This window comes from Papio anubis, chromosome 1, assembly GCF_008728515.1.
Source record: "Papio anubis isolate 15944 chromosome 1, Panubis1.0, whole genome shotgun sequence".
NCBI classification, from domain to species: domain Eukaryota; kingdom Metazoa; phylum Chordata; class Mammalia; order Primates; family Cercopithecidae; genus Papio; species Papio anubis.
In genome coordinates, this window is record NC_044976.1 from 168442987 (window position 1) to 168515075 (window position 72089).

At 37.5% G+C, this 72089-nt stretch overlaps 2 long non-coding RNA genes across 3 annotated transcripts in view; both read right to left on the minus strand.

The window, feature by feature from the left end:
• Positions 1–15189: 15189 nt before the first annotated feature.
• Positions 15190–46358, minus strand: LOC110741621. Of its 2 annotated transcripts, XR_002518135.2 has the most exons (4): positions 45506–46358; positions 21101–21226; positions 17995–18218; positions 15190–17847 (listed from the first exon to the last, which is right to left on the minus strand). It is a non-coding gene; the product is annotated as an uncharacterized LOC110741621 (long non-coding RNA). The 2 variants fall into 2 exon arrangements; XR_002518134.2 differs by having other exon boundaries at positions 17995–21226.
• Positions 46359–65316: 18958 nt separating this feature from the next.
• The window catches only part of LOC110741622, a 49613-nt gene continuing 42840 nt past the window's right edge, over positions 65317–72089 (minus strand). Inside the window, exon 4 of the long non-coding RNA XR_002518138.2 lies at positions 65317–66643. This is a non-coding gene — a long non-coding RNA (uncharacterized LOC110741622). The remainder of the gene's footprint in view (positions 66644–72089) is intronic.

Here is a 72089-nt window from a genome sequence, read left to right on the forward strand (position 1 = left end):
AGTGGGGATAAATAAGAAGCCAGGGCTTTCTGAGCAGGGTGTCCTTGAATCAATGTACTAACAGTAACAGTAGGAGTAGCAACTTCAAATGTGTATAGTGCTTGTTAGGTAGTAGGCACTAAATATTCTACCCACTTTACTTCATTTAATTTGCACAAAACATAGAAACCCTTGAGGAAAGTATTATATTCCAGTTGTAGTAATGAGGAAACTCAATGTTGGGGTTAAGACTTTTGGTCACAATTCCACTGTTAGAAAGATGCAGAGTCAAAATTCAAACGCAAATCTGGGGTTTGACCTGAAGGCTATCTTCTCTACTCAACTTGATAATGACTTAACTTCTTTTAGAGGATTCGCTTCTTATCTCCCCACTCACTAACTCAATCTCCTGCCCTCTCCATGTACCCAGTGCCTGATTTCTGAACTGTTTCTGTTAATATTAAAAGCTCATCAAGACTCCTTGAACATAGTGTGTGCTTAAAAAATGGTTGTTCTTTTCTTTTCCTCCCCATTATCAATAATTACTCTTCAGTGGTGGCTCAGCTCTCTGCTGTCTGACATGGAAGTACATAGCTGAAAACATATTCCCACTGAAAAATTAATAATGAAAACTAGTATTAAAGTATTGTTTTGGTGCATTTTAACATAGGATTCATGAACACATAATGCTAGCCTATGGATTCATTACAGATTCTGTGGCAGGCCAATGGTAAAGATATCTAGGGGTAGGAAGAAGTTAGGGTGACCAATCACTCCAGTTTGGCCCCAGCTAAAAGGTTTCCTAGAACATGGGACTTTCGGTGCTAAAAGCAGACCGTTCAGGCAAAGGGGGACTGCTGCTATGGTTTGAATGCTTGTTCCTTCCAAAATTCATGTTAACATTTAATTGCCAATGTGATAGTATTGGGAAGTAGGACCTTTAAAAGGTGATTAGGTCATGAGGGCTCCACCTTCATGGGCAAGCTTCATGCTTTTTTAAAGAGGACTTTCAGGAGTCAGTTCTCTCTCTTGCTCTTCCACTCTTCTGCCATGTGAGGAATGCTGCTACCTGCCTCTGGAGGATGCAGCATTCAAGGCACCATCTTGGAAGTGGAGAGACCCAGTCCTCACTAGATACCAACTCTTTCAGTTCCTCGATCTTGGGCTTCCCAGCTTCCAGAACTGTGAGAAATATGTTTCTATTTTTTATAATAGAAATGTATTTTCTTTATATTTTTACATATATTTTACATTTATATTTTTTATATTTTTCTATATTTTTATACCCAGTCTTAGGCATTCTGTTATGGTAGCACAAAATGGACTAAAACAATAACCCCATCCTAATTCTTCTGAAATTACTCCAGTAATATTCCCTCAAGGTTGATCTACTAGTGCAGAAAGGCCATACGTCGTTTTATTCACTCCAACTCACATACATAAGCATTAGGTGAGGAGACACTTTGAGAAAGATGGATTATAATATAAAAATGTGAAGCAAAGAAAAAGTGTATAACCTCCAAACATGCTTTTAATATCACTAATCTAATTTCACCTTGAAATACTCAAGGGAACCCTGGCTATACTCATGAGGCCTCTATACAATTACATTATGTAGTAAGATTACATTTTTCCATGCTCGGGTTGATTTCTATGGAACTAGACTTATTCAAATATTTAACATTTGTTTTATATAGATAAATTTACTCAAAACTAAGTTTACTAGTATCACAGGTCTATAAGCATACTTGCTTCCTCACAGCATGAGGAGCTAATAAGACCAAAGTCGTTATTTACTTTGACAGAAATGTTCAGTGATTTGTATTTCGAGATAAACCCTAAAATTAAAGTATTGTTTACAATTTGATACATGAGAAACTGGTTAAGAAATTCTCTATGAGATAGGGAAGTCTGAGCTACCCTTAAGGCTTTATAATATCTGCATCCTGCATCTTCTGGAAATTCTGTTTACACACTTTTTATATCAACAAAAATGGGAAATAAAACAAATTTCTTAAACTAAGGCAAAAGACAATAGCAGTGCAATTTTTGTTGAAATTTCTTCAACCACTTTCTCAGAAAATCATAGCACCTGATGGCATTTAGAACTTTTTCAAAGAACTAAGTTTTCAGAAATAATAAAATATAAGCTATATACTGAAAATTGAATGTCCAATTTAAATCATATAATATCTATGCACATTCTAATGCCTTTATTATTTTATTATTATTGTTCCCAGCTCACCCTGGAGGGTGTAAGGAAGTGGGAGATGGGGTGGGAGTGGTAGATGAAGAAAATGTGAGTGGAGGTGAGGAGATGAAGGGAAGGTGGAAAATATTTTAGTCACTTTTCAGGTTGTGGTACCACTTTTTCCTCACCACTATTTCCATAAAATATTTCAAATCATAAATACTGCAAAGGTAGTTCCATGCTGTCAACACTAATAGTAAATAATTGGCCGAGGAAGTGGATTAAAGGAAAAGTATGAAGTTTCTTACGGCTAATACTTCTCTGTATGATTTTGCAAGGAAATATCGTTGTCGTAGTAAATTATATTTTCATCACCATATGCTACATGTTATTATTTATTATTTTTCCAGTGAGTAATTACGGTTTTTAATTAACAATAAACCACTGAAAATTAAATGTATATACTTATGTCTGAAATGAATGGAGTAGGAGCAAAAGGCAAGTGATGTCAAGAACCTCTTTTATTTCTGTCAAAAGCACCTCTTCCCTATGTTGATGAGTTAGCATACATTATTCCTCCATTCTGCGCTCAGAGACTGAAACAATACGGAAGGAGGAAAATGAAGTACAAATTAGAGAACCAACAATAACTTACACTTACACAGTGCTATGCATATGCCAGAACTCTAAATGCTTTTTACATATTAGTGAAAGTTGACATATACCTCATTAAGGGCCCACCCCACAAGGAAGATATTATCCCCCCCATATAAAGATATTAAGGCAACAAACCTTGCATAACTTACCTAAAATGATATACTTAATAAGTATAGGAATTGGGCTTTCAACACAGATATCCTGGTTCCCAGTTCTGTGCTTTTAACCACTCTCATCTCTCTAAAGAAAAATAATGGCTATTCACAAGTATAATAGCAAATTAAAATAGAAGGTAGTGGATCAATAAGCAATCTAAAATAACATGCAACAACATGGAGGAATCTCACAGACACAATATGAGTGAAAGAAGGCAGGCAAAAGAGTGTATTCTAGGAGGGGCGGAGCAAGATGGCCGAATAGGAGCGGCTCCAGTCTTCAACTCCCAGCGCCAGCGACACAGAAGACCAGTGATTTCGGCATTTTCAACTGAGGTACTGGGTTCATCTCACTGGGGAGTGCCGGAAGATCCGTACTGGTCAGCTGCTGCAGCCCGACCAGCGAGAGCTGAAGCAGGGCGAGGCATTGCCTCACCTGGGAAGCGCAAGGGGGAAGGGAATCCCTTTTCCTAGCCAGGGGAACTGAGACACACAACACCTGGAGAATCGGGTAACTCCCACCCCAATACTGCGCTTTGAGCAAACAGGCACACCAGGAGATCATATCCCACACCTGGCTGGGAGGGTCCCACACCCACGGAGCCTCCCTCATTGCTATCACAGCAGTCTGTGATCTACCGGCAAGGCAGCAGCGAGGCTGGGGGAGGGGCGCCCGCCATTGCTCAGGCTTAAGTAGGTAAACAAAGCTGCTGGGAAGCTCGAACTGGGTGGAGCTCACAGCAGCTCAAGGAAACCTGCCTGTCTCTGTAGACTCCACCTCTGGGGGCAGGGCAGAGTAAACAATAACAAAGCAGCAGATACCTCTGCAGACCCAAACGACTCTGTCTGACAGCTTTGAAGAGAGCAGTGGATCTCCCAACACGGAGGTTGAGATCTGAGAAGGGACAGACTCCCTGCTCAAGCGGGTCCCTGACCCCTGAGTAGCCTAACTGGGAGACATCCCCCACTAGGGGCAGTCTGACACCCCACACCTCACAGGGTGGAGTACACCCCTGAGAGGAAGCTTCCAAAGCAAGAATCAGACAGGTACACTTGCTGTTCAGAAATATTCTATCTTCTGCAGTCTCTGCTGCTGATACCCAGGCAAACAGGGTCTGGAGTGGACCTCAAGCAATCTCCAACAGACCTACAGCTGAGGGTCCTGACTGTTAGAAGGAAAACTATCAAACAGGAAGGACACCTACACCAAAACCCCATCAGTACATCACCATCATCAAAGACCAGAGGCAGATAAAACCACAAAGATGGGGAAAAAGCAGGGCAGAAAAGCTGGAAATTCAAAAAACAAGAGCGCATCTCCCCCGGCAAAGGAGCGCAGCTCATCGCCAGCAACGGATCAAAGCTGGACGGAGAATGACTTTGACGAGATGAGAGAAGAAGGCTTCAGTCCATCAAATTTCTCAGAGCTAAAGGAGGAATTACGTACCCAGCGCAAAGAAACTAAAAATCTTGAAAAAAAAGTGGAAGAATTGACGGCTAGACTAATTAATGCAGAGAAGGTCATAAACGAAATGAAAGAGATGAAAAGCATGACACGAGAAATACGTGACAAATGCACAAGCTTCAGTAACCGACTCGATCAACTGGAAGAAAGAGTATCAGCGATTGAGGATCAAATGAATGAAATGAAGCGAGAAGAGAAACCAAAAGAAAAAAGAAGAAAAAGAAATGAACAAAGCCTGCAAGAAGTATGGGATTATGTAAAAAGACCAAATCTCCGTCTGATTGGGGTGCCTGAAAGTGAGGGGGAAAATGGAACCAAGTTGGAAAACACTCTTCAGGATATCATCCAGGAGAACTTCCCCAACCTAGTAGGGCAGGCCAACATTCAAATCCAGGAAATACAGAGAACGCCACAAAGATACTCCTCGAGAAGAGCAACTCCAAGACACATAATTGCCAGATTCACCAAAGTTGAAATGAAGGAAAAAATCTTAAGGGCAGCCAGAGAGAAAGGTCGGGTTACCCACAAAGGGAAGCCCATCAGACTCACAGCAGATCTCTCGGCAGAAACTCTACAAGCCAGAAGAGAGTGGGGGCCAATATTCAACATTCTTAAAGAAAAGAATTTTAAACCCAGAATTTCATATCCAGCCAAACTAAGTTTCATAAGTGAAGGAGAAATAAAATCCTTTACAGATAAGCAAATGCTTAGAGATTTTGTCACCACTAGGCCTGCCTTACAAGAGACCCTGAAGGAAGTACTAAACATGGAAAGGAACAACCGGTACCAGCCATCTCAAAAACATGCCAAAATGTAAAGACCATCGAGGCTAGGAAGAAACTATATCAACTAATGAGCAAAATAACCAGTTAATATCATAATGGCAGGATCAAGTTCACACATAACAATCTTAACCTTAAATGTAAATGGACTAAATGCTCCAATTAAGAGACACAGACTGGCAAACTGGATAAAGAGTCAAGACCCATCAGTCTGCTGTATTCAGGAGACCCATCTCACACGCAGAGACATACATAGGCTCAAAATAAAGGGATGGAGGAAGATTTACCAAGCAAATGGAGAACAAAAAAAAGCGGGGGTTGCAATCCTAGTCTCTGATAAAACAGACTTTAAACCATCAAAAATCAAAAGAGACAAAGAAGGCCATTACATAATGGTAAAGGGATCAATTCAACAGGAAGAGCTAACTATCCTAAATATATATGCACCCAATACAGGAGCACCCAGATTCATAAAGCAAGTCCTTAGAGACTTACAAAGAGACTTAGACTCCCATACAATAATAATGGGAGACTTCAACACTCCACTGTCAACATTAGACAGATCAACGAGACAGAAAGTTAACAAGGATGTCCAGGAATTGAACTCATCTCTGCAGCAAGCAGACCTAATAGACATCTATAGAACTCTCCACCCCAAATCAACAGAATATACATTCTTCTCAGCACCACATCGTACTTATTCCAAAATTGACCACGTAATTGGAAGTAAAGCACTCCTCAGCAAATGTACAAGAACAGAAATTATTACAAACTGTCTCTCAGACCACAGTGCAATCAAACTAGAACTCAGGACTAAGAAACTCAATCAAAACCGCTCAACTACATGGAAACTGAACAACCTGCTCCTGAATGACTACTGGGTACATAACGAAATGAAGGCAGAAATAAAGATGTTCTTTGAAACCAATGAGAACAAAGATACAACATACCAGAATCTCTGGGACACATTTAAAGCAGTGTGTAGAGGGAAATTTATAGCACTAAATGCCCACAAGAGAAAGCAGGAAAGGTCTAAAATTGACACTCTAACATCGCAATTAAAAGAATTAGAGAAGCAAGAGCAAACACATTCGAAAGCTAGCAGAAGGCTAGAAATAACTAAGATCAGAGCAGAACTGAAGGAGGTAGAGACACAAAAAACCCTCCAAAAAATCAACGAATCCAGGAGTTGGTTTTTTGAAAAGATCAACAAAATTGACAGACCACTAGCAAGACTAATAAAGAAGAAAAGAGAGAAGAATCAAATTGACGCAATTAAAAATGATAAAGGGGATATCACCACCGACCCCACAGAAATACAAACTACCATCAGAGAATACTATAAACACCTCTACGCAAATAAACTGGAAAATCTAGAAGAAATGGATAATTTCCTGGACACTTACACTCTTCCAAGACGAAACCAGGAAGAAGTTGAATCCCTGAATAGACCAATAGCAGGCTCTGAAATTGAGGCAACAATTAATAGCCTACCAACCAAAAAAAGTCCAGGACCAGATGGATTCACAGCTGAATTCTACCAGAGGTACAAGGAGGAGTTGGTACCATTCCTTCTGAAACTATTCCAATCAATAGAAAAAGAGGGAATCCTCCCTAACTCATTTTATGAGGCCAACATCATCCTGATACCAAAGCCTGGCAGAGATACAACAAAAAAAGAGAATTTTAGACCAATATCCCTGATGAACATCGATGCAAAAATCCTCAATAAAATACTGGCAAACCGGATTCAGCAACACATCAAAAAGCTTATCCACCATGATCAAGTGGGCTTCATCCCTGGGATGCAAGGCTGGTTCAACATTCGCAAATCAATAAACATAATCCAGCATATAAACAGAACCAAAGACAAGAACCACATGGTTATCTCAATAGATGCAGAAAAGGCTTTTGACAAAATTCAACAGCCCTTCATGCTAAAAACGCTCAATAAATTCAGTATTGATGGAACGTACCTCAAAATAATAAGAGCTATTTATGACAAACCCACAGCCAATATCATACTGAATGGGCAAAAACTGGAAAAATTCCCTTTGAAAACTGGCACAAGACAGGGATGCCCTCTCTCACCACTCCTATTCAACATAGTGTTGGAAGTTCTGGCTAGGGCAATTAGGCAAGAGAAAGAAATCAGGGGTATTCAGTTAGGAAAAGAAGAAGTCAAATTGTCCCTGTTTGCAGATGACATGATTGTATATTTAGAAAACCCCATTGTCTCAGCCCAAAATCTCCTTAAGCTGATAAGCAACTTCAGCAAAGTCTCAGGATACAAAATTAATGTGCAAAAATCACAAGCATTCTTATACACCAGTAACAGACAAACAGAGAGCCAAATCATGAATGAACTTCCATTCACAATTGCTTCAAAGAGAATCAAATACCTAGGAATCCAACTTACAAGGGATGTAAAGGACCTCTTCAAGGAGAACTACAAACCACTGCTCACTGAAATAAAAGAGGACACAAACAAATGGAAGAACATACCATGCTCATGGATAGGAAGAATCAATATCGTGAAAATGGCCATACTGCCCAAGGTAATTTATAGATTCAATGCCATCCCCATCAAGCTACCAATGAGTTTCTTCACAGAATTGGAAAAAACTGCTTTAAAGTTCATATGGAACCAAAAAAGAGCCCGCATCTCCAAGACAATCCTAAGTCAAAAGAACAAAGCTGGAGGCATCACGCTACCTGACTTCAAACTATACTACAAGGCTACAGTAACCAAAACAGCATGGTACTGGTACCAAAACAGAGATATAGACCAATGGAACAGAACAGAGTCCTCAGAAATAGTACCACACATCTACAGCCATCTGATTTTTGACAAACCTGAGAAAAACAAGAAATGGGGAAAGGATTCCCTATTTAATAAATGGTGCTGGGAAAATTGGCTAGCCATAAGTAGAAAGCTGAAACTGGATCCTTTCCTTACTCCTTATACGAAAATTAATTCAAGATGGATTAGAGACTTAAATGTTAGACCTAATACCATAAAAATCCTAGAGGAAAACCTAGGTAGTACCATTCAGGACATAGGCATGGGCAAAGACTTCATGTCTAAAACACCAAAAGCAACGGCAGCAAAAGCCAAAATTGACAAATGGGATCTCATTAAACTAAAGAGCTTCTGCACAGCAAAAGAAACTACCATCAGAGTGAACAGGCAACCTACAGAATGGGAGAAAATGTTTGCAATCTACTCATCTGACAAAGGGCTAATATCCAGAACCTACAAAGAACTCAAACAAATTTACAAGAAAAAAACAAACAACCCCATCAAAAAGTGGGCAAAGGATATGAATAGACATTTCTCAAAAGAAGACATTCATACAGCCAACAAACACATGAAAAAATGCTCATCATCACTGGCCATCAGAGAAATGCAAATCAAAACCACAATGAGATACCATCTCACACCAGTTAGAATGGCGATCATTAAAAAGTCAGGAAACAACAGGTGCTGGAGAGGATGTGGAGAAATAGGAACACTTTTACACTGTTGGTGGGATTGTAAACTAGTTCAACCATTATGGAAAACAGTATGGCGATTCCTCAAGGATCTAGAACTAGATGTACCATATGACCCAGCCATCCCATTACTGGGTATATACCCAAAGGATTATAAATTATGCTGCTCTAAAGACACATGCACACGTATGTTTATTGCAGCACTATTCACAATTGCAAAGACTTGGAATCAACCCAAATGTCCATCAGTGACAGATTGGATTAAGAAAATGTGGCACATATACACCATGGAATACTATGCAGCCATAAAAAAGGATGAGTTTGTGTCCTTTGTAGGGACATGGATGCAGCTGGAATCCATCATTCTTAGCAAACTATCACAAGAACAGAAAACCAAACACCGCATGTTCTCACTCATAGGTGGGAACTGAACAATGAGATCACTTGGACTCGGGAAGGGGAACATCACACACCGGGGCCTATCATGGGGAGGGGGGATGGGGGAGGGATTGCATTGGGAGTTATACCTGATGTAAATGACGAGTTGATGGGTGCAGCACACCAACAGGGCACAAGTATACATATGTAACAAACCTGCACGTTATGCACATGTACCCTACAACTTACAGTATAATAATAATAAATAAATTTAAAAAAAAAAAGAGTGTATTCTGCATTATCCCATTTATTATATATAGTATACTAGTATATACAGATATAATATATACTATTTACAGTATTATATATAGTATATGTCATATACTGTATGCACTATGTAATATAGACAGAACATACACTATATATGAGATATCTAGACATATATATACTATTTCTTTATAAATATATACTCTCTATATAGTATATATAATATTTTTCATTTATATATGCCGAATGACAAAAACAGGCTATGCTGCTGGAAGCTGGGATAGCAGTCACCCTTGGGAGTGAGGGGTAGTAACTGGAAGGAAATACGAGGAGGGCTTCTGGATGCTGTTAGGCCTGCTTTTTTTTTTTTTTTTGATCTGGGGTATTGACTACCTGGTGTGTGAGTTTGTGAAAATGCATCCAGCTATGTACTTATGATATGTGCCCTTTTCTGTGTGTATATTGTATTTCAATAAAAGGTTTTTAAAAGAGGAAATGATAGGAGCTTTTAGATTACATCAAATAAAGCAGGGAACGACCGTCTTTTTTTTTTTTTTTTTCTTTCTGAGTTGGAGTTTCGCTCTTGTTGCCCAGGCTGGAGTGCAATGGGTGGATCTCAGCTCACTGCAACCTCCGCCTCCTGGGTTCAAGAGATTCTCCTGCCTCAGCCTCCTGAATAGCTGGGATTATAGGGGCCTGCTACCACGCCCAGCTAATTTTCTGTATTTTTAGTAGAGATGGGGTTTCACCATGTTAGCCAGGCTGGTCTTGAACTCCTCACTTCAGGTGATTGGCCCACCTCGGCCTCCCAAATTGCTAGGATTACAGGCGTGAGCTACCGCGCCCAGCCTCCTCGTTTTTACTAACACTCTCCTTCTGTCCCATTCTAAGGTAGGAGATTCTAAAGTGTCATATCCCCGACTATGCCTTTCCTACCTTTCTTTCTATTTTTCTCATTAATTTTCTTTTTTTACAGTCTTTTTATTAAGGTAAAATATACATATGTAATGTACCATCTCTCTTGTCAAAAGAAATCTAAAAAGAGGGAAAGCTATTTTTAGTTTCTTGCACTAAATAATAATTTGAATATCCAGCCTCACTTTTATTTAGGGAAAAGTGTTACAAATAAAAGATAAGAAAAAATGTTCTGAACCATCAATAATTAAAGAAGTTAACGGTGACTAAATCGCTTTTTGCCAAGCATGAAGACTGAGGTATAAATGTGTCACCACCTCCTATAAGACACTCTTCCCTTCCTAGTATTGCTACAGCCAGTACCAGAAGGGGGTGGGAGGGGAGGTGCTGTTAGAGATTGGGCTTTTTTCAGAGTTTGAAAGAAAAAGAGAAACCCAGAATTCACAATTGAGAGCTTTAAAAAAGTGTAAAAACTATGATATCCGATTTCACGGCTCTCAAATTCTCAGAACATTGGTTTTGAACAGGATATATCTTTCTCCAAACTGCCATATGGGCCTTTGAGCTTGAGACATCTAATAATGAGAAAAATAAGGGAGAAAATACACCACATTCTCAGAGATTGTTTCTAATGGAAACCCAGTTTTGACAACCCTACCAGCTGCTTTATATCATTAATCTGAGAGAGACTATGAATAGGAAGGGGGTAAGGAGACACATTGCTAATAAAATATTGAAGAACATCAGGAAGAGCCACGTCAGGCTTTTAGTTTACCCAGAAAAAGCATCTTCCTAAAGTATCACTTGACCAAGATTTACTGTATTAATAAAATCACCTTCAGATTATAAAGACAGAAAAAAATGCATGAAATGCAGACAGATAACCTATTTTTAAAATCTGGAATGAAAGGACAAAATGTTTTAGATGAAAGACAATGCTAAGTATCTTGCCCTTTGAGGTTGCAGTGTTTACTTTGACCTCATCATTTGCAGGTGATTGGTACTGAGTACCAATATCTCAAAATCATCTGAGATGTCCACATAATGTTGCATAAGATTTAGTATGCCTTGAAACAAACAAACTAACAAACAAGCAGGGACGACTACATAGTTAATGTGTGAACGCTATCTCCTCCACAATTATTGTTGCTAGAGGAGATGAATGATTGATTGCATGTGATGGAATTTACCATCTTTCAAATGTGCATTTTCCTCTTGAACACAGAAATAATGATGGTCCCAGAGAGCCATGCAGATTGCCCAATCTATCAGCTTTTTCTCCGTGTTTGACTTTCATTCCTCTGCATTTGATTGCTTCTGAAATAATGGTAGCAGAATTGAAAATGCTCTTTATATTCCCCAGATGATTTTCATTTGCAATAGATAAGCAAATGCAATTTTCCCTATTACACTAACCAGGAAAAGACACCCCCATACATTAGAGCATTCAATAAATACAGGGGAGGGGATTCCATAGGGTACGCTAGCCCACTCAAAAGACAGGGAAGTAAGAATGATGTGCAACTAAGCAAGCAAAGTCTGTTTCATCCACACATGCCTAGAAAGTGAGTAGATATCCTATCTATGCATTAAAAGTACATGTCAGCCTAATTCTGGGGCCTACTTTCTACATATAAATAATGGGATTAAGCACAAATCCTATGCAGTGATTTTTTACTAATTTAAAGTGACATGAGAAGCTTGAATTATCTATCATTTCAGTACATTTGAGTTAGTAGCTCTGTCTGGCATTAGTTTCCCTACAGTAGAACTTCTCTCCCTACCCTCTTTTTCGCTTCACCCACATACCTCACCAGTCAGTTCTTGAACAATGGGAAATTGTTTTCTTTATGGCATTTACTACTTATCACTGACTGCGGAGGATTTTGCGGAGGAAAATTCTCAAGAGTTTTGCAAGAAAATGTGAGCTGTCGACCTCACTGATCTGCATAAACTCCCTCCTAAATCTCAAATATTTTGCTTTTGTTTCAGGTTATTTTCAATGAGAAAATAACAAGAAGGGAAAATGTTTCAAAAGTCCAACTTTCGGCTTCTTTTGCTTCATATTTTGTTACTTTCTCTTTTTTTGGCAAGAAAAACTTAATTATGTAAAGTAGCGACAGCTCACCCAGATCTTGCACTGATCCACAGCACAGATAAGCAATTTTGAGGAAGTTAAATATTCAGTGAAGACGCCAATAATCCCTACCCCAGGAACAGCCCCAAAGAAAGATTATTCTTTGCATTGTGGATGCGCCTGTCATTTGCAGAGCTTTGCAAATACTCAAAAGAGGCAGAGGCTTGGGGAAAAATAACGCTCAAAGGTGAAAATGTAAAATTTACATTGTTTCATGAATTGTACCATCATAATAAAGGTTTTTAACATTTTTCTTCGAAATTAAGAGAGAAGCTAGTCTTATGGTTTCAGGAGAAAATGCATAAGAAACAAATTTTATGTGATATGAAATCTCTACAAATTAAGCAATTTGGCTGAAAAATATCTGCATATATACAATGCAGCATTCTTTAGAAATAACAATTAATGTATTCTGAGGACATTTCTAACAAGGCTAGAAATCATTTCCCCCATTTTTTTATTCAACTCTTGCCAAACATAGTCTCAGGTTGGTACCTATAAGCACACTTCATCACATTATACTTGGACCATAAATTATTATTAGAAAAACTTCCTAACCTTGAAATTCAATCTGTTCTGTTTGGGTAATCTTGTAGGTTTTAGAAAATGCATCCACATCTAAACTTAAAACAAAAGAATAAAATTTTTAAAAATCAATGAAGGTGTAATTAATAGTACACAATATAGGTAATACATGTATGTGTAAGTGAGATATTCAAAAATGTAGTTTAAGCAATATCACTATAAATTTTATATTTTCAGATGTCCTTAGATATGTCTGAGAATAATAATCATGTATTTGCAGGATTCATGTCAGGCTCTTCCTACACAAATTTTTGAGACTGAGAGTTTGATGAAATTTTATGGACTGTGCTTGAACCATGTTTGCAAAGACTCAGACTTTCATGATAAACTCTGGCTCTGACTCGCTGCTTCCATGCACACTCTCCTTTCACTCCTTGCCATCTACTTCAGGCATCCTCTTGCCTCTGCTGTAAACTGAACTAGACACAGAACTCATTTTCTTTTCACTGATTTCCACCAACAAAACAGGTGCAATTTTACTGAAAGTCTGGGGACAGAGGAGTTCAGACAACTGAAAAGTGATAAGATGTCCCGTTCTTCAAAGTGCCTTGGCAAGAAGCAGCCTTCTCTCACTTCGTGTCTTCTCTTCTGTCGTGGGTGCCTGCTCCTTCTAAATTCCCAGTCATTTCTCCCGCAGACTGGTTTCACCTTCTTTTTTTTCCTTTCAGACTTGCACTTTCAATCTCCCTTCCCACCCTTGATGCTTAGGTGCTAGAAAAAGAAAGGAGTAGAGGCCATACTAACAGTCCTATGCCATTTCTCATACCACTTTGGAACATGCAAATTCCATAGGTGTCTATCTGCCTGGGAACCTGGGATAGAAATGGGCTTGTGGGATTAAAATTATTTAAAGTTTAAAAATGTGGCATTTGGACACTAACAATTATCAGGTTAATTGTTCTGAACACTAACAATTATCAGGTTAAATTCATTCATTTTGCAGAGATTTAACTAACCAGAATTCTCAGTGGCAAAACCAAGCCATGAACCCAGTTCTCCCAGCTTCCAAGTTCATGATTCCTTTCTATCATCTAATATTTTTACCTTGTGGTTTTTTGTTTTTTTTAACTTCAAAGCACTTTCTTATAAATATCGTTTCCTCCTCTTATATTTCACACTCAGAACTTACTACAGAGGTTAAGTACACTGAACTTGGCTCTACTGTCAATGTTTTAAGAATTCTGACAGTTTTATTGACTAAATTTCTATAATGATAGGGGATTCATTTGTCCAGGAGAAACTACAGGTGGAGAAAATAATCCCCAAACTCTCTTTTTTCATGAAAGAATGTGCAAAGCCCAGACAGAACTGAGAAATGGAAAGGCTCCTGGGCCTAATGGAATGCTTACTGAGATCTATTGATTCTGATGCAGCACATTGATCAGCCATCTAACTCCACACTCTGTAATGTCTAGCCAAAAGAAAAAGTATAGGAACAGATAAAAGATGTCAGGAATGTCACCAGCTGTGATCACAAGTTTCCAAAAGGGATTGTGACAGTTAGTGAAGCATCTCTTTAACGTTAGTCCCCAGGAATATACTGTCAAGTATTGGTCTCGGTAAGATCCAGGTGGCTTCTCAGATATTTTCACTTTAGAGTCACATGCAGTTTTAGTATCTAGGTGTGTTTAGATGTTTACATATTGTGAATCACTTACATTATTATTATGTATTGCCAACTGAAGAAAAGTAAAGAAATAGAGACTTTTAGAAAGTCCTTTACCATGATAAGTCTTTATTCCATCAGTTATCCAGGCTCCCAACTCTCTAAGGGGCTGAATAGATAAAATTTTAAGAAATAAAAATAAAAGAACAGCAGCATGATATCGGGTGTAGGCACATGAGCTTGAATTAGGCTGCCCCGGTGCAAATTCTCATTCTAACATTAAATGGCAGTATCTGGGAAAGTCATATAACTTACTTGCCCCTCAGTTTCTTAAACTATACTAGGATAATTAATAGTACCTACCTTATAGGATTAAATCAATTTGTTTTTTGTTTTTTTTTTTGAGATGTAGTCTTGCTCTCTGTCGCTTCTGTGGCTGGGGTGCATGATCTCAGCTCACTGCAAGCTCCGGCCCTGGGTTCATGCCATTCTCTTTGCCTCAGTTTCCTGCTAGCTGGGACTACAGGCTCTCGGGCCACTGCCCAGCTAGTTTTTTGTATTTTTTATGTATTTTTAAGTATATAGAACAGTGCCTGGCACCTAATAAGTGATATAAAATGTTTTCAATGAAATAATAATAATAACTGACACCCAGGCAGCTGGATTAACCTAGAGGCACATCAGACTTCCTTACTATTTCAATGTTTCCCAGCAGACAGGATCGCAGGGTAAATTGATTCAGACTGCCACCAGATAAAAAGATAAGGATAGGACATTTGGTTTGTCAAAACCAAAAAAGGTGTTTTAATATTATTAGAAAAGTCTTTACATCCTACTAATCTCCTCAAGCAAAACTGAAAAGCAAAAAATGATTCATTTCTTTTGTCTAAAAATGGAAAATATGAGAACAATCAATCTCCTTTGTTAGTAGAGATATTTAACCTCAGGTTAGCTAACCTCTGCCACTCAGCAGGCTCCCCCAACCACCAATTATTGTCAATTCAGGAAGTGCAAACCAATTAACCTGAGCAAACAAGTATAAAAAGATAAGTCTCACAAAGGGAAAAACCATACAGTGTGCTCCCAAAATTATTCCCTTTGCAAACTGTAATCTTTATTGATTCTCTCATTCTCTTCTTCCTTAGTCAGGGTGGCTAATAAAAAGTTGACCATATATAATTTTTTCTATAAAGCTAAATGTTCCTGAAGGATGTGAGAAATAAAAGGAGCTAATATGACTACATTAAAATAGCAGTCAGAATAGTGTGCCATGGAAAGGGAATAAATTAAAAATGTTATGAGGAATGAAAAATAATTCAAGATTAAAACAAAAACCACTTACCCAACTAGAAGGGGAAAAAAATAACTACAATCAGAAACAGCTACCTAATTTGTGGGGACCAGTATAAAATGAACAGGCAGAGGTTCTTGTTCAAAACATATTTTAAAAAATAAGATGGTAAGAGCAGAGCACTAAACCAAGTGTGGGGTCCCTCTAAGCGTGTACCTGCATAGGTCCTGTGCCCATGAAGCCCACCTTGCTATGAAGACATGAGCTTATAAGTATTATAAACTGAGAAAAGATCAAGATAAGCACATAAATTCAGATGCAAGTCTAGAAACACTTAAGGCACGAGAAAGGGAAACATTGGAAGACCTGAAAAAAGGGGTTAGATTAGGTGAATGTCAGAGAATAGAGGAAGAAGACTAGGAAATAAAGATGAAAACGTGAACAGATAAGAAAGGCCAAAGTGAAAAGACAAACCTAAGTCAATTCCACCTGCAAAAGGCACAACAGTAAGGTGGGCCAAAAGAAGCAAGTCCATATTTGACCCTCCAAATCAAACAACAAACGTGTTGGTACCATGTGCCTTCATGCCAGGGAAATGATGATTCCAGCTACCAAGGAGCCTAATTAGAAGCAGTGGAAGAGGGACTGTGAAAAGGGCAATGACTAAGTGTTATATAAAAGTTCTTTCAAAGTCCTTTGAGTAGGAAAACATCTAAATGTGGGTCAACCTATTTTTTTCGAATAAAGAGAATGTCTGACAATTGAAACCATACTATCATAACTAGCTTTTCAAATGATAGAATAGATAGGGCACTTGAACACGAACAGACAAAATGATTCATTATGAAACACTGCTTTATGTTACACAAAAATCAGGAGTTAGATAGCTATTATATATGATGGTTAAAAAGGATTGCCAGCCACTATACGCAGCCAAGAAGAACAAAGAACACATTCGCCAAGCAGTTAGTTCATGTTTTTATTGCGAACAATAATCAAAATAATCAACTACTGGTTGAAGTGCAGGCTTCGATATTTTTTTTAAAATCCAGTGTACACATGTGTATCAAATGAGTTAGACGTTCAAATCTATTACCTTGAAAAATTACACTTGTATCCCAATCAAGCTGCAATTGCTCAACACATTTTTAGACCTGTTCTTTCTACTTGGATAATTTTTAATCTGCAAGTGTTTGGAGCTGTTTGGTTTTTTAAAAAATAAAAATCTGGAGAGTAAGCTGGATCAAAAATTATAAAATTAAGAAAGTGTTTTTCTTTGTGATTCAAAACAGTTCTGAAAGTAAGATTTAGAAATACAGAATTAACAAAACGTTTAAAAGTGAAGACAGGATTATGGAGTGAGTAGATAGACTATCTTGCTCAACAGTCTCATAAATATATAAGTCTAAGAAATCAGAGAAATTTGGAACTGTAAACAATCTTAAAGACTATATAAACTAGCTATAGCTTCCTATTAAATGGATGAAGAAACTGAGGCCCCCAATAGGCGGAGATTTGCCCGAGGCTATACACCTGGTTCAACGAGAGGGAGGACTAGAACACAGTTCACATTTTTTCTCATCCAGTAGTCTTTCCACACCACTGGGAACATCTGCCAAAACCATATGACCTTCTAGAAAGTCATTGAGAACCACAGGTATCATCTACAAACATGCTGAATCGTTACCATTTCTGAAAGGCAAGTCAGTCAGTCCTGGTTGTCATGGCAATAACTCTTCACACTCACAGCCTGATGATTACAAATGTAAAATGCAGCCGACCCAGACAGGGATAAACCTTATTAAAACAACGTTCTAAAAATGGCACCGCTTACCTGGTTTGCCCATTCTGAGTTGCAGAATCTTGACTGCAGTTGTCATGTAAGCTCAATTCAGTCCAGACATCTATATTCAATAGTATTGAGAGATATTCTTTGTCTTGGGACTTTAGAAGGGAAGGAAAACAAAAGTGGTTGAGCATAACAACCGACATTAAGAAACTAAAATTTAAAAGGTTACTGTACATGCATTAGCATAATTACACACAAAAAAACCCTATAAATAGTGATGTTCTTGTATTAAATCTACTCACTAGCAATTAGCGAAGCCTGGAGCCTCTTGCCTCTGTTTTCTTCTTTCTCTTAGTGTCCATTTGTTCCTGACAATGCTGTTCTTTTCCCATATGTGTGTTGTTGTGGCCAATTTTTTGTATGACGGCACTAATCCAGGTTCTGTGTCTACCATCACGCAGAATTCAAATTCAAAATAACAGAGTCTTAGTCCACTGTTTCCTAAGGAGATATTTTGCCCTCTACACTGCAATATGAAAAAAAAACAATGCCTATAACCAGCCATTAAACACGTGTTTTCTATTCTAACCTGAAAGTTTCATTCTGTTTCTACCCAGCTCCTCTCAGTGACAAGAGAAATTTTCAAGTCTAGTCCAGCCTAAAAACTGATCCCCCATAGAACAGAAGTGAGAATCCAATGAGACTCCTTAAGTAAATGCTGCAACCTAAGATGTAATCATGCAAACATTCCACAATACACATGAGTGATAGTTCAAAGATTTCAAACATTTATGCAATTCTGTGTCATGGAGTGGTTTTTACATACATTTTCTCTGGGCATGTCAGTGTCTAATATCTGGGTATGCCTGGTTTGTGTTCTATATCCCTCATCAGCACTCAGAAGAGAACAGTCGATTACTCTCTGAAATCCAAGTTTTTCAAAACATTCAGTATGGACAGGAGTGACATACTGTTACCTTTCCCAAGTAACCCTTTCCTACTCCTCCTTCACCTATTCAATGTGCCTTCTGAAACTTCAGATTTGTGACCAACAAACCTACTCATATTTTCATGTTTTCTTTAAATGACCCTTTGCACTGTGCTTATCTAAAATTCTTCTCTGCAGCTGTCTCAGGGACAGAAAAGGAGCCGGTGTTCTTTTTGACCCACATAGCTGCTTCTAAACAGTTTATTCCTCCAAAAGCTTTCAAAACCCACAGCTCCTCTGAAGCTACGCTATCTTGCTATGCCACCCACCTTCTTGTGCTCTCCTCTATGGACTTCATTCATGTGGCCCTCCCACTTATTGAAGACATTGCTGACTCCCTGCATTTCTTCTACCCCTACACCATTTATCATTCCTTCAGACTTCAGCAACCACGTAATGTCTCATCAGAAACCTTGGTTTACCAGTTCTTCTATTTCACCTCCATATAGTTCTCTTCCACTTTAGCCAACCTTTCCTGTTGTTACAACTGACACCTTGTAAATGTCAGTAAATGAGTCACCACCAAAATTTCCATTTGAAACCTACCACTTTGATCCTTCTCTTCTTCTAGCTCACTCTAGAATGTTCATTCATTCAACTTCACTCTAACCTTCATCCCTGGCCTCACTACTTTTTCATTCCCATCCTGTTCATTTTCCTTCTTATTCAAACTAGATGTCAAGATCCATGACTATAATCATTCTCTCAAAAACACCCTCAACTTCCTCGTCATATTTCATTCCCTTGTATTTAACTGGGAACCTTTTTTTGTTCTCTTCTTCTTCTCTACCTGCCACTCAGCAGCTGAATCTAAAAAATATCACACATTGGCTTCTTGGTTTCACCATAACTTCATGATAACAGACCTAAAATGATCAGACACCAATCCCCAGCAACGTTAAAATTTTTCTCAAGTAAGTTCCTTTTTCCCCTTCCAAGATGACCTTCCTTTCTCCTTAAACCTCCTCTCTATCCTCTCAGATGAGGATGTTGCCTCAGAGTCATTAAAAAAATAGAAACTACTAGATTAGAATTCCTTCATAGTGCAAATCAATTCTGCAAATGTTTTCTATTTGCAATTTTAAGTGTCTTTACACCTATCAAAAGAAATTGTTTCCACAGGTGCTTTTGCTCCAACCCTCTCACCTTCTCAAGAATTGCACAGCCTCAGCCATCTCCCCATGCCCTACCATCCACCCGTTCTCTCTGTGAGATCATTTCTACATATTTTTTCAGTATCTCCCATATATTTTTACATATATTTTTACTGTCTCCCACATATTTTCATGATCTTCCATCTTAAAAAAACAAAAACTCTCTTAACCTCATAGTCCCCAATCCAGCAAACACTTTCTTTTTCTCCTTCTTTCCTCAACAAAACTCCCTGAATGGATTGTCTACATCTGCTAGTTCTACTTTCTTATTTTCAAGTCACTTTTCAATCTATTACGGTTGCCAACAACCTTTTGTTGCCAAATCCATGACCACTTTTTTTGTTCTTATTACACGTATTTCTTCAGCAGCATCCTTGGGTGGTCACATTCATTCCTGCACTTTTAAATATCATCTATGATAACAAATTTCAAATTTATACCTAAATCAAAGTCCACACTTCACCACCACCTACTTGCAAACTCCTCTTGAATGTGTAATAGGCATCTCATAAGACAAAAACATAGCTCTTCCCCCAAGTCTTTCCCAACTCAGGAAACGGAACCACAGTCCACTGAATTATTCAAGCCAAAATCAACGACTCTTTCTTTCCCCATTCTTTCTAAGCCATCAACAAGTCCTACAGATCCAAAATGCATCTCAAGTCACTTCACTGCTCTCCATCTGTACAGTCACCATATTCCAGGCACGGTCTCTTTCCAGGACTCCTTCCACAGTCTCTGAATTGGTTTTCTGTTTCATATCACTCCCACAACACCAATTACTCATTCCCCATAAAATAGTCAGATATTTAAAAAGATAAGTTAGATTGCATTATCCCTTGCTTAAAATCCTTCAATGTTATCCTGCTTCTCTCAGAATAAAACCAAGTTTCTAACCATGGGTTTGTGCCCTATTCAACCTCACTCTGCACAACACTCCCCTCATTCACAATAGTGCAAGAACATGGTCTTCCTTCCTGTGTATTGTTTGAACACACCAAATTTTTTTCTTCCTCTAGGCCTTTGCATGTGCTGATCTTTCTATTTGAAATGCTTTCTCTACCTCCTCTCCTCTTACCCCCATTTCACTTGACTGACATTCTCATTCTCAACGTTTGGCAAAGACGTCACCTCCTCGGAGAAGTCTTCACTAACCTCCCTCTAGAGTAGCCTCCCACAGACATTGTCTATCTCATTATGTTTATTTTTCCTAAACTCTAATTACAGTCCATAGTCCATAGTTACCTTGTTTATATATGTGCTTACTTTTTCACTGTCTTGTCTTTCTTATTATACTTGAAGTCCACTGATGACAGGGACTCTGACTGTCTTGATCACTGATGAATCTTCTGCACCTAATGCATTAACACATTGTAGAAATTCACTAAAGACCTGCTGAATAAATGAAGAAATTTGTTTCTGGTACATTTTGCCTATAATATATACATTGAGGATATTTGAGAAATAATTGAAGATATGGCTTAAATTTTCCACATACTTCATTTTCAAAATTATGCATTGCCTTTGGTGTTAAAGTTTTAGTTTTAAAAATAGTTGTGTTCTTGTTTATTATTGGTTTGGTTTTTTAAATTTATTTTTAATAGACAAAAATTGTATACATTTATGGTGTACAACATGTTTTGAAATATGAATACATTGTGGAATGGCTAAACGTAGCTAATTAACATATGCTTACTTTTTTGTGGTGAGAACACTTCAATTCTACTCTTTTAGTGATTTTCAAGCATGCAGTATGTTATTAACTATAGTTGTAGTATTGTTAATAGCATCTTTATTTAGCCTGTTATTTGCTTGGAATATTTGGATGTTTTTACTGCCTAGATTCAAACAAGCATATGGTAATGAAAGCGGGTTACAACATATAAACATAATAATATTAACAGCTACCATTCTGAGAGCTTACTATATGCCAAGCACTGTTCTAAATCTCATGTATACTAAACTAAAGCATGATTATTATGCCTGCTTAATGGGTGAAGAAATCAGACACACCTTCTGATTTGAAGTGGTCACAAGTAAGGGAACATTTTATAATCCTCTTCATTAGGACTCAGTAGTATTAATTGTTGGGAATGACTAAAAAAACAATACAAGCATCTTTTTTGGGGGGATCACACATGCTGAAAAGGCTTTCCATAATCTTTCTTTGAAAAGATTTCTTACTGATATAATAAAACACATAGTATTTTCAAACCAATAAAACCAAATGCTTAAATCAAATATTTAAACATTCATTTATATGCATTTTACATCTCTCTGTAGAGTAAAAGAAAGCATCCTTTGACCAGAGGCTTTCCTCCCGTTTCCCCTGGGTCCAATATCATGCCAGGCCATTTCACAGATAATAGAGCTGGGATGGTCAGCAGCAGCTAATATAGTATTGATTAGTTTATGACACTACACATCGAATATCTACTCTAATAAATGATTCTCCTGACTCCCTCTGAGTCTCCAGCTGGAGAGAGTTGTAGCTGCCAGCGGAGCTGGAATTAGATGACCTCTTCATTGCCTTTCCTTTACATGGATACTGGAAAAGCAGGTTTCCATTTTCAAGAGTTACAATGGAGAATGTAGGCTATGATGAGAATAGAATCAAACTAAAGATTATTTATAAGTAATTACATTTTCTGCTTTGTTTCATGAAACATATACCGTATGTTTTCATATTAATGGATTTTTACATTTTGAAAGAAAAATTATTTGTATATGTTTAATCTCAAATGGTCTTAAAACTTGTGATTTTAAAAAATAAGCTTGAAGGGCTAATAAATTAACTCTATATCATAATATAAAATCATTTATAATGATTTTTATTATAAATGATTGTGAGGGGAAAGGAAGAATGAATTTTGAATATTTTTAACAGAGACTGTCAAAATGTATCTGGGTTCTGCAAAGGAGGGCTGGATCTTGGCAAAGGAGTAGCATATCAATAACCACACACCTCGTCCTAGAGCATGCCTCTTACCATCCTCAACCCTTATTCACATGTTCCTGAAGCATCACTGTATTGGCACTTCACATGCACCATTATAGGTCTTCTTAGCCCACCCACCCCACACTTCAGCCCCTGCTACAGCAACCAGTTCTCCACAGGCTCCTACCACCTTCCCAAAATGTAATCTGACAACTCGGCCCCTTGGCCTGTGCTTTTTATCCCAGGACTTTTCTGAATCTGATCATCACTCAGGTGTGCTCCACCTTGTAGGGAGCATAGTTAATGCCTATGGGGTTTCCATTGGCCATTGGGGAATGGAAGGTAATGGATAAATGCTTCCACTCTGGTCCCCAAGCTGGACAGTTCTGAAATACATTTAATTTTGATAGGCTCCTCGGATGATCCCAGGAAAATCCAGCTCCAGTCAACCCACAGCAGTAGCCAACTTGATAGCTCATCCTTATTTTGGCTTCCCTAGCTTTGCTATGCCCCTAGCCCTTCACCCCTGGCCCCTGCAATTAGTCCCCAAATAAACTTGCATGCAAGACTTGTCTTAAGCTCTGTTTTCAAAGGAAATCAGGCTAAGACATTTTCTTTCATGTAAAAAAATTTTAGGTTGGACAAAACATTATGTTATTCTACTGATAAGTTATTTTAAACATTTCAAATTTATAATTAATAAACATATTGTGAAGCAAAATGCACATTTTACATTTACTGGTCTCTTAAAATACAAAACTTTAAAGAAATTTCACACTTTCAGTGGTCAACACAGGAATGTTTTCTCAGAAACCAAATGGTTACCACAGTAGATGCAGAGTAGGTCCCTCAGATGCACAAACATATGCCGGTGCTCTCAGCGTCTAGGAGCCAATTTGTACATACCTGTCAAAATCGTGCTGCCTGAGGGCTTTTCTCTGAAGCTTCTGAAAGCCTGAACTGCCTGAGCAAATAGTAGGCCAGAAGTTTCTGGAATTAACCCCTCTGGAGCAACCTTCAACCAATGACTGATAGGAGTAAGGAATTTATACTCAGCTCAATAGATAGATGATAAGATAGGGAAATAGGTAGGTAGGTAGATAGATAGATAGATAGATAGATAGATAGATAGATAGATAGATAAATAGATGGACAATAGATAGATGATAGATAATAAATAGAAAATAGATTGAAAAATAGATGATAGGTAATAGAGATAGATTGATAGATAATAGATGATAGACAATATATTGCTAGATAATAGATGATACATAATAGATTGAAAGACAGATGATAAATGGATAATACATTAAATAGATGATACATGATAGATTTAAAGACAGATAATAGATAATAGATGATAGACAGATAGAAGATAGATGGCTAGATAATAGATAGATCAATGATAGATAGAGACATAGGTATATAGATGTATATATTTCTCATTCCCCAGGAGGGATAACTCTGAAGTGTGTATTCTACACCATTTCCCAATGTCTCCCTGGTATTAAGTGATAATGGCCATTAGTAGTAACTGGTTTGATGATGTACCTTCTATTGTCTGCCTTCCCTTTCCCATCTCACTTCCTTATTTCCCTTCTGGCGTTTCATACATTTCTCAAATAAATTATTTTGTACTAAGAGCCTGTCTGAAAGTCTGTTTCCATGGGCACCCAAATGGAAACAATTTTGTTGGTACCAAAATCTGTAAAGCATTGCCCCAGGTCATATACAACGAGAATATTCTTCTTTATAAAATAGGCTCTGCACTTTTACCCACTGGTGTCAACCAGTTTACATGAGATCTAAAAATGAGAAATCAGACACTAATTCACAAATGGATGTGTGAGAAGAAATTCAGTGTGTATATCTATTCTTAAAATATGTGTGCCTCAGTGCCTTTGAGGCTTAGGGTTAAGTTGGGGTAAGGTTTTTCATTGGTTTGGGTTTTTTGATTTTTGATGACTTAGTGGTAAATTTCATTCACGCACCTAACAAACTGCTTGTTTCAAAAATATTTTTACCAAAATAATGTGAACTCTGTTTTCTTCATTGTAGAATAAAGAATAGCTAAATTGATTTCAACTACTTTCTCAATCTTTTCATGATAGTCTCTTCAAATGGCAAACTGCTGTGTGAGGCATTTATTTTTAACATTCCAATATCATAGTGTGTTGCTTAAGATCTCAACCCTCACCCTCCTCCACAGACATATCATTTTTCTAAAAGATAAAATTTTATCAAGAAATTTGCCCAGAGGAAGGAGATGGAGGAGATAGCTCACCTAAGTTTATGCCTGCCCAAAGTGAAAAGACATATATAGTGTCCTCCTTGGATATTGTCACATTAAATTTGCTTTTAATGAGTTCCTTCTCATTGCCAGTATATAGACAGCATTATTCTTTGAAAGTCTTTCCATCTTCATCCGATGTCCACAGACTTCCCCCAATTCTAAGAATAAAGAGCCCACAGGAAGCAGCAAGAACAGGAAGGGAGAGATGCCAAAAGTGTAGGTCTTCCAAAAGATCTTATCCAATTCCAGTGATTTTATACAAACTTAGATGTTGAGATGGGGTGGAAAAATAAGATGAAAAAGTTACCATTACTCATTGGAGAGATGGGACTATCATATGGCTGCTTTGGGTATATCTCTAGGAGAGATATTTACAAATATTTTCTGGCCTCTTTCTATATATTAAGTATTGTACTAGCTCCTGAGAAATCAATATTAAATAATGTATATTTATTTAAGAAATTATTTCATAATTTACAGAAAAACCAAATCCCAGATTTCACTAGAGTATTATAAAAGTGGCCACTGAGGGCTTCATTTTGGTGCTACAAGAGCTCAAAGAGGCCTCTCAAGGAGCTTGGGGATTCAAGTGTATCCCCACCTTGCCTTTATGGAAAAATTCACTCTCCTGCCACCAATTCCTCAAAAACATAGCAATATAAGAGAGGGTTTTTTTCATTCTTTATCAACATAATTGATAACTGGAATTTATACAATGTGCTTGCAATATTGATAGAACATTTAACAAGAGAAAGTAGTATCAGATAATATAACCCCATTGCCCTTACTGGATATTCTTACCTTAAAGTGTGAAATTTGATTCATCTATCCTAGCAACAACTACTTTTTTGTACAGACTTAGCTACACAAGTATCTCAGAAATATTAGTGAGAATAGTGTCCTTTTATGTTCTGCTACTCCTCTGACCCTATTTCACTGAAATTCTGTTTAACTTCCTCTCTCCACCCCCACTCCCCCACTGGCTTGCAGTCTCTCCCTTTAATTCACAGGACTCTGAAGGCACAGAGGCTAAGCCGTGACGTTTCACAGACTCCCTGCCTGGTACTGTGGGGCCAATTTAGCACCATTGGATCACATCACTGACTACACCAGACACAGGCACCAGAGAGAAAGAAATGAATCTTCTATCTCATGATCTAGAGAGAGAGAGACACTTAAGATATGTGTTTTTTTCCACAGTGTGAGGACTGTGTCATAATGGAGGCATGTGAAAGATACCATAAGAGGAATGTGGCCCAGAAGCAGAGGGCAGAGAGGATGATGGACATTTCCTGCCAGAGGTGAGACACAAGCTGAGGCTTTAAAAAGGAATTGAAGTCAGCTGTGCATAGAAGGGGTGAGGGAATCAGTGATGCGCTGTGTTCCTTTCTTTCTGTAAAGGCTCCCCAAGAACATTATAGATGAAAGGTGACACAGAAATGGAACACAACTCAAGCAATGAAGGTCAGGACTCTATGCAATCCCATGAACCAAAGAGTTCGTGGGAACATTGTGAATAGCAGAGGTGAAAGTGAGCCCCACACCTGCTAGGACTGATAGTTCAAACAAATCTCTCTACTCAGCTCTACCTGGGTTTTACCACTTGCAGAAAAAGCAAAGGTCCTGAGAAGTTTATAAACCTCTTAAGAAATGAAGTTCCAGCTATCAACATAATTTACTAATTCCACAAAGGTCAGCAAGAGAGACTTTATACAAATACAGTATTCAGCATTTTACCTTATTAAAAACTAAAAGGCAGCCTGCTATGCATAAATAGGCTTAGTTTACCCACAATTAAGGGAGGAACTTGATCCACAGATATGTACACATATTTGAGAGGACATTGAAGTGCTTGGTAATTTTTAAAATGTACATAACACTATATATCACCGTCTTGTGTTTTATATACTTGTGCAAGTTAGCAACAAAATCCGTCCCCCTTTGTCATAGTCAAGCCAACAGAAAGTACAGAGGGCCCCTGGATCCTCTGATAATTGAGTTATGATTTTTTTACTTTACAGTGGTGCAAAAGTGATTCACATTCAATAGAAACTGTACTTCCAATTTTGGATTTTGATCTTTTCCAGGGCTAGCAATATGTGATGCAATACTCTCTGGCAATTCTGGGCCAAATCATCTAACACAAAGCCTATTTTATAATAAAGTGTTAAATATGTCATGTAATTTATTAAATACTGTACAATACGGGTTCTGAGCACATTGACAGAATTCTAGGGTAAGCTACAATATTCAGTAGATTAGTGTATTAAATGCATTTGCAACTTACGATATTTTCAACATGTGATAGGTTTATTGGGACTTAAACCCATAATAAGTCAAGGAGCTTCTGTATAAAGACAGACAGCTTTGTCTTCTGAGTGAAAACCAGACATACAAAAACCAAATTACAGAAAAGGTAATATGCTTCACCCTCTTCATGGACAAAAATTGGACTTTAATCAACATACTTTCTTACTGAAAACAATTGACAGTAACTTGCTGCAGAGCGACATTTCAGCCAACAATAGATCACATATATGACAGTGGTTCCACAAGACTATAATGAGGCTGACTAGAGAGACGATGAATGGGGTAAGTTATTGGTGATCTTTGGAGGAGTTAGTTTGAGAAACACAGCACCATCAATTGCCAGATTGCAATGGGCTAAGTGGTGGTGAGGAAGCCAAAGCTGGAAATGTAACTCATCCTTTGCAGCAGTTCATGCACCTATGATTCTTGTGGAACATATGTAGCAGTATCCTTGACTATGGAACCTAAGTTGAACAATATGTAAATTCCCCTGCAAACAGAAGTTGTGTTATAGCAATAGATCAGCAAAAAATCTAAGTCAGTCTGGGGGGTGTATTAGGCCATTCTTGCATTGCTATACAGAAATACCTGAGACTGGGTAATTTATAAAGAAAAGAGGTTTAATTGGCTTGTGGTTCTACAGGCTGTACAGGAAGCATGATGCCGGCATCAGTTCAGCTTCTGGGGAGACCTCAGGAAACTTACAATCATGGTGGAAGACAAATGGGGAGCAGACACATCACATGGCCAGAGAAGAAGCAAGAGAGGGAGAGGAGAGGTACCACACACTTTTAAATGACCAGATCTCACTCACTATCATGAGGACAGCACCAAGGGGATGGTACTAAGCCATTCATGAGAAATTCACCCCCATGAGCCAATCACTTCCAACCAGGCCACGCCTTCAATAATGGGTATTAAAATACAACATGAAATTTGGGTGGGGACACAGATCCAATCCATATCAGGGGAAGTTCCTTTCTTATTATAATTATCAAATTCTGCCTTATATTAACTTATATGTGAGCCAATCTTTTGCCTCTTCTCTCTCCTCCTTGAGGAAACTTAGGACATTGGCTGCATCTATTAAAATGTCTTCTTCAGACTAGAAACAACAAAGTAAAAAGTCAAAATTAAATTGAATAAGTAATTTCTACAATGTAAACATATATAGTGACCTAATTGAGTGAATGGCATAGAGCTGTCAAGTGTGATGCTAGAAAATTCCATCAGCTGACCTTGAACCACCTTTAATTTGATCTCTGGTCTCCACAGTGAGTTATCCTTGTAGACACATACTCTCTTAATAGCAAGGACACTATTTTTCTGAGAGCATGTGTGCAACAAATTTACCTTCTGTTATTAAAGCCTTACTACTCTTTGTCTTTCTGGCCTACTAATGGCCTTAGTAACATGATGCATTTATAATTTTTTATTAGATTTGAATCCAGGTGGCCTATATGTATGACATACAATTAAACTTTATTAGTTTTGATAATACTGATTCAGAACTTCCCCTATTCAGGTGTACAACTGAACTTACCTTTCTGTTCTTCAGCAGAAAAGATTTTTATAATTAATTCAAACTCTGATCTAGATGACAATGTGTTTCTTTAAATAAATTAATTAAAAGAATAGAAAACTTTTCAAATTGTCAATCTCTTTTCACCTTTAAAATAAGCAAAGTGATTGGGTTTCAGTTAAAATGCAGATTCCTGCATTCCACTCCAAACCTATTGAATTGGAATCAGAATTTTAAATCTATACATGTAAAAATCTCCCTAGTAAATATCCCTAATTAACCTTATGATTAATCATGATGAGACCACTGTACTAAATTGTATTTAAAGATTACATATTAGTCAATTTAGCCTAAGTTATGCTGTGGCAACAAATTACTCCAAAGTCTCAGTAATTTGCAGGGAAAAAAAGTTTATTTCTTATTCATTTAATACATGTATTCTTATTCTTAATACATGTACATTATAGTTCAACTAAGGCTCTGCTCCAGGTCTATCATTTTCACTCCAGAGCCCAGGCTGACAGTGTAGCTTCACTTAGAACTTTCCTGCCTTAACCAGAGGAAAAAAATAATACAGAAAATCATGAGCTGTCACATGGCCACTCCTGAACTCAACAGAGTAGGCCTGTATAATCTTCTTTCAGGGAGAGGAAATGAGTAATTGTCTACCACTGGTGCCTCCAACTCTAAAAGTTAAACAATAACATTAATGGCTTCCATGTAGATATTAAAAGTGATATTGATAACAGTTTTTCTTTTTAACGTCTTTATTGAGCTATAATTGATATACAAATAATTGTACATATTTAATGAATACAATCTGATGGCTTTGGATATATGCGTACATATGTGAGACCATCACTACCACAATCAAAGTAATAAACACATTCATCACCCCCAAAACTTTCCTCATGCCACCTTGTAGGTGTTTGTTTGCTATGTTTTGCTTTATGGTAAAAAATACAACATGAGATCTACCCTCTTAACAAAATGTTTAACCGTTGATATGGTTTGGCTGTGTCCCCACCCAAATCTCATCTTGTAGTTTCCATAATCCCCAGGTGTCCTAGGAGGGAGCCAATGGGAGGTAATTTAATCATGGGGGAGGTTACCCTTATGCTGTTCTTATGATAGTGAATGAGTTCTCATGAGATTTGACGGTTTTCTAAGGGGTTTTTCCCTCTTTTGCTCAGCACTTCTTGTTGCCATCATGTGAAGAAGAACATGTTTGCTCCCTCCTCCATCATAATTTGTAAGTTTCCTGGGCCCTTCCCAACCCTATGGAACTTTGTTTCAATTAAATCTCTTTCCTTCCTTGCAGCATGATAACAGACTAATACAGCAAATTGGTACCAGAAGTGGGGTGCTACTGAAAAGATAACCAGAAATGTAAAAGCGACTTTGGAACCAGGTAACAGGCAGAGACTGGAACACTTTAGGGAGCTCAGAAGAAGATAAGAAAATGTGGGAATGCTTGGAACTTCCGAGAGACTTGGAGGGCTCAGAAGACAGGAAGATGTGGGAAAGTTTGGAACTTCCTAGAGACTTGTTGAATGGCTTTGACAAAAATGCTGATAGTGATATGGACAATAAAGCCCAGGCTAAGGTGGTCTCAGATGGAAATGAGGAACTTGGAAACTGGAGTAAATGTCACTCCTGCTATACAAAGAGACTGGTGGATTTTGCCCTTGCCCTAGTGGTCTCTGAAACTTTGAACTTGAGGGACATGTTTTAGGGTATCTGGCAGAAGAAATTTCTAAGTGGAAAAGCATTCAAGAGGAAACAGAGCATAAAAGTTTGAAAAATTTGTAGCCTGAAGATGAGGTAGAAAATAAAAACCCATTTTCCAAGGAGAAATTCAAGTCAGCAGCAGAAATTTGCATAAGTTACAAGGAGCCAAATGCTAATTGCCAAGAAAATGGGGAAAATGTCTCCAGGGCATGTCAGAGACCTTCACAACAGGGCATGTCAAAACCTTCACAGGCCCAGAGGTCTAGGAGGGTAAAATGGTTTCCTGTGCCGGGTCCAGGACCCCCGTGCTATGTACAGCCTCAGACTTGGTGCCCTGCATCTCAGACACTCCAGCTTTGACTACAAGGAGTCAGCATACAGCTCAGGCCATATCTTGAGAGTGCAGGCCCCAAGCCCTGGCAGCTTACATGTGGTGTTGGGCCTGCAGGTGCACAGACATCAAGAATTGAGGTCTGGGAACCTCTGCCTAGATTTCAGAGGATGTATGGAAACACTTGGATGTCCAGGCAAAGGTATGCTGCAAGGGCAGAGCTCTCATGGAGAACCTCTTCTAGGGCAGTGCAGAAGGAAAATGTGGGGTGGGAGCCCCCACATACGGGGCACTGCCTAGTGGAGCTATGAGAAGAGGGATACCATCCTCCAGACCCCAGAATGTTAGATCAACCCACAGCTAGCACCATGCACCTGGAAAAGTCACAGACACTCAATGGCAGCCCATGAAAGCAGCTAGGAAGGGGGCTGTACCCTACAAAGCCACAGGGTTGGAGCAGCCCAAGACTATGGGAACCCACTTCTTGCATCAGTGTAACCTGGATGTGAGACATGGAATCAAAGGAGATCATTTTGGAACTTTAAGATTTGAGTGTCCCACTGGATTTCAGACTTGCATGGGGCCTGTCATCTCTTTATTTTGGCCAATTTCTCCCATTTGGAAAGGCTGTATTTACCCAATGCCTATACTCCCACTGTATCTAGGAAGTAACTAACTTGTTTTGATTTTACAGGCTCATAGACAGAAGGGACTTGCTTTGTCTCAGACGAGACTTTGGACTGTGGACTTCTGATTTAATGCTGAAATAAGATTTGGGGGGACTGTTGGAAAGGCATAATTGGTTTTGAAATGTGAGGACATGAGATTTGGAGGGGACCGGGGTGGAATGATATGGTTTGGCTGTGTCCCCACCCAAATCTCATCTTGAATTGTAGTTCCCATAATTCCTACGTGTCCTGGAAGGGACCCAGTGGGAGGTAATTGAATAATGGGGGTGGTTACCCTCATGCTGTTCTTGTGATAGTGAGTGAGTTCTCATGAGATCTGATAGTTTTATAAGGGGCTTTTCCCACTTTTGCTCAGCACTTCTGCTTGCTGTTGCCATGTGAAGAAGGATGTGTTTGCTTCCCCTTCTACCATGATTGTAAGTTTCCTGGGGCCTCCCAAGCCCTGTGGAACTGTGAGCCAATTAAACCTCGTGCCTTCATAAATTACCCTGTCTTGAGTATATCCTTATAACAGCATGAGAACAGACTAGTACACGTATACAATACAGTATTTTTAAATATAAGCACTGATAACCTATAGGTCACATTTGACAGGCTTCCAAATTAACCAGCTGGGGGAGGTCTTATGATTCATGGCTTACATCCCATCACTGAGTAAATAATCTTATTGTGAATCCCTCAAATTGTTGATGTACTGATTAATATGTAACCTACTGACACTGAAAAGGACAGTCATTTATTTCTGAACCATGAAGTTTTGTTCATTTGTTTCTGAATCATGAAGTTTTAATGATTGTCTTGCAAGTACACATTTTAGCCTATATGTTGCATATGTATTCTACCCTCCAAAGAAAAAGGACAGCTCTGGTATGAGGAGCCCCCCTCACTTCTCCTAAACTTTCTTATAAAAGCCTTCCAATGTGTAACAGACTGTGAAACACACCTAACTTTGTGGGTGTGTCTATTCCCAGGCCAGGCTTCCAATAAACTTTTGTCAAATTATTTCTGCTTTAACAACCTTTATATTTTGGTCAACAGCACTATGTTGTACAGCAGACCTCTGGAACTTATTCGTCTTACATAATCAAAATTTTAGTGATTCCTATAATAGTTTGTTAACCTTGATTCTTAAGTTGGGCTCCTCTAAAAGCAGATGCTTAGATAAGGACTTAGAGGCAGATAGACAATTTGGAAGGTAAACTCAGAAAGACAGGTAAGAAAGTTAGGAAAGTGAGACAAGGAAGGTAGAAAAATGAATAAAAAGCAAGAGGAGCTCAATCTAGCTGGAGATTCTCTGAGAAACCCTAGAGCCAAACTTCAGGACCCCAGGACCCTATCACTACAAGAGAGGGAAGCTACAGCATGTGTCCACCACTGCCACCCCTACAGATTAAGGATTGCCTCCCAGGGATTAGCTCCCTCAAACTTTCTGGTTTATCTTTTACAGCTGAGCAAGCTCTAGTACCAATGAGAAAGCCCTCAGGTACGGAAAGGGAAATTGCAGTTGCTTAAGGTGGGAATCTGTCAGTGGGCTGAGACTGTACATGGGTATAATAAAAATCAGGGAATCCACAGGATATGGGAGGTGCATCAACAACGTTTGTCACACCCAGTTCCAAATTGACCTTTATTTGCTTTTGAATATTTTGTTATCACACATTTCAGGTCAATCTGACCTGTCCCACAGTTAGTCCAAATCATTTTTTTTCTCATTTTCTTTCTCTATTCACTATTAGTACTTAATATTGCCTTAGGTTTCACCTCAAGCATCAACTCAAATTAAATGTGAGTGTATACCTGAGATATGTGTCGAGAAAAACCTGAGGTCAGGTTTGGTGCACAGTGACCAATTAAGTATGTCTTTCATGGACAGAGGACAAAGAATATGGTTAGATTTGCCACATATCTGTTATCCTTTGAGTGCAGTAATGGGAAAAAAGGTCTGTGCTAAGTAAACATTCCTGATTGTGACTTGAAGCATTGCAATAATTATTTAGATTGCTCAGACAGAGAAGCAGTTTCAGAAATAATTACCTATGAATTTAATTATACACATTTAAACAACATGTGAGGGTGTAGGAAGTAAGCATGTAACTCATGGGTACAGAAAAATCCTAATATGAAGAAAAGATGCTCTCATATCCCTAAGGATAGAACTAGTATCACATCATTTCTCTATAAAAAAGATATACAAATAATTTCACAAATAAGTGATCCTATGTTAGGAGACAGAAATCTAAGAAGAAATGCCAAAAAAAAAACAACTGAGTTTTGCCTTGTTATTTCTCCCACACAATAGTAATGGGAGACTTTAACAACCCCACTGTCAATATTAAACAGATCAACAAGACAGAAGGTTACCAAGGATATCCAGGACTTGAACTCAGCTCTGCACCAAGCGGACCTAATAGACATCTACAGAACTCTCCACCCCAAATCAACAGAATATACATTCTTCTCAGCACCACATAGCACTTATTCCAAAATTGACCACATAGTTGGAAGTAAAGCACTCCTCAGCAAATGTAAAAGAACAGAAATAACAACAAACTGTCTCTCAGACCACAGTGTAATCAAATTAGAACTCAGGATTAAGAAATTAATCAAAGCCACACAACTACATGGAAACTGAACAACCTGCTCCTGAATAACTACTGGGTAAATAACGAAATGAAGGCAGAAATAAATATGTTCTTTGAAACCAATGAGAACAAAAATACAACGTACCAGAGTCTCTGGGACACATTTAAAACAGTGTGCAGAGAGAAATTTATAGCACTAAATGCCCACAAGAGAAAGCTGGAAAGATCTAAAATTGACACCCTAACATCACAATTAAAAGAACTAGAGAAGCAAGAGCAAACACATTCAAAAGTTAGCAGAAGGCAAGAAATAACTAAGATCAGAGCAGAACTGAAGGAGATAGAGACACAAAAAACCCTCCAAAGAATCAATGAATCCAGGAGCTGTTTTTTTGAAAAGATCAACAAAATTGATAGACTGCTAGCAAGACTAATAAAGAAGAAAAGAGAAAAGAATCTAAAAATAGATGCAATAAAAAGTGATAAAAGGGATATCACCAACGATCCCACAGAAATACAAACTACCATCAGAGAATACTATAAACACCTCTACGCAAAAACTAGAAAATCTAGAAGAAATGGATAAATTCCTGGACACATATACCCTCCCAAGACTAAACTAGGAAGAAGTTGAGTCTCTGAATAGACCAGTAACAAGCTCTGAAATTGAGGCAATAATTAATAGCCTACCAACCAAAAAAAGTCCAGGACCAGACAGAATCACAGTTGAATTCTACCAGAGGTACAAAGAGGAGCTGGTACCATTCCTTCTGAAACTATTCCAATCAATAGAAAAAGAGGGAATCCTCCCTAACTCATTTTATGAGGCCAGCATCATCTTGATACCAAAGCCTGGCAGAGACACAACAAAAAAAAAGAGAGAGAGAATTTTAGACCAATATCCCTGATGAACATCAGTGCAAAAATCCTCAATAAAATACTGGCAAACCGAATCCAGCATCACATCAAAAAGCTTATCCACCATGATCAAGTTGGCTTCATCCCTGTGATGCAAGGCTGGTTTGACATACACAAATCAATAAACATGATCCATCACATAAATGGAACCAATGACAAAAACCACATGATTATCTCAATAGATGCAGAAAAGGCTTTTGACAAAATTCAACAGCTTTTCATGCTAAAAATTCTCAATAAACTAGGTATTGATGGAATGAATCTCAAAGTAATAAGAGCTATTTATGACAAACCCACAGCCAATATCATACTGAATGGGCAAAAACTGGAAGCATTCCCTTTGAAAACTGGCACCAGACAGGGATGCCCTCTGTCACCACTCCTATGCCTTGTTATTTCTCACTCCAAAACTCCTTATTGGGACCCTGCTTTCCTTATTTCCATGAATTGCAAGCCAATAGCAGAAGAGTGGACACCCACTCACCTCTTCCTCCATGAACTTTACAAGAAGAGGTGCACGCTGGCAAAGCCTCACTCTTTATTTGATAAAAGGTGACTTTTGCAGCTTTCCAGGCTTAGATGTTTCTATCTCCAGTTTGGACTTCAGCTTCATTAACTGAATTTGCACTCAAGCTGGTGTATAGATTCTGAGTCCAGCTGTAACTGATTTCAGATAGTTAAGTTTGTGTGCCCTGGTCTGACCCTTCCTAGGCCACATTCTATTTATGGCCTCCACCTGTTACCACCCTTCTTCCTTCCATCCCCAGTGTTGCTGCCTTGTGCACACCTGACATTCCCTGACCCTCAGTCAGCTTATCACAACAATTAGACCAAATAGCCAACCTCTCAGAGAAAAACCAATGGAAGTGTCCTGCCCTCTTTCAGGGAGAAAGGCATCTTTTACTCCCTGGTCAAAATTCAGCAGCAGAGTGCAAATAAGAACATTTTCTTTTTTTCCACAGGAAATGAAAACCTTAAAAAGTTGTAGCCCCTCAGTGCTTTCACAGATGATAAGGTTTATGATCCAGCCACCATTTAGCCAAAAGCAACTTTTTAAAAGGCTTAGGATATTTGATAGAGTGAGCTTAGAAGTGTATTTCAGCTCTTGCCAGTGACATTTAGATATGTAAACGTCCCTGCTTCTCTATAAGAGGATCTCACATGAATATGAAAGTGATGCTGATTAGATAGTAGCCAAGGGCCTGTGCTCTGGAGTCAGAGCTCCCCTACCGTGTGACCTTGACCGATCTACTCTACCTCTCAACACATCAGTGTCTTCGTTGGATAAATGGAAAGGGGAATATCAACTTCAGAGTGGTTGTGAAAATTATATCTATAAATAAGAATATGCAGGGATATGGTTTGGGTACATTTGCCTTCACGGGAAAAACAAAAATATTTATAATGATCAAACAAAGGATGAAGAAAGGATTTTAGATATTAAATGAATAGAAGTGCTTCTTAGTCATTGTGGTAGTTTTAAAATATGGCCCCCAAATTCTTTGGTATTCTTCTGATACGGGTTGGCTCTGTGTCCCCAGCCAAATCTCATCTCGACTTGTAATTCTGTGTTGAGGGAAGGTAGTGATTGGATTATGGGGATGATTTTCCCCAAGGTGTTCTCACCAGAGAACTCTCTCTTGCCTGCAGCCATGTAAGATTCCCCTTCTGCCATGATTGTAAATTTTCTGAGGCCTCCCTAGTCATATGGAACTGTGAGTCTATTAAACTCCTTCCTTTGTAAATTACCCAGTCTCAGGCAGTTCTTTACAGCAGTGTGAAAACGGACTAACACATCCTCCCATTAAGAATTCTGTGCAGTCTGAGTTTGAGACCAGCCCAGGCAAATTAGGGACACCCCATCTCTACCAAAAAAAAAAAAAAAAAAAAAGGGCAGGCATGGTTGCATGCATTTGTAGCCCCAGCTACTTAAGAGGCTGAGGTAGGAGATAGCTTGAGCCTGGGAGATCAAGGCTGCAATGAACCTTGATCATGCCACTGCATTCCAGCCTGGGTTATAGGGTGAGACCCGATCTCAAAAAATAAAAAAGTTGGCTGGACACAGTGGCTTATGCCTGTAATCCCAGCACTTTGGGAAGCCAAGGCAGGCGGATCACAAGGTCAGGAGTTTGAGACCATCCTGGCCAACATGGTGAAACGCTGTCTCTACTAAAAATACAAAAATTAGCTGGGCATGGTGGCACATGCCTATAATCCCAGCTACTCGGGAGGCTGAGGCAGGAGAATAAAAAATTTTAAAAAAGAAAAAAAAAGAAATGGTGGTCTATGTCCTGTCCCTTAATGATGGGTAGACTTGAAACCACCTAAACTATACAGTCGGGTAGAAATGATGTTTTTGTGACTTCTGAGGCCGGGTCATGAAAGGCCATGCTGCTTCTGTGTGGTTCCCTTGAATTACTCACTTCGATGGCTCCCTTTAGAGACACTCCTTCTCAGAACCCAAGCCCCTGCTGCAGAAGCTAGAGCCACATGGAGAGTGACCAGGTGTCCTGGTCAACAGTCTCAGCTGAGCACAGGTTTCAAGTCTTTCCAGCCCACACATGTGAGTAAAGGACTCCCCACATGGTTCCAGCCACAGCCATTTTAGGTATTTTCCAGTTGAGACCCCAGATATTGTGGAGCAGATAAAAGTCACCCACTGTGCCTTATTCAAATTCTTGCTCTTAAAATCCATAAGCATAATAAGATGGTTTTTGTCTTTACTACTGTGTTTGGCTTGATTTATAACACAGCAATACATAACCAGAGCAACAGCACAGCAAAATAATAGAAACAGTCCAAAGGAAACGGGAGATTGGTCTCATGCATATTGAATAGCTTGAACCTAAGGACAGATAACATTAAAACAATTCAACTGTTAACATCTTGTAAACACGATCATGCCCCAGTTTTGGAAGAATTTTCTCTGAAGCTATATAAACCCTTACATAGGATTCATTGGAGACTCTACTTACAAAGCCTAATCATTATTGTCATAATTCTCTTTTTAAGTAAATAAATTATAGTGATGTCATATGGAATTAACATTTACTTAATTAAACAAAGATTTAAAAGCACCTACAGTACTTAGCACACTGTGAGGTAAATTTTTAAGTAATTTTAAAGTAAATAGAATCACCTTGGATGCCTTTTAAAAGTCTGATTCCGGGCTGGGTGCGGTGGCTCACAGCTGTAAACCCAGCACGTTGGGAGGCCGAGGTGGGTGGATCACAAGGTCAGGGATTCGAGACCAGCCTGACCAATATGGTGAAACCCCATCTCTACTAAAAATACAAAAATTAGCTGGGCGTAGTGGCGGGCGCCTGTAATCCCAGCTACTCAGGAGGCTGAGGCAGGAGAATTGCTTGAACCCGGGAGGCAGAGGTTGCAGTGAGCCGAGATGGCACCACTGCATTCCAGCCTGGGCAACAAAGCGAGACTCCATCTTAAAAAAAAAAAAAAAAAGTCTGATTGCAAGGCCCATCCAAAGAGATTCTGATTTAGTAGGTGTGCATTTGTTTGTTTGTTTGAGACAGAGTCTTGCTCTGTCATCCAGGCTGGAGTGCAGTGGCGCAATCGCGGCTCACTGCAACCTCTGCCTCCCAGGTTCAAGCCATCCTCCCACCTCTGCCTCCCAAGTAGCTGGGACTACGGACACACACCACCATGCCCGGCTAATTTTTTGTATTTTTAGTAGAGACGGGGTTTCACCATGTTGGCCAGACTGGTCTCAAACTCCCGAGCTCAAGTGATCTGCCTGCCTTGGCCTCCCAAAGTGCTGGGATTACAGGCATGAGCCACCATGCCCGGCCAGTACATGTGCATTTTTGACAAGCAATTCAGAAAATTCTGATACTGGTGGTACAGGGAAAAAAGCTTCTCATTTTTTCAAGCAATTCAGAATATTCTGATACTGGTGTTATAGTGAAAATACGCCTGAAGAGGGAATGGAGTACACAAAACAAGTATATACCATAGCTTCTGCCCTCAAGCAACTTAATTTGAATTAATAGAAAAGACATTTCTGTGAACGACATAAAACAGCATTGAGGCTTCAAATTGTGTTTGGGGTTTTAATCCACTAGAGTTAATATTTTTCTTCTTTAATTTGAATTGTTAGGAGAAAAACTAGGCCCAAGAGTCTGAGGTTTTTCTAACTCAGGGAAGCTTAAGCAATTTACTTAGTGCTGGATCTGATTAACACAGTCCTTTTACAACTTACACGAGCAATATATTCTAAGATTAAGTGAAGAATGTAATGTCAAAGTTGAATTTTACTTTCCAGGAAGATTAAAGGAAAACCCTGTGTTTCACATTGAATGACTAGCCCAGGGAAAGACTTGGACTAAATATCCCAGGAAGCTTTTCAGTAAAATAGGAAGTAAAGAAATTTTAATATCTTTTCCCCACCCGTCCAGTCTCTTCTTTCCTTATGTTCCTGGGATCATGAAAATACAAATATTTTCCAAACTCTTTTTAAAAATTCAAAGAAATATATTTTAAGTTAAACACGGCATATTGAACACACATGTCTGTACTCTCCCTCTCTTTAGGGATGTCACTAACATGACAAAAAATATGTATATATAAAAACTCACAGGGACAAAGAGAACAGATGAGACAACACTAAATAAAATATTTCAGCAAAATTTTTTCTTTATTTTTTTTGAGACAGAATCTCATTCTGTAGCCTAGGTTGGAGTGCAGTGCTGCGATCTCTGCTCACTGCAACATCCGCCTCCCATGTTCAAGTGATTCTCTTGCCTCAGAACTCCCAAGTTGCTGGGATTGCAGGCATGTGCCACCACACCTGACTAAATTTTGTGTTTTTAGTAGAGACAGGGTTTCTCCATGTTGGCCAGGCTGGTCTTCAACTCCTGACCTCAAGTGATCCACCCACCTCAGCTTCCCAAAGTGCTGGGATTACAGGCATGAGCCACTGGCACCCGGACCAACAAAATTTTAGAATATGAAAAAATTATGGGCAATTATTAACAGACTTAGAACACAGAAGGCTCAAATGTGAACCTTCTATGGTAAGACACCAACATCAGACCAGTGATTTCTGCCCTAGTCCCTCAGACTCAAGCATTTGGATTCACCTGGTACCCTTGAAGATAGGGATGAAGAATGGCATTGAAACAGGAAGACTGGTTAAATGTTTATGTAAGGACACTTAAAGTCCTTCTATACAAGCTAAGAAGCCAAGCTACTACTCTTTCAGGAACTCCACAGAAGATAGAAGGTTTTCTTTATAAAGATAATTCCATCTCTGAGAATGAGAATGAGTTACTGTATGCAAACAGAAGACTAAGTGAAAGTCTTCATTAAAAATGGTGAAAATCCCAAAGTAGAAGCCTCTGATATTAAAAATAGAAACCTAAACCAACAACCAGATAGATGAAAGAAAGAAATTTAGAAGAAATGAAGAAAATGCAGGAAGCAGAAGAAAACTTCAGAGCAATTATAATTAACACCTACAAAAGATAAGATATTCCAATGTGAAACAAGAATCACATGCTAGAAAAAGAATATTCAGAGAACTTTTTGAAGTAAAATTTGGATATAACTAAAAATTTACTCGAAATGTTAAAAATAAACTTGAGGACATTCCTAATCTTCATCCTTCTCCTCCCCAAAAAAGTGTGGATGATAGGAAAGAAAAAAATGAGAAAGTTAGAGGATCGATTCAGAGATCCACATCTCCCTAACTGCTGTTGTAGAAAGAAGGAATGAAAATGTAAAGTAGAATACATTATCAAATAAACAATTTTTTAATTCCCCATAAAGAGCATGTCTTCATTATGATACATTTGACCCACAGAGTGCCCAAACAATATATGAATAGCTCCATACTGTGTCAAAGTAAATTACACCATAATTCAAAGAAGAAAAACAAAAGCCAAATAATGTGGCACAAACGCAATAGAAGTTTATATCTCAAACCATCAACATATACATGTAGATGGACTTTACAGACTCGTGCGGTCTCAAAAGATCTGCCTTCCAAATACTTTCTCAGAAGGTTCTTGGAAGATGTGCTCTACAAAAGCAAAAGAGAAATCCAAGAAAAGGAAGAAAAAAAATCCAAAACAGAGGATCCAAAAACAAGTGTAAAATGAACTGATGATGATAAAGACATACTCCAGAACGACAGCTGTGCAGCAAACCTAGAAAGCAAGTTCTGACTGGGGAAAAAAGATGAAAGTTTTCAGAAAGGATAAGCCTGCATGCACATGTGCACACACATACACACACACTCACACATTGAACTCATAGATTTCTTGGACATATGACTACATTGAGAGAAGTTTTAATGTTCTGTCAGTGAGTATGGGGTTTAATTAGTGTTAGGTACATAAAAATTAAGTAATTAAAGGGTAAAGAAATATATCCTGATATACTACGTGACTCATCTGCAAATCATATTAAGGCAATTATAATGACATAAACACTGAATATTCATTTAACCAAAAATTAGAATTATAGAGGGGACAGCAAATGGCAAAGGTATTGGGAGTGGGGTATGGAAATATAAGAGCACTAAATCCTCATTTTTCATGAAAAAAGTCAATTGATAATGCTTAAATGAAAAACGTAAAGATAAGAGTTTAAATTTGTTTCGAAATATGGAGAGTCTTAATCTGGGTTCCCCAAAAAGCAGAGCCTGTGGCAAAGGCTGATGCACCACTCATTTATTAGGAGAAATAATGGAAAGGGGGAATGAGACAAGCAAAGGGTGAGTCCCAATCAAAGGTGGTTACCAAATTATAAGTCAGCTACTCTTGATAGCAAGCACAACTGATGACTCATTGTCACAATTGTGAGAGGCTGTGTAAATGAAATCACTTGAGACTGTCCATTATGCTAGAGATGAAGGCAGAAGACTTAACCATCAGCTTCTATATCTTACTGGTCAAAGGTTCACTTCAAATGTGTGAGTTAAACACAGGCTGGGGGTACGGTGGTTCATGCCTGTAATCCCAGCAATTTGGGAAGCTGAGGTGGGTGGATCACGAGGTCAGGAGTTCAAGACCAGCATGGCCAACATGGTGAAACCCTGTCTCTACTAAAAATACAAAAATTGGCCAGGCGTGGTGGCACATGCCTGTAATCCCAGCTACTCAGGAGGCTGAGGCAGGAGAATCACTTGAACTGGAGAGGTTGAGGTTACAGTAAGCTCAGCTATGCTATTGCACTCCAGCCTGTGTGACAGAGTGAGATTCCATCTCAAAAAATAAATAAAATAAAATAAAGGTAAACAAATGCAGTCATCAAGTGAGCAAGGTCATGTTTCAGTGTCAATAGGGACGCCCTGGATATGAGGCAAGAGGCATAGGAGGCAGGCTGGAAGTGAGAGGTTGTTCGGTCATGGCTCAGTGAGGTTAGTTAGAGCCTATGCAGGGCTGGTCACTGGGAGGTGACAGAACAAGTAACCACACTCTTTAGAGACAAGTGAGGTTGTCTCTTTCTGGAAGAGCACATAAGGGGTGCTAGATTCAGGGGGTAAGTATTAGAAAAAGCTAATAGAATTAAACAGAATAGCCCATGAAGAAACAAAATAAGAGGTAGTGAAGATTAGGCTGGGACTCTTAAAATGTAATTTTATTTTTAAACTCATGTGTATGCATTATTATATTAAAAACACAAACTTAAAAATGCCTAAAAGTATTTTACATAGTAGGATTCTTTATTCCAGACACTTGGTAACAGCATTGTAACTGATAATTGCTTTTAATTTTCACAAAGCCGAAATCAAAGTGGTGGTGGTGGTTGTTATTTCTAACTTTAGGCCATTTCTATTTCCATGCTACTAACATACTGAATGTAATCAATTACCAAAATTCATAAAGTCAGCCAACAATTCTCAAATTTTTCAGTCTAAGAAATCCTTTATACTCTTAAATTTCCATAGGTTTTATTTATTGGTATTTGCCATGTTAGAAAATAAAATTGAGACTTTAAAAAATATTTTGTTTATTGATTCACTTTAAAATAATGTAAACCCATTGTATGATGTCGTAAGTAACATCTGTTTTTAAAAAATAACCACATTCTCCAAAGCAAAACACTTGAGTGAGAAGAGCAGCATTGACAAGCACTTTTGCAATTCTCTTTACCTTCCAGCTTAATCAAAGACAGTTTATTCGTTATATTTGCTTCTATATTCAGTTTGTTGTAATACGTTGTTTGGTTAAAATCTATGAAAAAAAGAAACATGGCTTCACACAGATATGTTGTTAGAAAAGGAAAGGGTATTTTAATAGCCTTTTCGGGTAATTGTGTTTATTCTTCTTTGGTACCATGCCATAACGTGACATTGAAAACCACATCCATGAACTTTTTGTATTCTATGACATTAAAAATCATTAGTCCACTTGGCACCTTAAACAGACCTTTTTGTTAACCATGCTTTGATCATGTGAAAGGTATTTGTCACTGAACTATTTAGACCTTCCAAATGTTGATCCATTTCATCAAATTGTCAAAAAATCACACTCATTAATACCACCACCTGTCTCATTGGAAAAGTCTTTTGGTATTGGGAAACTGACTACCTTATGGTGATAAATACAAGTTTTCCAAATTTCTAATTTTTGTGTGGAAGCTCAAATATTTTTATTGACAACAACAACAAAAAAAATCAGAAGCTTTTTTAAAATGACCAGCTCACTTCATTTATTTTTAAGAAAATGTCTGCCAAATAAATTAGGATAACTCTAGTTTACCTGTCAGTCGTCTCTTCAAGTGAAAATGACATGCCATGAAAAAAGCAGCTAGTTTAGCTTGCAATTCAAACATACATAAGTGCTTTTCTTCAAAACAGTCATCACACATCACTATGCAACCAAAGGGCTTTCTTCCAACCTCCCATTTTGTCATACAGAAAGTTAAAATGACATACACACAAAGGTTGAGATCTAATAAAACCAATAATCTTTACTGCTTCATAAAGATACTTTTCAGTGTCACTGCCATGTTTTTTAACTGTAAATGTATGGTGAAGAAATACAATGACTTCTAGTTTAGCTTGGTACCACTGCCTTGATTCATACTAAGGTGCCAGTAGTTTTACCCACCCTTGTTTTTGCACCCTGACTGCAAATGTCAGCTCAGTGAAAAAGATAAATAATGTTGTTAGTATTATTATGAAAATAGCTTTACCCTCTGAAACACTCAGAAAGGATCTCAGAGACCCACAGGATATACGGATTGAACTTTGAGAACTACAAATATGTGTACTAAGTACCATAAATCATTACAAGCAAGAATCTTCACTTTTTTGCCAGACTGAAGTAAAAATTGAGCTAAGCATTCAAAGCTGTCATAAATATGTATGATGCCTTAGATTGTACACAGGTAGTAGGATGAGATACTAATGATACTTGATCACAGCTCAGAGAACCTGAGTTCCAGTGCTATCATTCACAAGTCATAGGACCATTGATTAGTCAAGTGTGCTCCTCCGAGTGTCATTCTCCCCATTTCTATCTTGAAGATGATACAGCCTACTTCTTAGGGTTATTGGATAGACTAGAGCTACTTAAAATGTAGTCCCTGAACCATCAGCATCATAGAAAAATAGAAAGTATGGGAAAGTACCTGGGAATTGGTTAGAAATGGAAAATCTAGGGTCTCAACCCACATGTGTTGACTCAGAATCTCTGGGTGTGGGGCACAGGAATCTCTCTCAGTCTTTCCTAATAATTCTTGCTCATATCCAACTTTGAGAAGTGTTGATATAGACCATGCACGATAAAGGATTGGAAGATATGAACACTATACAAATTTATGTTATTAGGATAATAAGAAAAAAAGGCTTTCCAGGCAACATAACTACATAAAGATTGCTACTTTAGTCATATTTGTTTGTATCATCTATAGTCAGATAGTACTAATCTAACTGTTGGTATGAAAGATACATGTGTTTCATCGAAACGAATTTAAAAATGCAAAGCCAAGAAAAAGTCTAGAGTTAGGGGAGATAGCAAAAGGTATGCATGGAAAAACCGTGGGAAATAATGATAATGCTGAATGTGGTTAAAGTATAAAATGAGATGTTTATACTTTGTACAATAGGCAATAAGGAACCATTACAGATTCTTCCATTTTAAAGTGACATAATGAAAGACTGTTTTAGGAAATCAGTTTGTTAACCATGGTGCAGAATGAATTGAAAGGGGAAAAGACAGGAAGGCAAGAAGTATTTCATGAAACCATACATTTTTCCTCCCCATAGAATAAAAAAAATTCTCTGATGAATTTGGACAAGATTCACACAGTCATAGGCATTTGTCCAATAGGAGTGAAACCAAGGTAAAGAAAACTATGAGTATATGATGTGTTCATCACTTACCCCACACATAACTTTATTTCCAGCACTTTCACTTTCCCTTTCTTTCAGTTCCAAGTCTTCTGCTAATTCACTGCTCTCAAACTCTTGTCTCTCACTTGCCTGTCTTCCAACCTGCTCTCCTTTATTCAGCAGCCCGAGGTCTTCTCCTATTAATGAAGAACAGCTTTTCTCTATTTCCTTTCCTTTAAGCCCCTATACCTACTAAAATTTCTAAATGACAAGAAACAGTTTTGCAAGAATTTCTGTGCTAAAGGAGAGGTGAAATGTAAAAGCTACATGTCCCAGTTAGAGTCCGCTTCTCTTCCCAGACATATAAGGAGTTATCAACAGCTTTTTCAAGATAATGCTTCTATTTCAGCATCAGAAAAAGAAAAGATTGGAAGTTAAGAAGGGAAAATAAAATGAAAACAAGACAGAAGCAATGTCTCTGCAATTCAGCCTTGGAAAAGATGAACAAGTCAAAAACAAGGAACTTGGAGCTGAAGTTGAATTTATCTGTTTGTGTGTACAGGGGACAGAACCAGGTCAGAATGTCCTCGTGGAATTTTATCTGTCCTGGAATAGAATTACCCTGAGTAAAACTAAAAGCATAATGCAAAGTTTGGATAGCAATGGTTGAAGAAGCCCCTCAGGTTTGACCCTTAATTAAAGGAAGCTAATTACATAAATAAAATATTATCTGAAGTGATCCCTGTCAAAAGCATTCAATTAATGTGTATTTCTGGCTGCAACTACATCAGAAAGTGGAAGTTAAGAAGATTTAGGGCCAGGTGTCGTGGCTCATGCCTATAATCCCAACATTTTAGGAGGCCAAGTGGGGGTGGATTGCCTGAGTTTAGAAGTTCAAGACCAGCCTGGGCAACATGGCAAAACCCATCTTTACAACAAATACAAAAATCAGCCAGGCATGGTGGAGCATCCCTGTAGTCCCAGATACTTGAGAGGCTGAGGTGAGAGAGTCACTTGAGCCCTAGAGGTCGAACCTGCAGTGAGTCATGATCATGCTACTGCACTCCAGACTGGCAACAGAGCAAGAACTTGTCAAAAAAAAAAAAAGGAGAGAGAGAGAAGGAAGGAAGGAAGGAAGGAAGGAAGGAAGGAAGGAAGGAAGGAAGGGAGGGAGGGAGGGAGGGAGGGAAAGGAAGGAAGAAAGAAAAGAAAAGAAAAAAGAGGAAGAAGATTTAGAGCAAGGCAGAACTTCAACATCACAGACAGGGGAGGAGTAACTTGAAAGTGTGGGGGATTTCAGCATCTTTCACAGTGCATCAAGCTTCATACCTTTTCTTAATTTAGATTGAATACAAGCATGCAGATTCAGTTAAGTTAGGTGTTATTATGAGATGCAAAGCTTTTTAAATTATACCTAAAATTTTTGGATGAAAAACTCAATGAAAAGGCAATTTATTTATAGCAGTATCATATATAAGGAAAATGAAACTCTTTAGAAAATGCTTGAGAATGCTATATCTTTCATTTAACCATTTGAATCAAAAGAAGACCTATTTATTGGAAGGAAACCATGGTAATATTAACATAGACTATAATCAATTTGGTCCTATTTTTATTCATTCATAGATAATATCTAGCACAGTTCTATATAACAAATCTACCACAACTAACAGGGCATAATATAGCTTATGGGGTTTATACTCTAGTAAAGGAGATGGGGGAAAGGTGTAAACACAAAACCATAAGTACACAACAATATAAAGTAAATTGTAAATGGCAAATAGAAAAAAAGAGGGGGGGCTAAGATAGAGACAAAATGAGGGGTGAGTTTAAATAAAGTAGTTAGGGGAAACATCTCTAAAAGGATATTAAATCTGTGATCTAAAAATGAGAAATTATCCAAGCAAATAGTAGAGAGAAGCTCTCTCCTGCCAAGAAAACAGCAGGCGACTGGTAGAGATGTTTTCAAAGACCTAAGAAAAGACAAATGTGACTGAAACATGGTGTGTAAAGAGGAGAGGGGCAAAGGATGAGAGAAAGTGTGGGGCTCAGGCCATGAGAGCCTTCTAAGCTGCCCTGTTAAGAGACAGTGGAGAAAATGAGGACAGAAGTCGGTGGACTTGGCAACTTCGATGTAATGGGTAATGTGGATTACAGCAGATTCGGTGAAATAATAATGTCAGGAATCTCACTGGCGTTAGTAGGAGAGAAAGGCAGTAACGGAGGAGAGATTCACATGTTTGTCTCTCTCAAAGCTGTGAAGTGGGAGCTGAGGATGGAGAGATCGCTGGTAGGAATATAGGGACCCAGGAAGTCTGGGTTTTGTTTTTTCCAAAGACAAAAGATCACAGCATGTGTGCGTTTGTTCTGATAGGATTGCAGTGGTCCAGGGGAGAGGCAAAGGATAATGAAGAGCAGGAATGGGGTCCAGAGCACAAGGGAAAGATTAGATATAAGGGAAAGCACAAAGATAGAAAAAGAGATTGCATGAACACAGGTCAAGGTGTGGATTTACTGGTGGAAGGTTGGAAACATTGTCCTCTACCATCCTCATCTCCTCCTAACCTCGGAATCCCTAAGCCACTCCTTTAACTCATCTAATCTTTACCTATTGAAACTCTTTCTAGATTTAAATCATCAACACATCTTATCTGCTTGAAAATATTCATGAATTCCATATGAAAGTTATTTTCCTAAATCCACAGTGTTTACAAAGATTGTACTGCCAATTCAATACAGAGGACTTTTAACAGCATAGTCCTATAATTTTACTTATGGAATATAATGTGATGAGCAAAATATTTTAAGATGAAAGATAAATTTTTTGGCCACTTAAAGGTGGCCAAAAAAAGTGGCAAGATCCAAAATCATTGCATAAGTTTTCTGTACATTCTTCCTAGTATCATTTAATGATATTATTAGGGTCTCATTATATGCTTTTTCACCCATGCTACTTCCACTTTTTATATAAGTGTAGCATTCAAATTATTTCTTGAATAATATCCCCAGGGCTTCACAGAATGTGCCTCTGCACTAGAAATGTGTTTCTATATTCATATATCCCTTCATTTATTTTCCATTACTCAATTAAGAAAGAAATAATAGGAGACGTAACATAAAGCACATTATTGTGCCTTGTCCAACTGGCTATAGATAGATAGATCACCTTCAAATATAGTAGCAAATGCTGTCTTACTATAAAAGAGCTTTTACCTTTTCAAATCCAAATGCCCTGAGTTATTTTAAGCTCTGCTACCATCAGTCAGCTTCCTGGTGTGGAAGAACATATAACTTAGGTAAAGCTAGAGCAGCTGGAGCAATCACCACAAATCACCAGTTATAAGACTTGCTTGCAGGAGTAATACAGGCTGAAAAGTCCCCCTCCCCTCAAAAAAAATAACCAATGAAGAAGTTAATGTGGTGTTAGAGCTAGTAGTTGACCGTTGCTCTTGCCATCTGTCATCCCATTGGACTACATAAGTAGAAGTCAACAAGAAATTCGTCTCTTATATGTTGACACCACACAATGTCATTTTCTATTTATGCACATTGTTAAATTTCATTTGATATCAAAATTAATCCAGAAGTTTCTAAGAGAAGAAAGTAGTAAGAAATTTTCAATGTTTCAAATATCTCTAAACGAAAGAAAACTAAGCTTTAAGAACATTGCTAACCTTCTATAGAATAAAAGCATTTTTCCCACAATATGAGTTTCAATTGAGAAATTTTATTTATTCAACTGCTCCTGTCTTCATTGAGAAATATCTGTCCTCAAAAGTTATAATCTGGTTTACAACACAGGTAGCAGGCTAATTTAAATAAATCAAAACATTTTCTAAATACTAATTAAATTCACAGTAAGATTCCATTACATATGTACCAGGATGGCCAAAGTTAAAAACAAGATACCAAATGGTGGTGAGAATGTAGAGTAACATGAACTCTCACATATTGTTGATGGTAGTATAAAAATTGATACAATACACTTGGAAAACTACAGGAAAACTACAAAAGCCAGTGATGTGCTGTGACAGTAAATGTTTAACAACTGAGTCTGTGGTGGGAGAGGGATAGTAATTTGTATCATTTGCCAATTTCTATAATGTAAACACGCCTCTGATGGCCAGTCTGAAGCTACCAATGTGATGTCACTGAATGTGAATTTTGGAAGACATGTGCAAAATTAGCTCTTATGAGCTGGTACAAGCCAGTCCATTCTACCTCTGACTAGGTTGAAAACTCCGATTTCCCAAGACCCTACAAATTTCCTCCTAATTATAATCCCAATAGAGATGCATACACGTGTTCATAGAAAGCCACGTATAAGAATATTCACAGCAACACTATAAAAGCCAAAAACTGGCAACAACCCACATACCCATCAATCAGGGAAAAAATTAATTGTGGTGTATACATACAATGGGACAATATTCAACAATGAAAATTAACAAACTACTACTTATCCAAAAACACAGATGAATCTCTCAAATCTAACATTGATAAAAAGACCCAGACATCAAAGAATAATGATTCCATTTAAATAAAGTTTAAAAGCAGACAAAACTCATCCCTGATGATAGAAAACAAAATAATAGTTACCTTTGTTGAGTGAAAGCACCTATGAAGGGGCACAGGAAGGCTTCTTAATCTGGTGATAGCAGTTCAGGTGTGTTCATTTTGTAAAAATTCTTTGAGCTATAAACTTACAACTGTGCACCTTTTTTGCATGCCTGTTACACAACAATAAAACAAGTTTACTGAAAAATAAAACTTTTCTAACAAAACAATTACGAGGATTCACTTTCCTCTGTGGTTATTCTCTGTTACACTAACTCTCATCACCTGTTAAAAAGAGTACACACTCTACTGGTTCTGCTGCTTGCATGCTGTGTGACTGCACAAATTACTTAACCTCTCTAAGTTTCAGTTATCTCTTACACAGAAATCATAAATATTTACTTAATTGGTATATTACACAGATTAAAAATAATATATGTAAAATGTCAATATGGTATCTTTTCTACAGTCCACAATCCCTAGAACAGCCAGAATAATCTTTAAAAAAAAAAAAAAAACAGAATAAACATCCAATTATACTAGTCCCTTGCTTAAAACTCTCCAATTACTTGAGAAAAAATAAAATTCTTATCATGGTCTACAAGGCCCTCTGTGGCCTGGCCCTTGCCCTGTCTCTGACTTTACCTCCTACTATGCTCATTCTCACTTCCTGCATTCCAGCCACACTCCCTGTTCTTTGAACTCACCTAGCTGGCAGTTGCCCCAGAGCCTTTGCTTGTGCTACTATCTCTGTTTGGAATGTTGAAGCCCCACATCCATGCAAGGCCAGTTCCATTCCCAGATAAGTCTTATATCAAAAATCATCTTCTCAGAAAAAGGCCATCCCTGACATTTCAATAAAAAGTAGTCTCCCCAGTTACTCTCTATCCCATTTCCCTGTTTTATTTTTCAATACTGCATTTATTGCTAGCTGGAATTACTTCAATTTACTGTCTTTCTTCCATCATTGTAACCACACACCTCACAGTAAGCCAAATAAGGGAGGGATAGTGTCCGATATACTCACTACTGTATATTCTAGCACTAGAAGAATACCTGGCACACAGTACTCACTAGATGGTTGTTGATTAAAAAAATAATCAATAAACAATAATTTTTTTCAGAAACAGTCATTATTTCCTCCTTCAAATATCTTCATATATCATAAGAGTTTATGAATTTGTAAGTATTTTAGGATGGAGTTTATGAATTTGTGAGTATTTTAGGATGAAATACTGTGACTACATTTGCTCCTTGAACCATTGTTTTTATGTAACAGTTCTAGTTTCTTTTCTATTATAGATCTTAAGGATAAGGTCAAGTTCAGGAGCCAACCAAAAGAAAAATGTAGTGTACTACCTCACCCTGGTAAAATGCATTCATTTGACAGAGTAAACAGTTTGAAATTGTTCATTACTAAGACATTGACTCCCATATGTGATAAGCTGTGTTAATCTGGGACATGATTTTTATAACTGCATTATGTCTTTTAGAGAACTGTACTTAGGGTCCTTTTTCCCTCTGGAATTTTGATGAAGAAATCCTACAATCCATGTCTTCAGTACGGCTCTTTAAAAAGCAGTTCTTCTTGCTATTTCTGGGAAAATAAACCTTTAAAATCCTCAATCACTTTCCCAGGTGTAAAATGAGCAATTCTTTCAGGACATCATCAAAAATATTGTTCATCTGCATAGTCTCATGTCTACTGCAACCAGTGGTCTCTTATTGTGTAGTCTGAAGTTGAAAAGATAATAACTCATTAAAAGTAAAACCAATCACCTACATGTAAACAAAACCATCAGAGGAAGTTTTTAAAATGCTTCTCTAAGCTGAATATTTAGATCTGTTCTATTTAAAATCACATGATGGAAATGATTTTAAAACACTTTGAGTTTAACAATCCCCAGAAGTATAAGAATGATATATAATCATTCTAATATAATCATTCTATACCACATTATAAAGGCTAATATATAAAATTGTATGTCATCTAATTAACTTGGGACCCATTAGAAAAATTAGTTTAAAGCAATAACAACAAAAATTACACCTCAAACTACAATTTTTTTTTAAACTATCTTACAAAATATTTGGCGTTTTAACTTAATCTAACAAAGGAAAAGTTGGCTTCCTTATAGCAAATGTAGATGAAGATGGGCTGGAAGTAAGAGTTGAAATGGGTGCAGAAGAGAGAAATGGAAACATACAAGAAACAATTTAGAAACCTTATAGACTCACCCTGGTAGGGGTTTGTCTGTTTGAGAGAGAATTAGTCGCACAGGAAGAAGGCTGTTGATGCCTTTGATCAACGAAAAACCCTGGAGAGGAAAGACTTACACAGTTCAGGGTTAAAAAGAGATTGAAAACAAAATGCTTAGAGGAGATGAGATGGCAAAGAAAGCCAGAAACTTTTAAAGTAGTGGGAGCCAGCACACACAGGAACTATCATCAATCTCTAACGTCTCACACTTCATTCAGAGCTTTCTTCAAACTGCTGAAACCATGTTATTTCATAGCATTTGGGCTGACTTTAATCGTGAAATATTTTTAAAACTGTCTCTCAAAGAATGAAACTTTTCTTTTAAATCATAATTAAATAAATGTTGTTAAAAGGAAACTCTTATAACAAGTTCAGAAATTCCATAATTTCTTTTCCTCAAGAAGTGATCTTAATAGTCCAGATGGTAATACTGACCCTTATTAGCACAAATTAGATTGCATATATCACCTAAATTGTGCCCCATAGTTTTATCCAAGAAAAGCAATGAATATTAGCAGATTCACACAGAAGCTTCTTCTCTGATAAAAGTAAGAAAACCCATCAGCAAAGATTAATTTTATCATCTTACACTGAGATATGAATCAGTCATGTAATTGCTACATAAATATAAAAATAAAATTTTTGTATTAGGTATTTGTTAGAAAAAAACAAATTAAACCTCTTACACAATTGGGGGTGAGAAACTCTAAGGAGAGAACATCATAGAAGACATCTATACAATTAGTAACATGAGATTCCGACAAAGTCAAACCAGATGCAAAGCAAAGCAATTATAACTAAAGTTAATACGGTAATTTTCATGAATGTTTGAAGTTGTGACTAACTACAAGTGAATGACTGAAAAATTCCACATTAGATACCCCTTATTTTTAACAGTGGCCCCATGGTTAATCTAATAATAGGTGTAAATTTTAATAATTTTTCTATAATATGGAATGTACTCAGAAAATGACAAAAATTAAACTCTAGATTTAAATTCCAAAATCTGTAGTTTGACAATTAAAATACTACCTAGAGAGAGTACTAGTTAGGAGTACTAGTTAATCTGTATAGGGTACTAGTTAAGGGTGTGGATTCTGTAGGTGGACCATGCAGATTACCGTTCCACCTCTCCTGCTGGCATTTGTCTTGTCCAAGAGACTTGACCGCTGTGAGCCTCAGTGTCTTCACTATAACACAGAATAATACTAGTAGTAGTAGGTGGCAGTAATTTTACATGGAGGTGCCACAATATCTTTTAGCCATCCACTGGTTTTCGGAATTTACAATACAGAGCCAGGTTCTCCACTTTGGAGGACCAGAAAGGGACCTTTATCAATATACTCAAAGTCCACCAGTTTCTCAGTAATAAGTTTATAATAACTAAAACCACAAAAGATTGAAGGTATCTAACAATGCCAATCCTTAAAAACAACCCATGAAGTACCCATTATTATCCCCATTTTTCAGATGAGGAAACTGAGGTTTAAAAGTTTAACTCTCCCAATATATCAAAACAACTGAATGGCAGAGCTGCTCTTCAAACCCTAGACTGTAACACTCCAGTACCACTCTGCTATAATGGTTCTCATGAATGTTTTTATTCTACAACAAAGATGTATAAGGATAGCCACATTTGTATAATCTATCACAGTGGTTCACAAAGTATGGCCTGGGAACCCCTGTGGGTCCTCAAGACCTTTTCAGGGAGTCCATGAGGTGACAACTATTTTCATAATCATACTAAGATACTATTTGACTGTTTTATTTTCATTCTTTCATCAGCATACAGTGAAGTTTTTTAGAGGCTACGTGATCAGTGATATTGCAACAAATTGAACGCAGAAACAGATATCAGAATCTAGCTGTCTTCAGTTAATCCGGACATTAAAGGAACTTGCAAAAATGTGAAACAATGCCACTCTTCTAAAGTGTTTTTTCTTTTTTTTTTTTTTTTTTTTTTGGAAAATGAGATTTTTATTAAAATGTTATTTATGTTAACATGTAATGGGTTTTTTTAAAATTATCAATACATATTTTTAGATATTCTCAGTTTTTAGTTGAATCTGCTAAACATACTTAGGTGTAATACCCATAAACAAAAGCTCTTTAGGGGCCTCAATAATTTGTAAGAGTCTAAAGGTGTCCTAAGAACAAAAGGCTTGAAAACTGTGAAGAACTTTCACAGTACTTATGTCATTGCCAATACAAGATTATAGGTAAGGAAAAAAAGATTATACAAGGAGTGTTTTTCAATAAGCAGCCAATTTAGTTTGACAGTTATCTGGTCACCCTGAAATCAAATGTAATTTCTACCACTGCATCTACCCAAATTGAAGGCATTTTTCCATGATGAAAGGCCTTCCAAGAAATTATTGCCAGATGATATTATGTGAATTTTTTTATGGTTTGGGCAGAAAATGGGATATGAATTAACAAGTGAGAAGTCAAATGATTCCAGGAAAATGATATTTATTGTGTGTTTTTAAAAAGGAGTCCATATCTTAAAAGATTGCTAAAGAATCTCTTCCACATAATACAGGGAAAGAGGGTGAAAAACTTAGCTTACTACAAACTATCATAAGCCTTTAACCTTAAAAAAAGACACGAAGTCTACATATATGTGTGTGCTATAAAAATGTAACTATAACAAAAAATACACATAATTTACATTATATTATATATACCATTTAGATAAACCTGTTACTTCTGTGCAGGCTCCCCCGGACTCCCCCTCACCCTTTCTTTCTAAGTCCTGACCCCAAATCATGAAGTGCCTTCCTTGGTTGCTCTGTGACCTGGCCAGCTGCAGGTTTTTTCCAACAGGCTTGAACCGAAACCAGGGCTTTGCACATTTCCAGGCACTGAAAAAAGTCTGTTGCCCAAAACACTAAAAGAAACTGGCCCTGGCTTGAGCCAAAATCCTCAACCCTTCATAGAAACTTCCTACATGACTCCCTCATTTCAGACACGCCTAGGTAGAACACCCCCTTTCTCTCGCTGTCCGCCACAAGGATTGGAGCAGCACTCTGTAAGTTCCCCTAATAAATTTCTTAGATTCATCACCCTGGCGTTCAGTGCTTCTTTCTTTAGAACCTTAACCAGCCCCATCTCTGGACAGTTTGGGGAACTTCCCTGCAGAAATTCCCCTGCCACCACTTTTGGAGCAATTCCGGCCATGGGTTCGGTAAGACAAAACGTCTGACGGAGAAGAAAACAGGAGGCTCCACTGCTGCCTTGACCAGTATAACAACTTTGTTGATGTATGGCTAACTATCTAAATGTTCCAAATACAAACTAATGTTCCTATATCTAGCAAGTGTATATTTAAATGGTGAATTAGGGTTCTCCAGAGAAACAGAACCTATAGAGATTAGGTAGCGAGATAGACAGATGATAGATAGATAGATGGATGGATAGGTAGATAGGTAGATAGACAGATGGTTATAGAGATAACTTATAACAATAAGTTATTGACTCACTGATTACAGAGGCTGAGAAGTCCAGTGATCTAACATCTGCAAGCCAAAGACCCAGAAAAGCCTGTGGTATAGTTCAAAGGCCTGAGAGCCAGAGGACCAATGATGTAGACTCCAAACCCAGCCTGAAGGCTTAAGAACCAGGAGCACCAAGGGCAGAAGATTGACATCCAGTTCAAGCAGACAGGCAGAGGGGAGCACAAATCCAATCTTCCTCTGCTTTTTTGTTCTTTTCAAGTGCTCAAAGAACTGGATGATGTCCGGCTGGGCGCGGTGGCTCACGCCTGTAATCCTAGCACTTTGGGAGGCCGAGGCAGGCGGATTGCCTGAACTCAGGAGTTCAAGACCAGTCTGGGCAACACGGTGAAAGCCCTTCGCTACTAAAATACAAAACCTTAGCCAGGCATGGCGGCACCTGTAGTCCCAGCTGCTCGGGAGGCTGAAGCAGGAGAATAGCTTGAATAGGAGGCAGAGGTTGTACAGTGAGCAGAGATCGCCCCACTACACTCCAGCCTGGGTGACAGAGCTAGACACCGTCTTAAAAAAAAAAAAAAAAACTGGATGATGCCCATCCAATTATTTTCAGGCGTTTAAAGAATTGAATGATGCCCTTTGGGGAGGGCTGTCTGCTTTACTTAATTTACCAGTTTAAATGTGAATCTCTCCCAGAAACACCCTCATAGAGATACCTAGAAATAATGTCTAAACAGACATCAGGGCATCCCATGGCCTAGTCATGTTAACTCATAAAACTTACCATCACACATGATGTTTGTCACCTCTAACCTATCTCCAAACAAATCATAGATGATTTTTAGAACACAACTTTTTAAATTTTTTAATCATTTTTATTTGCTGCATAATCTTTTCTGTCTTATTTCCCATATGTATAGAATGATAGAGCATAGAAAGAAATAATTCTCACATATTTAAACCAATGTTAAATGGTTATAATGTGTAATTACTGCACCTTCCAAAAATGATGATGATGATGGCATATTCATCAAGATGTAAATGTACTAACAAAACAATGCCAATTGCTTAAATTCTGGTACCTCCATATATAGTCTACATCATTACAGAGGGGCAGGAGAAATGCAATAGCAAAACTACCACCTTAATAAAACAGCTCAAAATAATTTACAGGCATTTTTACTTCAAGATTTCTTAGATTTGCTGTTTAGCATAAACTAAGTAAGTATAAGAGACCAAAATATGTGAAAGTAACAAGTGAAAGAAAAAGAAACATATTCCGAACAAACCATAAACTACCTCTCTGGCACAGAGAAAAGACAGTCAAAGGCTATTGAGTCTCCCACAGAAACAAAGGCATTTTTTAGAAAGTGGTTGATGGTGTGGCGGAAGGAAAGAGATTTGACTTTAATGTTAAATGTTATTGGAGTTAGCAAGCATTAACTCTAGACTATTTTTCTCTTTGATTTACACGAAGGTCAACTTCTGAGAAAAATGTGAGCCACAGGTGAAATATTTAATTTCTTAGATGACCTCTAGTGGTCATCCAAGACACGCATTGGCATGTGAAAGAAGAGCTGTTTATGTTACCGAGAACAAAATGATCAAATAACTAGGAGGGATCAGGAAAATGTCCTTTACGGTAACAGAAATTTTCGCTTGATAAAATAAATGTAGAGTATATCAAAATGCTTTAAAATGCATGCCCATTAATCCTAAAAGTCTATTTTTAGAAAAGTATCCTTAAAAAAAATTTTAAAAAGGCTCAAAAATGTTATGAGCAAGAAAGTTTATTCCAGCATTGCTGAGCAAGTGTGTAGTGGCAAACAATGTCAATTGATTAAATAAATTACAGTACATTCCTATAGTGAAATACCAATGAAGCCATCAAGAATAATAATAATGTCATTATGTTAAGTGAAATAAGCCAAGCACAGAAAGACAAATATCCCATGTTCTCACTCATATGTGGCAGCTAGAAATGTGGATCTCATGAAGATAGAGATTAGACTGGTGGCTACCAAAGGCCAGGAAGGATAAGAAGGAGGGATGGTGAAGGGAAAATTATATATAGAGATATGTGAATGTAGTTATTACCACTTAACTGTACACTTAAAAATGGTAAGGGTGGTAAATCTTACATGTTTAGTTACCTCAATAAAATTTTTTAATAATAATAATGACATTTATTGAAATGAAATGAGTTAGCAAAAAGTTGAATTTAAAATCAAGTTAAAATTACAGTAAAATAATATATAATACCACCCTTGCTAAAAAATTAGGAGTGTTTTTATCTGAAAGGTATAAACTAAATAACCAAAGGATTAGAGGTAAATCTTTGAATAGTGGAATTATACATGGGATTTGTTCACAAATTGATTTTCTACTTTGTTGTATATAAACATATTATTTTGTGATAATGATTTCTGTAAAAATTAATACACATAAAGAGATAATGGTCCATGAGATTATAGACTATTTCTCACAAAATTTATCAAGAAGGCATTTTTCCTGATCCATCTAGCCCTACCACCTTTGATGGACTTTGCAAATACCTCAGGACAATCCAACTAGCTGACATGTTTTCTCCCTCCCTCTAAAAGGTTGAAAGATAACATAGTATCCTATGCACACTTCCTTCTTGGAGCTTTATTTTTTTAATTGCAACTTAATTGACCAAAACAAGAAAGCATGCCATAGATTTGTTTTTATTCTTGAAAGAATAAAGGGTTTTTATCCAGGAATTTTGATTGTTTAACCCAAATATTTAATTTTCCCAACCCCAAATGATTGAGGTAAAGAAAAGGCTATAAAACACAGAATTTTAGGGGCAACTTTCTGAAGTCATAAGTCTTGTACCTTAGCTTCTTATATCAATTTTACTATCAAATGTCCTTTTAGAAAGCATTGTCCACATCATAAAAATGGTCCACCACCCTGAAATTGCTTCACTTACATCATAACTAAAGGTCCTTGATGGACTAAAGAGTCATTTTCCACACTGTTCAGTGAGTGAACATATGCATGACATGGATGGGACATAGGCCTGATATACCTTCTGTTTGTTCTCAAGTTTCCATTGCTTTTTGTATTATTTTCTATTGTTCCCATATCAAATTACCATACGTTTAGTGGCTTAAGACAATGAATTTTATTATCCTACAGTTTTATAAGTTGGAAGTCTAACACAGGTCTCAGAGGGCCAAAGTCAAAGCTGCTTTCCTTTCTGTAGGTTCTGATAGGATCTATTTCCATGACTTATTTGGCTTCTAGATGCTGCCTACATTCATTGGCTCATGGATCCCTTTTTTCGTCTTCAAAACTGGCAAAGGAAAGCCAAGTCCTTCTCACATCTCATTGCTCTAACTGCTTCCATGGTTACATCTCCTTTTCTAACTCTGCCTCCTCTCCTGCCTCCCTCTTCTACTTTGAAGGACCCTTGTGATTACACTGGGCCTGCGCAGGTAACCCAGGATGTTCTCCCTAATGTAAGGTTAATTGACTAGTAAACTTAATGCCACCTGCAAGCCTAATTCCCTTTTGCCATATAACCCAACATATTCATATGTTCCAGGGATTAGGATGTGAACATCTTTGGGGCCATTATTCTGCCTACCACGCCTTTTAAAATGTTAAAACATTTATTATGCTGAAGGAAATTATGAAAAGATATGTAATTTGTAGAATGGTATTCTACACAATGGAAGAATATCACATTCCATATGAAATTTGTAGAATGGTAGTTATTCTCTAAAGGTGGCTCTCTAATGAACCACACTTCCAAATAGTCATGGCTTTATGTAGTTCTCTCATCTTGGACCTAGGCTGACCCTGTGACTCATATTTGACCAACAGAATATAGCAGAAAGATTCTGCATGACTGCTGAGGCTAGGTCATAAGAAGCCATCAGCTTCCACCTGAGTCTCTTGGTATATTTACACTGAGGGAAGCCAGCTACTGTGTAACAGACCCAACTCTCTTAAGAATGCCATAGTAGAGAGACAAAAACCTGGAAGCCAGCCCAGAGTATCCCAACACTCCAGGTGAGATGCCAGATAAGTAAATGAAGAAGCCATCTTAGACATCCAACCCAATCAAGACTTCAAATAATTCCAGCAACAACAATCATCTCATTACAACTGCATGAATGACCCCAAGTAAGAACTGTCTAGCTAAGCCCAACCAATCCACAGAACAATGAATCACTAAGATTGGGGATGGTTTTTTGCATAATAGTAATTGACAACCAAAATGAATGGTTTCACATACAATTAGACATCTGCTATCAGAAAGGCTTTATTTTTCAAAGGCAATCAAAATTTCGGCTAACTGGGGTCTAACCCAAGAGAGTCAATTGCTTTCTCAAAATCCCAAATATGTGGTGTATTTATAGCTTTGCTTTTTTATTTTAGAATAATGTTTGTACATCCCCTACTCCAAAGACCTATAAAATTCTGAATTGTTAGAATTTTATTATTGAAATTTTATATTGTTAGAATTTGATTACTTTTCCAATAACTTTTTATTACTGGAAATTTCTAGTAAAATATCATTACCAACAATACCAAGAGAAAACTGTGGAATAGCCATATTCCTCTGTCAGCCAACCAACAGGCTAATTGTTATTTTTAAGTTGAATTAATCTTATTAGTTTATTCATTATCCAAATAAAGAACTGTTGAGCAACTACGTGCCAAGCACTATCCTTGTCATTTAGACTACAATATTAAATGGAATGTGCTTCCTGACCTCTAGTGTTATAGTCTTGAGGGGTAAAAGAGATGTCAGACAAGTAAATCAATTTTATAATACAATGTGAAAAGGCCTGTGATAAGGAGGCAAACTTAGAGTATATGAGCACAAAAAAGAAGCAGCTAATCTGAGTGGGGTTGGAAATGGTCTAGCATTTAAATCATCTTCCAGGGATAACAGCAGGGATGAATCTTCAATGACAAATAAACATAACTTGGGAAGTTTCGAGCAAAAGTAACAGCAAGTACAAAAGCACTGAGGTGTAAAATAGCAACATATGTTACAACTACTTGTGATTTTAAAATAGGGAAATAAGCTTAAAATTAAATATATGAAGATGATGAATTATCCATTCTCCTCTTCTGCCACTGCCAAATTACTTACAGAATGCGTTTCATCTTTCATGAAATGTTAGAATAGTTTCTTGAAGGTGCCTGAAAGCAACTACCATTTGAAGACTTTGTGAGAAACGCAGACTTTGTCAGGATTACATCTGTCTGGATACTGAATAACTTGCTACACCTGACTGATTACAAGTAATCTGAGCAAATAACAGATAATCAAAATCAATTTCTCTCTAAAGAGGCTAGCAAACTCCCAGAAAGTAAGTAAATTTGACTCATGGTTTAATAGACTGTGTTTGTCTAATCACCCATAGCAATAATGTGAAGAATATTTATAACATTCAACTATAGAACTACAAACCAGTTATCATTAGGGTCAATTCCAACCCTCATGAATAAACTTTCTTTTCTGTTGTATCTTGACCAGAATTGTGTTGTATTGATCCAGCAAGAGTTGATATTTAATAAAACCAATCAATACTTGGTACTTTTGTTAAAAGAACGCAAACTAATATGAATCATTGAAAATAGCTTAAATTTTCTATTAAATCCAACTTCCTCCTCCACTAAACCTCTTCATCAGAACAGCCAATAAACCACAAGATAACCTGAGCTCACCTCTTGTTCCTGGTTGAAATGCTTAATTAGAATGTCCTAAATACAGAAGCAGAAGAAAAAACTCTCTACCATCCAAAACTGCCCTTAAGGCAAGAGCTAAATTATTTAGAATCAGCTATATTCATCAAAAAATGAAAACCACAACACTTTAACAAAACAACTTCAAACCAGAGTTACCAAACTTGCACAAAACTGTTGTTAGACCTGAAATAAAATGAAACCAGAAATACCTCTAAATTATATTTAATGTCTCTGAGAAAAATCAATTAACTCAATAAACGTTGGCTTTACTTTCCTTATACCTTGCTCACTTGGATATATTTACCTAGTTACAAGAACAAAATAAGGCAAACTCATAAGAGTTCACATGTAATTGACACAGTATCTTTAATCACATTCTCTAGAATTTTACCTGCCCACAATATGCTTTTTGAATTACCAATACATATTTAGGGTAAAAGGAAGCAGTGACAATTTTATATCATCTAAGTTCAAGGAAAATTTTCCTTGACAATTTCCAACTGGCACATTGCATCTGACAGGGCCAATCCCCACTGTCTTGTATGATGTGATGCATCATGACTGGTGTAATCCAGGCAGATCACCTTAAAGGAGCACTCTGCTGAGAACACCCCATGGGACGTAACTTTTTTCATAAGTAATGAATGTATTATAAATATATGCTATATTTCATTTTCCTTGACATGACATAGCCGGGAGCGATGAGATGCAAAGTATTTTTGTCAAATTATTTTATTTTTGTTATTTGACTAACAAGTAATTAAGTCAAAAGAAATAATCTAATATCTTAGTTCTACCTCCACAGGTAAAATAAAGTGAAGCTCAGGCTAGGTGTGGAGTGCGGAGTGGAGAGGCAATGATTAGAAAAATAGTAAATGTTTGAAACATTGTATAATTCTTTTTAACTCCTCAGAGAGATTTTATATAGTACCTCAGTTGATTGGAATTAAATTAACCAAATTGTATGTCTCTACGACCCAAATTCATCAAGTAATTATTTAGCTCTGCTATTTATTGTGTTAGTTAGCTATTTCTGTGTAACAAATTACCCCAAAATGTTAGTAGCTTAAAACATTTATTATCTCACAGTTTTTCTGGGTCATGTTTCTAGGCACAGCCTACCCGAGTCCTCTAACTCTGTGCATCTCTCAAAGCTTTAATCATACATGTCAAGGGCTCAGCAGGTAGTCATACTCATAACCAAGATTCATTGCAGCAAAAAGGCTTTAATCATACATGTCAAGGTTCAGCTAGGCAGGATCTACTTCTAAGTTCTTTTATGTTGTTGTTGGCAGGATTCCGATCCTATCCTGTTGTTGGACTCAGTCCTCAGTTTCTCAGGAGTTGCTGACTGGAGAGCTTCCTCAGTTCCTTGCCACATGGACCTCTCCACAGGGCATCTCACCACATGGCAGCAAGCAGGAGAGCAAGAGAGAATGCCAGCAACCCAAACACAGAAGTGACATTCCATCGCTGTTCCTGTTTTCTATTCATGAGAGGCAATTCACTAGGTCCAGCCACACCCAAGGGGAGGAGATTACACCAGAGCATTATCAGGATGTGGGGTTCATTGACAGCCATGTCAGCAGCTGCCCACCATGTTCACTCACACCTTTGTTATAAAAACGAATTGGCCAAACAATAATTTTATTCCTGTAATTAATATGTATTAAATCATGATCCCTTGCCGGAGAGTCACACTAAAAAAAGAAAGAAAATGATTTGACAGTACAGCCAATTGACATAATCAGCAAAGAGTCTAAACTGATGTTAAAGAAGAAAAAAAAGGTAGCAGTTGGTAGTATACAATAGATAACACTTTCCTAGGAGCATTCTTTTCTGCTCTTCTACTTCAATAATTCGTATCACGTTCCTTACTTTCCTTGGCAAGATGATGTCAAAATTAACATTCAGGGCTGAGAGAATTGTTGACCTTTCAGAATTTAATGGTTATCAGTCACATGCTGAATATTGAAATGGGCAGTACCAAAGTCAAAAGTTCAGACTGACATGCAGTTACCTCCATTTATAACTAATAAAGTAGGATTTACCGCTACTTATTTAATATAAAATTAAATAATATATAGATATAACACTAATATACTCATGTAATAATGAACAATTAATATTGAGTCATTACTATGAGCCAAGCAGTGTTCTATAATGGTTAACTACTTAATATATGTATTTACATACAAACTTTTTACCGTGTGGACATCTGTATGTAAATTCAAGAAACCACTATTAATTGATGGCTATTAATATTACTAATATATTTGTAGTTCCAATTTGCAGTTAAATGAGAACTACTCAACTTTTTCAAAGCTCAAGATTTCTGCCATTCCTCTTTGATTGACAGAGGCCCACAAAGTAATAAAACATGTCAAGAAAATTACAGAAAAAGTATAAATGACTTTACCTACTTTTTACTCAACTAGACTGGTTTGCACACATTCTGAATTTGCTTATTTGAAATGAATAAAATAGCATGCTTGGAGAGTTGGTTATTTTATTTCTGCTCAAGGAAATTACTTTTAAATTCACAAAATTGTTTTCTTAACCCTGAGGTTATTTGTTTTTGCTTTCCTATCAATACAAAAGCACATTCTTATAGAATGAGTGAATGCTTTTCATTTGATTTTTCTAGGGTAAAATATATATTGATATTATCTGAAAGACACACTTAAGTACATTGTATTTTTTCTACAAAACTAAAAAAAGTAAAATAAATGCTATACCTTCAGCTCTAAATGTTGACTGAATGCCCACTACACTTAAAGTACTCTGTTAATGCTAAAATATGCTTTACATTTTTTAAAGTTTTGCACTTTGATAAAAACTTCAATGATAATAAATTCATGCACTAGGTTTTTTTTTAATAGCAGAGATATAAGAAAAACAAAGTTGGCTTCTTGTACACTACTGGAACTTCTAATAGGCAAGCTCAGAAAGGTACAGCTTACCTTTTCCCTTAAAGGTTAGTCAGCTAGTGAGTTGTTAGGCAATCATAGCATCACTCTCCCGCCATTCATTATCAGCTGTATTCTAAATATATATGAGTTTGCATATGTGCGTGTGCGTGTGTGTGTGTGAATATACATACACACACAGAGATTACTCTGAGTACCATATATGTTTATACAAAAGACAACAGCTACCATTACTCTCTCTCTGGCAAAATACATTATATATACACATATATATGTGTATATATGTGTGTATATATGTATATATGTGTATATATGTATATATGTGTAATATGTGTATATATGTATATATAAATATGTTCAAAACAGAAACATATATCTGTTTTAAACATTTCCAGTAGTTTTCAGATTACACAAACATTAAATTCTTATTCCGTAAGGAGGTAATTCTAGTTTTTTTCTGCTCCTCTAAATGAAACACTGGGGGATATACTTTAACAGATGTGACAGTTTGTATGATGTTGAAGGAGCACTTCTCCATTGGAGGGAAAAAGCAGAAAAGAACATGTTGGAGAATGAAGAGAAACGATTCTGTAGAGACGTCAAAGATGTTGGTAAAGAATGTAGAAAGAAGAAAATAAAAGAAATAGCTTTCCAAGATCTGGTAAATCTTATTGAAGAAATATTTTACTTAGACTATCTGTGAGAATGAGTCAAATTAGAGATGAAAGAAGTTCGCCTCTCTGGCCTCTGATTTGCCATTTAGTATCAATGAAAACAAGTCATCAATTTTTTAAAAAGTATAAACTAATTATTGAGTTAATTCACAAACTAACGTCATTAGAAATCAAAACCAATTATCTACAAACTAGGTGATTTCAAAATAACATAACTTCAATGAAAAACTCAATACTCATTTAAAATGCCATCTTTACTGTTATTAATTATTCCTCTAATATGCATTCATATTTTTTCAATATATTTTTCTGTTCCCTCTGTAGAATTTATGTTTCCAATAACTAGGGAAGGGTGATGAACCCTTCATCACTACCCTCTACAGTTATATACAAAATCCTCTTGGGATTGATCCAAATTCCTAATCTCTTAAGCCTCAATTTTCTGAGATATCTGAATCAAAATGTGACCAATACTGAATTCCTTTAACTAATCTTCAGCAGTTCTAAAGCCCTTCCCTAAATATTAAGATTTATAGCGAAAGAAAACTTTTACATTGACAACTGTAAACAGAAATGATGTCCTTATAAACAAGCACCAAACAAATGTTGATTTTATCTTAAGAGTACTTTATCACTTTTCTGAGAGGCAACAAACACACAAAATTAACCAGATGAAACATTCCTCTATTTTATGGAGTGGACATTACATCTCTGCCTTTATCTACCTATAGCCAATAATTGGAGAATAATAACAATACCTTACATTTGTTTGACAATTTGTAGTTTCATATAAATATCTCCTTTGATCCTTACAAATGTATTAAAAAACTACTTGCACCTGAATATTTACAGTTCCTCTCCCTCCATGAAAGCCTATAAAATAGAAATGTCACTATATATTATAAAGTGTATACATTTTCTTTTTAGTAGAGTATGTATTCCCTACTTAGCAGTCTTTTAATATAGACAGTTAAAGTTTGAAAATGATCACTTTAAACCTAAAGCAATTTTTTTTCAATGTTAATATAGAAGTCTTCCTTCTTCCAATTAAAGATATAAATTGCTTCAAGGATCTTAAAGATATTCCTATTTGTACAAGCATATGTCTAATGAAGGTACAGAACTTGTGCCAGAAAACACTTACTCTTATAAAAATAAGATCAATTCAATTATCAATTCAAAAAATTTCCACATTTAGTTTCTTTGTTATTTTCCTCATTTGCACTTTCCAATTGATTTCCCATCTGATTTACTCTTCAAAGAATATACTAAGAATCCTCATCAGTTCATACTTCAAATTCAGCATTTTTTTATTGTTAATTCACAGTTTTGTGGGAGATAAGCAGCAATTCTCTGTTCTTTAGTTTTTGCAGATATGACAATCCCTAAACTGACCATAACCTGTCTCTTTTATAACCTTGTTCCTGCAACCAGACTGTGGGTTGAATTAGGTCCCATTTCTTATAAAAATCCCCAGATGGTTAATGTGTTGGAGGTCCTCAACATCTCCCGAGAGTTCAGCCATTTGCTAGGTGGGATCTCAGGGCTCGGTATGCAGTCATGCTCATAACCGAGATTCACTGCAGCAAAAAGGATAGAAAATAAAATCAACAAAGACAAAAGGTAAATTGGGCCAAGATCCAGAAGAAGGCAAGTACAAGCCCCCAAGAGTCTTTCCCCAGTGAAGTCACACAGGACACACTTAATTCCTTCAAGTTGAATTGTGACAACATTTGTCAAGTGCCACCTACCAGGGAAGCTTATTAGATATTCACTGCCCAAGGTTTTTATCAAGGCATGATCATGCAAGTACCCTCTGCCTAGTTCCTACCAAGTTTGCAAAGTCCCAGGAGGAAAACAGGTGTTCTGCATAAACCACATTTTCTATATAAACAGAATAGGCAGAATGAGTACCTCTTCCCAGTTAGAGTGTTCGGAATCCTCCTGAAATTCAAGTCCCAAGATGTAAACCAAGAGCCAACTTTGTGAGCGCCTTTCTAAGGACAACAGTCTGAAGCCTGCTATTCTTACCCTTTTCTGCACACTAGTTTGTTAATCTCACCTTTCAAGTACATTCCCCTCCCTTCAGTATTTCTAGAAAGGTCGGTAGGTAGCACTGGATAACATAGTACTTACAAGCAATGTCCTAGATAGCTTACTCCCTGTGGGAGGAGAGATAACTACAAATGGTCAGGAAAGAACTTCTTGGGGTGACAAGAAATTTTCTAAAACTGGATTATGATAATGGTGGCACAATATATAAATTAGCTAAAAATAATTGAGCCATACACCTTCAGTGGGGGAATTATGTGGTATATAGATTATACCTCACTAAAATTGTTTTTAAAAAGATCCTGTGATCCTAAAGTCAGAGCTGCTCAAAGTAGGACTTACAAACACCCAGGTGTACAGGATTAAACACAGTGCCACTGTGAGACATTTGTTTCACTCACTGGTAACTTAATGCATTAAACATTGCTGTTTCATGAAAACAAACATGTGCGCTAGAGAATGTGGTAATAAGTGAAAACAACCTTAATGAGAACAAATTGGACATTTATTTAGACCTTGCTGTGGATACTCCCTTGATGTGGGCAAGGAAGTCCACCCACACCATTTGAGTTTGGAAGAGATTCAAAGGCAGACAGTGGAGTGGGAAAATTGTACAATGGAAAAAGAGAAGGCATCAGGTACACTCTGATTAAAGGAGGTATTTGCCATGGAGAAATTGGAGCCTCTTAGGTGAGTGATCTAAAGAGCATATTTGACTTTCTCTGATTGGTCCTTGTGAGGGATAGTTCAGAGTGGTGGGAAAAACTATAGGGAAAGGACACAAACCTTCTGAAAGGTCAGAAGGTTCTTCAGAGCCCCAGGGAAGAATAGCAGAAGGCAGCTATTCTATAACCCTGAGGCAGAGAGCAAGGAGTAGGTAGAAGGGAGTGTGGGGGAATTTATCTTAAACAAGCTTGTTTATTTATGTTGACCAGGAACTGACCTTTGATTATCCAGCCGTGATGTTCCCTGAAAGGGGAACAACAAATGTTAATTACCTGCAGGTTGTGTTGGCTCCAGGTTTTTGGCATTGTGCCCGCACCAAATAAAAGCAAGCAGCTCCAGCTTCTCAGGGCTGCTCTCTGGCCACTAGAGCCAGGCAGTCACATAGCTGCTCTTACACGCATACCTATGTCTGAGTAATTATTTCATCTGTCCGCCAGAGTCTGCGGGGCAGACCTGGCAGGTCCTAATTTGGAAGTTGGAGCAAAAAGAGAGAAGTTAGCAGTCATTGACCAAGTCCTCACACTGCTGGGCCATTTGTTGCAACACTTGTGGTTTGGCTCCCTAGACTTGTTGCTAAAGAGGTTGTTGTTTGGCTTATTGGACTGGTTGCTGAAGTAGTTGGGGTTTGGTTTCTGAGCTTCTTATGTATGTCAGAATTCTACTGTCATATATGCTGTGGCCATTGTCTGTTTCCATATTCAGTCTCTCAAAAGTAAAATGCAAATCCTGACAAGCAAAAAACAAACAAGCATTGCTAGTAAGTCAGATGAGCCATACTTTGATGATTCTTTCCTCCTTCTCTCCCAGAAGTCCCTTACACCCATGCAAATAGATCTGTCATCAGTTAGCTACACTAGTTTTCCAGATAATCGAAATCGTCTTAAACTCAAGCTGACATTTTTATTTCTCCCAAATTTGACTAATGAGAGTTTGATAAGAGAAACAATGGGTTATCCTTAGAGAAAGCCCTCCTTAGGCCCCTGATCTGTCACATTTCCTCCTTCTACCCAAGTCACTGAAAATAATGATGGGAATCACCTTTGTATTTTGTGACTTCTCACATTTCAGGAACTTTAAATGATCTGGATATCATATTGCATATTACTCATAATAATGAAAATAAGGTGACCAGCAGCTTTGCAAGCTTTCAATTATTTAACCCTCGCCTTGAGAAAATTATCATTATTATGCCATTTTAGAAATAAGGAAAGTGAGATTTACCAAGGTTAAATTATTTATCCAAGGTCACAAAGTGTATGACCATCAAGCATTCAACCCCAGATGTGTCTGACTACAGAGCCAGTTCTTTAACCACAATATTGCTCTCCTAAAGGAGAAACCAATGATTTAACTGATTGAAGATATTTCTTCTTGATTCAAATATAGCAAAAAGCCTCTCGCCTCACTCTTTTGGCATGGTCCATGAACGCTCTCAAGTTCAGTATTTGGCATTTTCTTCTCTTTGAGGCACAACCTACACTTGGTAAAACATGTCTTAGGCAATTTTCCTCAGACTTTAAAGCAAAATTTCTGCTAAGGTCTTGGAACCCCTGTTAGTAGTGTCAGTGGCTTGCTGTTTCTCAACCCTTAAATATTCCTTTAGAAAAAGTTTTGATTTCTAAAGATACAGATAGAATATTACCATGTCTAATTTTATTGGATTGATTATTTGGATTTCTGCATGTGCCATTGAAAGTAACAACACCAGAAGTTTTTAGAAATTCTGGTTGTGAAGACAGGAGGTCCAGAAGCATTTTCCCTCTTGAATATTTTCATCTCTAAATTGTTTACTTTTATGGACGTTCCACTTCCACTCACCACCGCCCAGCTCATTCACACCAACCCCCTATTAAAATAAAGGAAAGTTGGTCAGATTATTAAAGGGCTTCCTCTCCTGTCATTGTCCCATGTACTATACTCCTAGCCCTAGCCCACACTCGCTGTTGGCACAGCTTGCTGGTACATCTAGCCTGTGACAGTTTTAGTTTAAGCACATCACTCATGAATCCATGAGTTATTCCTGAAGAGAACATGCACATGCACAGCCTTGGTCTACTAAGTTCTAGCAACAGTACAGGTTTGTTATCCTCCTAATTATATTTCTATCATAACTCTCACTTTTCTACTGATTTCCCAGAAAACTCTACTTTTAGGATTACAGTACTTCCAACAAGCCATTTGGTTTCACTTCAATTAATTTATTCATCAGGTTCCACCATTTTCACTGGCCAGACTGTTGTTTCAACAAGCTATGTCTCCTCCCTTTCACTCCAACAGATAAATGTGAGTTCCTTTGTGGGCACCATTCACCGGGAGCTAAAGGATAGGATTATGACACCAATCGTGTGAGACAGCATTACCAGTCATCCTCCAAAGATGTTTCTTTTTTGCTATGCAAACTTTATTTGGTTGAGATAAAAATAAACATAGAATAAGAACTGTTTCACCTCAAAACTCTAAGGTGTTCCCAAAAGAATGTATCCTATGCAATTAGGAATTTTATATTCTAAAATCAATGCAATGATTTCCTGATCTCAGCTCCTTAGCATAGAAAATCTTCAACCAGTGTGATGTCATTAGTAATGAGGAATGGTGAAATAACTTTTATAGTAATAATTAGAATGTCAATCATCCAAATGATTTGCTTTCTTTTATAAATTAGAATAGATTCAAGGTTATCTTTTGAATAGTACCTCTCTCTCATTCACTTGCTTTCCTATCTGCTTTCTAAAATTGGAAGAAATAGTTGAAGTTGCAGGTAGAAGGAATTAGACATAACCTATAATTTATCTTTCCTCTGCAACAACCCTTAGTAAGCTATCATTAATGATATGTCATTAAAACTATAGCAATTATGAATTATTATAGTACTTTGGGAGCTAATTTTGTAGTTATTTCTATTTTCCTTTAAGTTTTACCCATGGATGAATTTTAATAAGAAAGAGGAAATCGATATTTTAAAAAGCATAAGAAATGCATCTTTTACATGGATTTTCAAATATCTTCTTTGTAAGGGAAATCTTTTCAGAAAAGAAAGATTTTTGTAGAACTCTAATATATGAAGCAGATAAATAAGGAACTGCTCTAATTCAATCCTGGGCAGGACACTAAGGCCCACCTGGCCTCTTACTGCTCTCATCTGGTGACGTCGGAGCCACAATCACATAAACCCACTGACCATCGTTTGAAAGCCAGTGATCTCCATTGACCTGATATATGAGCAACTTGATGCCACTGACATTGATTGACAGTCTAGATGATATTAGCCATAATGCTCATTATGTCACAGATTAAAACTTTACATATTCTTAATTAACAAAAATATTTATTTTATTTAAAAATAATACCTAATTGCTCATCTTATTATTACCTACTGATGGATGATCAGGAATAAAATATCGCCACTTTTTAAAACTGTAATTTGATGTTTTAAAATGTTACCATATTTATTTATTCTTACGAAAAATAATTGAATAAATATTTAAATTACTGTTTTTATCATTCACCACTAAAAAGCTTTTATATGGCCGGGCGCGGTGGCTCAAGCCTGTAATCCCAGCACTTTGGGAGGCCGAGACGGGTGGATCACGAGGTCAGGAGATCGAGACCATCCTGGCTAACACGGTGAAACCCCGTCTCTACTAAAAAAAAAATACAAAAAACTAGCGGGCAGGAGTGGCGGAGTGCCTGTAGTGCTTCTACTCACAGGGAGGCTGGGGAGACAGGAGAATAGCCCTAAACCAGGGCGGAGGCTTGCAGTGAGCTGAATCAGCCCACTGCACTCCCAGCCTGGCCGACAAGAACAAGACTCCATCTCATGCACCATCTCACACCCAGTTAGAATGGCAGTCATTAAAAGTCAGGGAAACAACAGAGTGCACAGAGATGTAGAGAAATAAAGGCTACTACACTGTGGTAGTTATAAGCTAAGATTCAGCCATTATAGAGAAACGGTAAACCATAAGCGATTCCTCAGGATCTAGAACTAGATGTACCATATGGTAGCCATCCCATTACCTGGAGTATACCCAAAGTTATAAATTATGCTGCTATAAAGACACATGCATGTATGTTTGTAGCACTATCTGGCAGGCAGAGTCAACCCAAATGTCCATCAGTGACAGTTGGATTAAGAAAATGTAGGCACATATACGCCATGGAGATACTATGCAGTATAAAAGGATAGGTTGTATCCTTTGTGGCAAGGGACATGGTGCAGCTACAAGGTCCCATCATTCTTAGCAAATA